Genomic DNA, 72089 nt, shown 5'->3' with positions numbered 1-72089 from the left:
CTGTAACTGTTTGGCAACCACTCGTTCAATCACCTTGCCCAAGAATGGTAAATTAGAGACTGGGCAGAAGTTATTCAACTCTTGGGGATCCAAGGAGGACTTTTTCAAGATAGGCTTTATTACTGCCACCTTGAGGGCTGATGGCATTGCACCCTCTTCCAAGGATGCATTTACCACTGCCTTGATCCCTTCGCTCAGCCTCTCTTTGCAGCTCATAATGAGCCACGAAGGGCAAGGATCAAACAGACAGGTGGTTGGCTTCACAGTAGAGAGCACCTTGTCCACTTCCTCAGAGGAAAGAGGCTAAAACCGATCCCACCGGACCGGAATGCAACTGGCCAACTCTGGCTCACTTCCTGTATCCACGGCGCACGGAATCATGCTCTTCAGGCACTCAATTTTATCGGCAAAGTGTTTAGCAAATGTGTCACAGGAGGCTTTTGAATGCTCCATGGGTTCCTGAGCAACTGGACCGACCAGGCTTCGGACCACTTGGAACAACCTCCTGGAACAGCACTCTGCGGATGCAATAGAGGCAGCAAAGAATTCCCTCTTTGTTGCCTTTGTTGCCACCTGGTAGGCAGCTATTGCTGCTCTAACCAGTGTCCGATCGTCTTCAGAGCAAGATTTCCGCCACCGGTGCTCTAGTTGTCTCACCTCCTGTCTCAGACCCCACAACCGTGGTGTATACCAGGGTGCTATCTGAGCTCTATTCAGGGGGAGAGGACGTTTTGGGGCCACCTGGTCTACTGCCCTAGTGATCTCCCTATTCCACTCCATCACCAGGGTTTCGACCGGGCGTCCTTCAGCCGGCTCCATATCTCCCAGTGCAGTCAGGAATCCTTTAGGATCCATCAGGCGTCTGGGACGGACCATCCTAATAGGTCCTTGTCCCCTGCGGAGGGTGTGTGGCATTAAGAGGTCCATATTCACCAGATAGTGATCTGACCATGACACGGGGTTGGAAACAACAGTCCCCATTTCCAGAGCATTTCCCTCCCCTCCCGAGACAAACACAAGGTCAAGAGCATGACCGGCTACATGGATGGGCCCTGTATTACTAAGGTGCAGTTCCCAGGAAGTCATGGTTTCCATGAAATCTCGAGGGGCTCCAGTGAGGGCGGTCTCGGCGTGCACGTTGAAATCCCCCAAAACCAATAGGCTGGGGGAGAGCATCCGCATGTCCGAGACCACCTCAAGCACCTCGGTCAGGGAGTCTGCTGTGCAGCGGGGTGGGCGGTACACAAGCAGAATCCCTAAACTGCCCTTTGGGGCCAACCTCCAGTACATGCAGTCAACAAACTTGGTCTCATGGAGAGGGGGTCTGGCGAAAACCAAGGACCCCTGATAGATGACTGCCACTCCCCCTCCCTGCCTACCAACCCTCGGCTGCTGTGCGTACCGGAAACCAGCTGGACACATGGCCTCAAGCGTAGGAGCTGAGGCCTCATCCAGCCAGGTCTCCGTAATACACATCAGGTCTGCGTTCTCATCCAGAATCATATCATGGATGAGTGTTGTTTTTTGCACCACAGACCTGGCGTTACATAACAGCAGTCGAAGGTCGGATGGAGTCCTGCGTCCCCCAGTTATCTTCTGGTTATGGACAGGCCCGGAACAGGGGATGGATATTATGCATCTATCCCTTGTTCTCCTAAACCAGCGTGGCCTGCCATCCGCACCTTCCAGGATCTGCCGCCTAGCCTTTTAATATCGTGGCTCCCCACCCTCCCAATGGTACCCCCCTCCGGTCTGCACATGCCCCACTCCTTATCCGCCAATCAGGCAAGCTCCCCACCCCAAAACTGCACCAGAGTATCTTAAGTCCAACAGGCATCCAAATCTCCGCTACAAGTCACTCCTCTTCAGCTAGTAGATCAGAGCAGTAGATGGAAAATCCTGTGTAGCGGTATTTTGGACTAACAGCCGATGAAAGGGTTTCACCTGCTGGAGATGTCTCCTTTTTTCTTAGCCACCACCAGATTCAATTCATGGTGTGGCAGCTGTCTTTGGAGGCCTGCGCTGCTCTAACATGATGATACAATTCTCGCAGCAGCCTGGCCAGTCTTGGAGAAGCCCAAAACAGGGCAATTTTACTGGTTCCAGTTAGATGATTAATATCCACTAGCTGTCTCTCTCATATATAGATGTTATTTGATGGGTATCTCTCCTTACAGATGTCCTCAAATATCTGTAGATGGTTATATCTCTTAAGGCCTGAATCTGTAATGATGAACCAATATCAGCTGAAGCAGAGGAAGAGCAAATTTTCCACAGAATCTCACTGATATAACCCAGCCAAGCAATGGCCGCCGTAAAGCAACACAGCTGTCCTGTGTTGGTTCTCTTGTTGGGTGATATTAAGTTGGCTCCCTCTTCCACTCAGAATTGCTGAGTCATAATGATAAAATATAGGCTTACAGAAGTTTCTCACAGATATTTCCTCATAGATATTCACAGATATTCACCGGGAATGTTTACTTCACAAGACCGGAATAGTCCAACAGCCAAAAGGTGAATAGCAAACTTATATTGTCTTATTTCTTAAATGCTATGGCTGTGGTTATCGTTATGACTAATAGTCTTATCCCATCACTTGAGGTACTTCTTATAATGCTCCTTTTAAATTGCTTTCAGTAGCAATTACTTTCCAGTTGTAAACACGGCTTTAAGCTGCTTTGGCTTGCGAGCAAGTTAAAACTCAAGTCCCCAGCTGCAATATGATCTTCAAGGCCGCTCGATAGCGTTCTCACAAAAACAGAGTGCAATTAAGATAAGATTCCCAACTTACACTCTCCTCGGTGACGCTCACAAGGTTGATAATTTATAGCAGCAGGGCAGCAGAATAACACACAGCAAAAAAAAAAAAACCCTACCCGTACACTGCGCTCAGCATCTAAGGCCCTCCTCCGAGTGCCATCTCATCGAGAAGCTCGGAGGGTGGTGACTAGATCTAGGGCCTTTTCGGTGGTGGCCCCCAAATTGTGGAACAGTTTTTCTGATGAGGTGCGCCTGGCGCCGACGCTGCTATCTTTTCAGCGTCAGGTGAAAACCTTTTTATTCTCCCAGGCATTTTAAAGTGTATTTTAATCTGTTTTTAAAGTGTATTTTAATCTGTTTTTAAAGTGTATTTTAACTGTACTTTTAGTGTTGTATTATGATGCTGTTTGTTTTTTGTTGTTATTTGTTTGTTTTTGGTTTTTGACTTTATTATGTTTATTGTAGTTATATATTGTGTTGTTTTTATCTCTTATGTACACCGCCCAGAGAGCCGTCAGGCTTAGGGCGGTATATAAATGAAATAAAATAAATAAATAAATAAATCAGAAGCACCAAAAAGTGGTAGATTGTGGAGCTTCCAAACAACACGTCCTTCTCCCTCCAGCTCAAGGTAGGATGTGCAATAAACCTGCAATGCTAATCCCACATACCCAGAGTTAACCCCATTGAATTCAGTACAACTTACTTTTGAGTAGACATCATTAGGATTGTGCTGAAAATCAATGGGACTTTTGAGTGAACATAGAAAAGGATTGTGTTGTAAATCTTTCTCTCCCCCGATTCTTTTTTTTTAAAGCTTACTTAAGTGTCACTGCTTTTATTTGGCAGAAAACTAATACTTATTCTTTTTAAAAAATGTTCTGCAATGGCCAACTGGTTTTGAAAATAAACTATTAGATGGGATGTATGTATTTTTCCATCTCCAGTGTGTGTGTATATGGAATATTTCCAACAACCCTGTGAGGTAGGGTTGGAAACCAAGGCAGTTCACAACAAGACATAAAGCCATTTAAAATCCAATAGCCATAAAACAAATATAGAACAGTTGCAAAACAGCTTAAAGTGGCATGATTTTGGATTGGATGAGTTCCTTATCATTGAATTGCAGTCCTGTGCATGCTTCCCTGTCTAAGCCCCATTGAATACATTGGGACTTGCTTATGAATAAACATGCATAGGATTGCATTATAAATACCTCAACAGGTTATGTAAATAATAAACATCTCTGACAGTCCTGCTTATATAAATAGTTCTTCATACTATGTCACGATAAGTATCTGATGTCACACTGTGATTGTACGTTATTTTTTCCTCTACATTTTAAGAGTGCCCTTCTTCCTTGGGGTGGTCATGGTCCCCCTCTGTTGTTTTCACCCTGAGGGGCAGATTAGGCTGAGAGATGGTGTGTAGCCCATGGTCATCCAATAAACATTGTAGCTTATCATATTTTAAAATTTTAATTTAAATGATTTATACGCAGGCAAAGTTTATGAAGTAATGCAGTCCATGTAATACATTTAAAGCACATCCAACTCACATTTAAAGCACATGACTTCCCCAAAGAATGCATGGTGTGGATTTGCCCTAGTATACTGTGCATTCATTAGTGAATTGAAAAGAACAATGTTAAAAAATAAGTTTTTAAACAGGCCTTCAGGCCAGCAAAGGCCCAGAATTCAATCTCTGGAAGAGACTATGGCCTGGAATCCTGGAGAGCCAATGCTAGTCCATGTCATCAGTACTGAGCTAAATGGTACCAAATGGCCTGACTCGGTGCAAAAGAGGAAAGAGACCCAAGGGCACAGAGACTCCAAGATTTATATATGTATTTTATTTACAACATTTATATATAGCATTATTGTAAAAAAAATCCTCAAAGCGGTTTATAGAAGGAATTAAAACAATAAAATTATTGGCAAAAACAGTTAAAGACAGGTATTTAAAAACATTCAAAATCCAACGAGTTAAAAACAGATAAAAAACATAATAGCTTCTACGTGCTTGGGTAGGCTTGCCTAAACAAAAATGGTTTTAGCAGGTACCAAAATGAGTACAATGAAGGAGCGTGCCTAATGTAAATAGGCAGGGAGTTCTGCCACACTAAAGGATCTATTTCTTACAAGAACAGAACAAGTACTATGTGGCAGTGCAGATTTCAAAGCAGAGGTATTATGTGGGGGTCTCACTCATGTTAGCAATTGTGCCACAGCATTCTGTACTAACTGCAGCACCTGGATCAGGTTGTGCTGCATGGGGATTTCTGTGACTTGGCTGACTGGCTGCCAGGATTTTTTTAGTTTTAGTTAGGAACCCTGACTGGTTGTGGAATGCTGAGTTTTCTGCCCTACTCACAGGAATTTTGTTGTGGTTGGTATGGTATTGCATTTAGGAAATCATCACTGTCTTTTGTTTCTCTTTTTCTATTTGCATTTCTTTAACCTCTGACCATACTCCCTTACATCCATAGAAGCAACAACAGTGACTCAGGTCAACCCCCTTAAACCCACTGATGATGCACTTTGTTGGTTTCATGACAGTTTGTTTCTTGCCCAATAGTGGTAAAAGAGAATTCACATACTGGGAAGTGTAGCTTCAACTGCTGTTGTTCCCAAGCTGCTGCCTGTGAAAGTAGACCAAACCATGTGTTTTCCCTCTGTCAATTATTACTCATTGGAATTGGGTTGGCTGTCAAAGTGAGTTTGAAGCAGCCCATGGATTTCTAAATTCTTTCAGCCATAGATCTCCGCTTTTACTTGATGCATATCTAATATATTTAGAAGCTAAAAGCAGTTTGGCTTTTATGTAGCTAGGCCTTTATGCAGCTGTTATAAAGATCATATTAAGTAGTGAAATAGAGAAGTATCCTGAAACAATGTAAGGGTTAGGAAAACAAGAAGTTGTGGTTCGGCGAAAGAATGTGTCACAAGAGATGTTCAGTTTGAAGTGATTTTGGACTGCACAAGACAAGCATGAACCAGGTACGTGATGGGGATGGCACCAATAACCTGGCACATGGATGGGCAGGACATGGGGTGTGACAAAGTCCACCCAGGGGTATAACATTTTACCAAATATAAGATTGTGCTTTTGTTATGACATGTATGATGACGTATTTTGACTTTATAAACTCATGTATCAAGGGTCTTGGGCAGAGACGGTCTTGCATGGCCCCTCTCCTGATGGCTATCAGTGTATGTTTTAATAAACTCTGTCCTTCTGGCAGCTTGATTTTAACTAAATTGAGTTTTGTAGTTATTTTTACTTTGACAATTTGGTGCCGTGTCTTGGATGGACAGACCAGTGTAGGTGCCTTCAGAGCCACTGAGCCTCTTCCAAACCCCTCAGTTGAGAACTCCGCACAGGGCTTCTAGGTGACCTGCCCAGCAGCTCCATGACGAGCCAGCCACAATGCTGGGATAGAGCTCTGGAGGGACAGATAATTTTTGTCTGTCTGTTTGTGTTGTGTGGTTACTGGCTGGCAGTCATTTCCAGTGACAAATAAAGTCTTTAAGCTCAAGAGCCCTGTGGATGGAAGCACCCAGGGTGAGTATGAACATTCTTACATTGGGCTAAAGGGAGGTTTGCCTTGGTGCCAATGATGGAGCTGGAGCACATGTTTGTGTTGAGCAGAGGGTCCCTGGAATATTTGGCTTATTTCTCAAGACTTTTCCCCCGCATCAGTTTTAAGACCCCTGGGGAAACCCTCGTGGTCGCTGAACGACGGCCGATTGAATCAGTGGTTTAATAAGCCTACATTCTGGAGTCTAACTACCCTGTTTGAATGAGAAGTTTGTAGAGACCGCAGCTCTCAAACAACCCTGCATGAATGAGATTTGTTGTGTCACCCTTTCCTTTCCCCCCGGTGTTTGTCTTGTGGGGAGAGGAGGCATCTCCAGGGCAGGAGACTTTTGGGCTCCCATCCCGCATGTGACCGTAGGGCTTTAAGCCACCAGAGACTGCGGGATATGGAGGGTGGTATAGCCCTGTTAAGCCAACAGAGACCTGCCCTGTGTTTTTGTGGGGAAATGCATCTGCGCTTGCGTAGGGTCTGTTGCTGCGGGGTGACCGGGGGTCCAATTCTACCCACTTGTCGTTGGGCTCACTATCAACCAGGTTGCAACATTATAATGGGGGTGGGAAGTTCACGTCTTGCAGTGCTGCCCAAGAAAGGCACCCCAGCCTTTAAAATGTCTGAAAAATATGGAATGCAGGCTGTGAAATTTCTTCCACTCTGACATGCCCATACCAGCAGACCCCAGCGGAAACAAGAGTTTCCTCTGGAGGGTTCGTTTGACCTGGGGTGCCTAGAGCACTTCTGGAAAATTTTAAAGGCACATGGCACCCAAGTTCCCAAGGAACAGTGGGATGCTTTTTAGATGTGGGAACTAGAGGTTAGTCTACGACAGACAGCCTCACAGGTAAAAGGCCTAAAAGACTCAAGCAGCTCAAACAAAAATTGAAAGAGACCCAAGGGAAATTGGAAACAGCTAAAACTTCGTCTGGTACCAGACCTCCTCTATATCCCCTGAAAGCTTTGCAAAAGGCCAAAAAGGCCACTCATGACAGTGAGTGTGGTCAGGCAGAGGATATATATATATATTGGAATTGTTCACTAATGTTGCTGCAGCAGCTAGGTGGCACCATGATGGTCATACCCACGGAGTGCCGGTCCTGGCAGCCCATCAAGAGGCACCTCGGCAGGGGGAAAACACCCCATCGCCCTTAGTGCTGAGGCCCCCACCATAGGAAACTCAACTGCCATTGTTAGTGTTTTCTTTCCCCTCACTCCTTTCGTTGCCACTGGCGTACAGAGAAGTGGGTGGTGACCCGAATAAAACTACAGGAGGGACTTTGGGTATGGGGATATTCAGTACCCCATCTTTGGGTAGTCAGAACATAACTAGTGTCTCCAGCTCTGCAATGGGGCTAAGGGCAATGGACCCCACTATGACCGAATTGGTCCAGCAGGTGGCTACTCAGTTAGCTGAGCATGACAGATGGGTTCCCAGGAGAGATGTCTTGCGTGAGGCAGGGGACCAATAATTTGAGTACTGGCTGTGGGAGCAGGAGGAATTATATGCGGATTTAAACAGGAGCTAAGATTTCTATCTTAATTACAATCAGAGAAATTTTGTTTGAATGGTATGCTCCAAGCAACTGTGGTTGATGCTTAATGTATCATGCTTAATGACATCACAAGGGTATGCCCCTGAAATCTTAGGGTTTGGGATGCTTCTGACCTGGCAACCCTATCCTGGATATGATTGGGCAGGTGGGGGCATGCTTCACAGGAGGAACTGCTCTTTATCAAGGGCAACACAGCCAGAACTGCCCCTAACATCATCTATAACTTTGTCCCCATCTGCACTATACCTTTAAAGCAGTATGATACCACTTTAAATATTCATGGCTTCCCCCAAAGAATCCTGGGAACTGTAGTTTGTTAAGGGTGCTGTGAGAGCTGCTAAGAGACCCATGTTCCCATCAAAGAGCTACGATTCCCAGAGTTCCCTAGGAAGAGAGATTGATTGTTAAACTACTCTGGAAATTGTGGCTCTGTGAAAGTAATAGAGCTTTACAAGACAGAAACGCAAGGTCAAGTTAACAGTTAGCAGGGGCAGCTAATTTTGTGTCCTCCAGGTCTTAAAAACTTCAATTCTCATCCTCTTCAGTCAGTATGGCCAGTCATAAGATTGTGGAATTTGTATTCCAAAATATCTGGTGTGCACCATGTTGGTTACTTCAGCTTTAGGCATAACCCTGTCAAAGCTGAACCCCTTCAGGTTCTATTTATTTGAGAGTTAAAAGCACATGCATTAAACAGGGTTTAAGTAGTTCACAGGAGCAGAGCTTAAATATGTTTAACTGTGACTAAGTCATGCTCTTAATCTTCATGTTTGCAAAGATAAAAAAATTTTAGAGAGATAAATGTAAACTAAAAGTCTGATAATTTCTTAGGATGAAGCTTATACAATGGAAGCGTGGTTAAGGAAACCACCAACAAAAGTACAAAGACAGTTTTATAGTGCACTTTTTTTTAATTTTCTTTTTTAAAAAAGAACATCATACTACATATTAATGGAAATAAGTAATTTTCTCCTACAAATGTTACGGTCACTATAACAGAGCTCCATACAATCTGAACATATGAAAAATAAAATAGGTTTTTAAATATAAATTCCCTCCTTTCCCATCCCTTTAAAATCACTTTGCTCTAAAATCAGAAAAAGTATCAGCTTTCCCTCTTAATGCCACAATCGACATCTCAGTGCTTACAGATATCATGATAGCAAACAGGAACTAAAAAGCAATAACCACTGGGTTTTTTTTGTAAACCAGAAAGGACCATCACAGGGGAGATTTCTTTTTTTAAAAAGACTTTTTAATACAGAGATGAAAAAAAGAATAAACATTAACAAAAGGGATCTGGAACCTGAGGCCCTTCAGATGTTTGTTGGACCTTCAACTCCCATCATCCCCATCCATTGCCTACAGTGGAGGCTGTTCCATTAGGGCTAATGGGGCACACCCCCACCAACTTCTCCCAATTGCCTGCCTTCTTACTTACAACTAGTTCAGGGACTGGCCCTGGGTGTCAGCTCCCTCCTCCTTAGTCTCAGTGTTGCCCTTTTAGAACTCCAGGGAAAAGGATGGAGATAAAACTAGAATTAGATGACTCCACCTATCAATGGCTTTGGCTCCACCTACTGTTGGTCTCCTTGCCTTCCACCCCACCAGTCCCAATGGACACCAACCACCATTGATTGGCCATGCCAGCTGGGGCTGATGGGAGTTGAAGTCCAACAACATCTAGATGGCTGCAGGTACTGCATCCTTGCAAATAGAAAGTCCTCCTACACAACTCCCATTGAAATGAATGGGCAGTGTCTACTGAAGCACTACCGTGCCATTCATTGTGATGGGACTTGTGCAGGTGAATTGTCCAGTGAACTGCCAATGTTTCTTAGCATGCAGGGAGCAGAGGGGGAAACCTAAAACAAAATATTCTTAACTTTGGCACATGCTTGTGAAAGGCCTTTTCAAAGCAAAACAAAAGTACAACCCTCCCTTTATTAAAAAAATATGTTTGGTAGATTGAAAGAACAAACAGGAAGTAAGAGCTTCTGTCTAAGTGTAAGAACTCAATGAAGTTCTCTGAAATGAAACAAGATGGGAGATCAGATCAAGAGTTGCACAAGGTCATTACCCAGAGGTAGGGTGGCCACTTTATGCATTGCCAAAAAGACAAACCACACATATTTGCATAAATTTGCATATGTTGATTTCTATGTATAGACACAAAATTTATAAATAATTTGAATAAAAATATGATATATCTCATAGTGGAGTGAGGTCTGTGACCTTGTGTGCCTGCTGAACCTGCCACCCAGGTGCTAAATGTGGATGGGCAACTTCAAAGCCCCCCTTCTGCTCTCCCTTCTTAGGGTCTTTGAACCAGAGAGCCCTTCAATAAGGCACCCCTCTATGAAACAGGACACACAGGCACCCTACCCAGAGACCTCCCCTATAAATGGACTCATAGTGCCTTGGAACTATCACCATCTCTCAGAACGTAGCCCTGGGAATGCTAACTGTTCATAACACAAGAAGACATTTGCTGAATCGGAGCAAGGGCCCAACTACTCCAAGATCCTCCTCCACACAGTGGTCTGCTAGATGCTTTTGGGAAGCCCACAAGCAGGGAATTTATTTATTACACTTATACCTCACCCTCCTTTCATCAGAGAATCCAAGACGGCACACATGTGATTCCCAAATGGTCTCCCAACCAGGCACTAACTAGCTTCAGCAAGATTATGGCCTCATGTGTCTTCAGGTCATAGCCTGGGGAATTAAAGTAGCAATGAGCATGATAGCTGGTAGCTTCTGGGATTTCAGGTGCACCTTAGCAACCTAGCTGGCATCTTTTCCACCCAGGCCACCCAGTGGGGATTTGAACTCTCATTTATCAGTCCCAAAAAGCCCACTGCCTGCAGAGGCACCTTCAAACAGCAAGCTGAGGTGCAGACATTAGTAGAGAGGATAAAGCTCATCTCTATGCTATTAAAAAGCTGCTGAAGGGCAAGGTGCTATGCAAGACACAAGAGCAGGCCAGATCAGTTTCTTCTGGTTACTTGGCAACCTTATTCAGAATATCCATGTATGCTGCTCAGATATGCAAATATAAAAGATCAACAGAAAAGGAGGACTGGGTACATTTCCATGTAAAACCCAGCAAATGACTTTCAGTACTTTTATCAGCCAACACAGAATGCAAATACGATCAGTAAACCTTAGCCCACAGCAATAACTGAACTGCCCAAGAAGGAAGGAAGGAAGGAAGGAAGGAAGGAAGGAAGGAAGGAAGGAAGGAAGGAAGGAAGGAAGGAAGGAAGGAAGGAAGGAAGGAAGGAAGGAAGGAAGGAAGGAAGGAAGGAAGGAAGGAAGGAAGGAAGGAAGGAAGGAAGGACAGACTTTGGTCAGATCCCCTGATGGCTAAACTGTGTGCTATCAAAATTGCTAAAGGGTACAGACCATTTGGACAGTTCTACTGCAGAAGTCTCCATTGTGACTTGTGAGGGCTGCAGAAGAGCACTACCAAGGGTTATATTCAACAAAGTTCTACTCAGAGTAACAGTCCATTGAAGTTAATGGGCATGACTAACTTAGGTTCATTAATTTAAATAGGTCTACTTTGAGTAGGACTATTACCACCCTACGTTCTTGGCACAACTCCCATTTGTAGAATCATAGAGTTGGAAGGGACCTCAAAGGTCATGTACTCCAACCCCCCTGCCGATGCGGGAAATCCCATGCCAGCCTCTGCTTAAAAACCTTGAATGAAGGACAGTCCACTACCCATCTCTTTTTTTTTTTTTTCAATAATTTTTATTCAGATTTTCATAAAACATACAAGACAAAATCATAAAACATTCAAAGACAAAAAACAAAATCAAAAATAGTTAAACAAAAAGAAAAAAAAAAAAAAAAAACAAAAATAAAAAATAAAGAGTAAAATATTGACTTCCCATTTGTCAAAGATCAAATCAGTTATAAGTCTATAATATATAACAATCCTGTCTCTTAAGTCATATTATAAAATCACTTTCCTCCAGTAGTTATCTTACTTAATCATCAAATCTCATAAACATTACTTTATTCTTTCCACAAAAAGTCAAAGAGAGGTTTCAATTCTTTAAGAAATATATCTATCAATTTTTTTTTCCAGATAAGCATATCGATTAATCCATCTCATTACTAATTATGATAATCTTATTGTCATAACCGTAGTCAAAATAAACATTTCAATTAATCCATCACATCAGAATCTGTTAGGTTCAATAATTTCAGTAGCCATTGTTCTATTATCTCTATTAGTTCCATTTTCCATCTTCCATCTTCAGTAATCTTGTTAAGTCCAGTAATTTCAATATCCAATCTTCCATTATCAGTATTCCATAATAATCTTGCTGTCAAAGCCATAGTCATATAGTAAGAGTCTGATGGGGATTACCTCTATCCCAAATATTTTCTTGCCATCCATTCTGAATAGGTTGCTGAAATACTGCTGTAAAATCATATCTCTGTTCTTTTTTTCAAAATACACTGGGTCATCTCTTAAAAGTTTTTCCATTGTCACATGGCTGCAGATAATTCCATAGATTTTCTCTATATTGGGCTCCATCACATCATTCCAGTCCAGAAGATTATCCATGCCATTGATAACTTTATCTCTAGAATCTTCATTCATTTCTTCAGAGATAACATTGAGTTCCAAACACTAGATTTTATTTCTAAAGTCCATAGACTCCAAATCTTGTTCCTGTTCCACGTTGGTTCCAATCTCCGGGATCTCCTCTCTCACAGGGACCCCTATTCCAGTCTCCAGGGTCGCCTCTCTCACAGGGACCCCTGTTCCAATCTCCGGGGTCTCCTCTCTCACAGGGACCCCTTCCAGGGTCACCTCTCTCACAGGGACCCTTATATCTTTAATCTCCTGCTTCATTTTACTAGTCCACTACCCATCTCAAAGGGGATTACTCAAGAACCTATCCAAGATAGATCACGCCACTAACACTTTTCTGTGAGTTTGGAATGAACTTGTATGCTACATTGTATTACATCACAAATACCAGAACCAAGAAGGATGTTGTCTGACTCTCAGCCATATAGCAACTTTTTGCAATGTAAATAGTGTATATCTTTGGTTTTTAAGGGCCTGAACAACACAATATTAAGACAAGGTTACCACAATGTAAAAAAAAAAGTGCTTCTTCAAAGAAAAGGCTACAAAAACATAAGGACTGGAGTTTGAGGAGAAGGGAGATTAAGATCTGTTAACAAAAGTTTATGCTCTCTCTATTATCAGATTTACTAAGAGACTGAAACTACCATCTAAGGACTTTAGAATAAGTGCAAGTGATACAACTTTAGAATAGCTGCAAGTGGAAGCATGAAAGGAGACATGCAACATAAGGATGGATGAGGAATTCAATTTTATTTGAATTTTAATGAGAAACTAAATATTCTGCACTTTCCAAAACAATATATGAACTGAAATATAGCTATCCTTCAAAATTTGCACTTCTCTGAATTTGGTAATGCAGTTCTCCCCATAAACAATAGGTACAAAATGCATCTTTTAAGGGGAAATGTGCATAAAAATGGAATATGGAAAATAACATGAAAAAGTATTAAAATGGAGAAAATTAAAAATTAAAAATGTGTATACTAAAAACTGCCAACAAACGTGTTTATTAGGAGAAATTCACTGGAAAATGCTGAATAATGTTCTTGAGGATTTTTGGGCAAAAATCTACAAATTGCTGCAGAAATGCGGAGACCTGAATTTAAGATAGGAAAAATGAGGTGGTAAGAGAACCACAGTTGAGATCCTTCAATCCCTAATTGCTCAAGACTTACAAGCCGTCTTAGCCATGTTTATCAGAAGTATGTCCCAGAATATTCAGTGGGATTTACTCTAAATAAGAGTTAATAGGATTGCAGAATTAAAAGGACAAAAGCCCAACTTGTATCTTAAACAACTGTATGCACAGCACCTTGAAATGCAACTACAAGGAACATAGTTCCATATGGGCTCCTGCCGGGAGGAATGGTGGGATATAAATCAAATAATAATAATAATATGGTTATGGCCCTTTTTGTCTGAGCAGATTCCTACACCGTTTGGGATTATACAGCAGATCCAAAGCCATCCATAGTTTCATTTTCATGTTTGTCAAGCCACATTGTTGGAGGGCTTTTTGGGTGGGGGGGTTGGTTTTTTCTATATTTGTACAGTTTAAGATGGCATGGATAAAGATGCTGCAGCAAGGAGTATCTTGCACCACTCTTGGTACAAGCTGCACTTTGTGTCCAGGACTTTTACTGTGAAAAACAGTAAAACAGAATTTCCGTTCCCATAGCTGGCTTTATAACCTGCTTAGCTCACGGTCTGCCTAGTAAACATCGCAAGACGTCATCCTAAGAGTCGGAAACGACTCGCACTACAAGTGTGGGGACACCTTTACTTTTTTAGCTCAACAAACAAAAATCTCCCTCATAAAAAATGCTTAATTCAACACTCAATTTGCAATTCACCTAAAAATAAAAATCAGAGGGCCTGAATTCTTAAGCATGCCAACACTTGCTGCAAAATGTGGAATGGGATTGGTGTGGTGGGAACGCTACCTGATTTGCATGAGGAACTGCTCACACTTACCACATTGGAGCTGCCTTCACACAATTGCTTTTCTAATGTCCACTTGAAGATATGCATCATGCTGGAGGGGCACAAAGTGATTTCTTGCATTCCTGGTTTCCTTTGCTGCATCTGTCAATTACAGATTCTCTCGGTTTTTTCCAATCTTAAATCCAGTTCTATATTTTAAGTCATGAAAATTCATCATCAAATTTCTCCTACTTGTTTGTATGCAATTTTGCCTAGCATACACATTTTTGCAAAGCATTTCCCCCTAATATAATGTGTTTTGAATGTTATTTTCAATAATATCTGCATTTTTATAGACATTACTTGGCTGGAGAATTGCATTGCAAAATTCAGAGAAGTGTGGATTTGGAAAGACGGTTCTGTTTCTATTGATGTATTGTTTGGAAAGTGCAAATTAGGTAGGTTTGCCTTTAAATGTAAACTGTATCAAATTTCTCCCCCATCCCTAGTTGCAATAGAGGGAGCAGGTGCACACCTGACCAAAAGGCACATGCTCACAGCTCTGCTTCTTCCATTGGAAACCATTTGAACTAGGAAAGCTGTAGACAGGGCAGCTCTGTACATGCACCAAAGCTCCATTTTTAGACAATGTCACTGAACCAGGGCAATATTCACATTTAATTTTACACCTTCCTTGATGTGTGAACTCTAGGCAGTGGAGAAACAGCATATTGTACAGTCCTTTCTAGTACGAAGCATTTCAGACTGCAGGGCATGCCTGCCACATGTTTGAATACTGCTAGTGTAAAAAGCAACAATAACTTGCATATGGAAATCTAAAACAGAAAAAAAACTAAACTGAAACCTATCATCCTGATAAGCTAGATTTCCATAGACTAGGATGCACTGAAACATTTGAAACTGCCTGCATGCTGAAGTGGGCACAAAACAGGAAGGACTCTGCCATGTGCCTTTTATTTGAATTGCTACTAACACCCAACCCCCTCTAATGACTGGACTTCTTTCAATAGCCTTTATACGCCAGCCATGAGGCAACTTATATGCTTGCAGCAATCCAAATTCCTACTGAACTCTTATCGTCTGTGAGGAAAAGATCAGGTCATCTTACACTGTCTCCTGAAACATTGTTAGTAAACTTGAGAGGGGTATGTCCAGAGTTAATTAATGACACTTTAGATGGAAGGACACTTTGGGGAAGGGCCATAGCTCAGTGGTAGAGCATCTGCTTTAGTCCCAGGTTCAATTCCTGGCATCTCCAGACAGGGCTGGGAAAGATCCCATTCTGAATTCCTTAGGACCTGAAGCCAGTTGACTAGCTAGAAAGGCCTAACAAGTGCTATATTTGCCAAAATGTTCTGCTCATCTAATGGGCCTTTTAGGCCTTAGATTGTCCCTTTGTCCCCTTAGTCCACAGCACAGAAGGACACTGGGATACACAGCTCGCTGGTAGAGCATCTGCTTTGCATGTAGAAGGTCCCAGTTCTATCCCCAGCATCTCCAGGTAGAGCTGGGGGAGGCTCCTGCCTGAAACCATGGACAGCTGCTGCCAGTCAGTGTAGGCAATACTGAGCTAGATGGGCCAATGGGTATGACTTGGTACAAGGCAGTTTCCTATGTCCCTATCTTTTCCTAGGTTCCCAAGCAGATACCACCTACAGAGATACAACAGGGCTGTATGTACTTCACCAAACTTTGAATCAGTCTTCAAATAGACCAGCATGAGACATTACATGGTAAACAAGATTCTCAACCCTGCATTTGCTTTCAGATGCAAATGTGTATGTTGGAGGGGGAGGGGGATGTGCAATGGAGAAGGATGACATTTAACGATCCTTCTGCTCACTGCTTCTGCGTCAGAAGCCCATGTTCCTGCCTACACAGCCAGACTCTGAGATCCAGGGAAAAACATCTGGGGAAAAGAGGTGATGCAAAGGGGAGGTACTGCATGAGGAAAGTGTTGCAGTGGCAGAGGATAGATTAAGCCAAGGGGGGGGGGACCTTTTTCGCCCATTTCTTTCTGAACAACCTTCCAAGGGCCACCTCCCAGTGGTGGGTGTGACAAGAGGCAAGTGGGTGGAGAGACAAATGTAGCTTTTACCTCTGTACAGCAGGCTGGTTTCTATACGCCCTCTCTAGCCTCCATTTAGGCAAACAAGAGACATGATCAGAGTTCAAGGACACATTCTAGCCAGGCAAAAGCACTCAAGGAGGATGCAATGCAGAGGTGGTGAGGCCTATGGCATGGGGAGGGTGTGTGTGACCTGGGGAAAGTTCTGAGCTCCAGATAGAGAAGCCTGGAGGGCCACATTTAGCCTCAGGGTCTGAGGTTCCTCACCCTGGGTTAAGCAACCTTCCTTCCCATCCATCATTTCCCCTCTGCAAGTGCCCCCATCCCTGCATTTGGCTGCAAACCCAGGGCTGGCTATACCAACCTCAGTGGGAGACAGTATGAATTTATTGGAGCAACCAATTGTGTACAAGTCCTTAGACTTAACCCCTACAAGATTTGGGCTTTATCTCACACCATGTGTTGTTAGGAGTGGATGCATTCTATCACTACATAGGGATAAAATCTTTGCACAAAAAATGGGCTTCTGCTCCAGATATTGGAGATCGGTGGCTCCGATGTCACTGGGGTAGTGAATCCACTCTGGGGTTTAATCCAAATATCCAAGAAGCTGTCCAAGGTTCTGTACCTATTTGGAGAATATTTTTCAGCACCTTGGACAGCTTATTGAAAGTTCAGACTACAACTCAGAGTGTATTCAATGCCCCACTGACATCAGAGCCACCAGTCTCTACTGGCTTCACACCAAAAGGAATTATTTCTGATCACAGTGAGCTTTGGAATGGATCTATAGCAGGATCTACCACTCAAGTTGGAGAGCTCAATCATGTTTCAACCTCATGCCAGTAACCCACACAAACAATGGACCTAATCAACCATGAACCTCTTCTGTAGGAGCTCCACTGAAAGGAATCAAAGATGTGCAGGTATGATCTTATACATCTCCCATTCATTTAAGTGAGGCTGATTCAGACATTCCTGGATGTGCCTCATATACCCTGGTAGTTTACTAAGGAGTAATTAAAGATAGGGATAATTCAAGGGCACAAACATCAGACCTCATGAGAGATAGTCTTAATAAAAATGGGGCACTTCAGTGGGAAATGGTCATGTCTATAAATCGAGCAAACGCTCTTCGCATGTCTCTACGGGCCATTTAGCTGCACCTCCAAACACTTCCACGTTGTTGTTGACCCAAGGGATGATGTTGCCAGGCATGTTGGTGGAGCAGTTAGCGATATTCATGATGTCCTCAGGCTTTAATACTCTGTCCCATATATTGAACTGACTCATCTCCCCAACAAAAGCTTGAGTTGCATCAAATCTTCCTCCAACAGTGTCCTGAACATGAACAAAAATAAACACGTGGATTAGCTTAACATCTGGTCTGTTCTATAGATGAATTGTGAGACTGTGAGCAGAACCTGCATTTTAAACTACCCTTTGTCCACAGCACTTAGTTGTAGGGCCCCAAGTTGGTTTATTTGTTTTTTTATTACTTTTTGCAGGTGATTTCCGCAACATGTAATTGAAGTAATAGTGCATTCGTGGTGGGTTTATACTGGACCATCTACACATCATTCCACTTTATTAGTTGTTCTGTAATGCTTCCCCAGTGTTTACTGCATTATTGCCATCTGGAGGGGCACTCTTAGGGACATAGAAAGCTGCCTTATACTGAAGGTCCATGTAGCTCAGTATTGGTCCACCCAGCTCAGTATTGTTTTCAGTGACGTGCAGTGGTTCTGCAGGATTTCAGACAGGGTTCTCTCCCAGCTCTACTGGGAAATGCCAGATATTGAACCTGGAACCTTCTGCATGCAGAGCAGATGCTCTGCCACTGAGCTATGGCCCTTCCCTCTTGCACTATCATGCAACAACAGTGGGACAACATCCCCTGGCCCTGGGACATTTGTGGTATTAAAAGTTACAGAATTTCAGCAGGAAACTATGGGACATGCATTCATTGGAAATGAAATAGTATGTCCATCCCAAAACATTTGTAGGTGCAAACAATACTGAAAGTCAGATCAAGTATAACCACCCAGATGCCAAACGCAAAGATTATCATGAATGGACAATAGAAAGGATGTCTGGAGAAGGCTGTAAATAATAAATGGAGGCATAATTTCCTGGAAGGAGGAAGCATAAACAAACACCTGGCTGCTCCCATGACTCACCTGCTCCTGACCAAGAATTAGAATCCCTCCTGGCTTAATGGGGTGCCAAGGGGCTAAATTATCCCCCATGCCAAGTTTCTCTCCATCTTGGAAGGCCTCCCACATTCCGTCCCTCGTCGTCCATGTGATGCAGATGTGGTGCCATTTTCCATCACTAATGAAAAGTGGGAGCTGGGCAACCTGTTGAAGACAACAAAAGCAACTGGGAATGCCTGAATTGTTGCAACCAAGAGACACAGGCCTGTTCAGTGGAAACTCATCCATTAGGGCAAATGAGACACTGCCCCACCAACCTCAGTTTGCATTCAGTCAATCCCCACCTGTCTGCCTTCTTACTTAAAAACAGTTCAGCTGGTGACACTTAACACCTACCTCCTTCTTAGACTCAGTTTTGCCCTTGTAAAACTCATTAGCAAGGAGGATGGGGACAAACTAGAATTAGCTGACTCTGCCTGTCATTGGCTCTGGTTCCATTTACTGATGGTCCCCTGCCTTCTGCCCTGTCAGTCCCAATGGGCTGCAGCCATCACTGGGCCTTTTTGTTCTGTGGTAAGCAGTGGAGACTGGTGCCTCCAATATCAGTGGGGCAGTGAATCCCTCCAGGATTTGAACTTTCAAGGGACCGCCCAAGGTGCTGACATCAGAGCCACCAGCCTGGTGATAAGAGTCTGATCTTCAGAAAACCATACTCTAAAACAAACAAAAACCAGTTATGTACACTGAGCAATAGCACACTTCAGGGTTGCCAATTAGGGGAAAAGAGGTGTATCCTCTCTGCCAGCCCTCCAACTAGTGTTAGGCAGTACAAACCTATACATGTTTACTCAGAAGTAAATCCCACTGTGCCCAATGTCAGTTATGGGAAAGTGTGTATAGGATTGCAGCTTCAGACATATGACTAAGAACATAACACCAAAGTTTCATCTAATCCAAGTCCTGTTATCCATAGTGGCTAACTAGATTCTGTTGGGAAACCCACAAGCAGAAAATAAAGACAACAGCCTTCTCATGCTGTTGTTCCTCAGTAACTGGTATTCAAATCAGAGGCAACTTGTCCCTGTATCTGGACGCTCCATTTAGCCATTATAGGTTATTCCTTAGTGTGGGCCAAGGATCAGCAACCTTTTGGGGCCAGTGGAATTTTGTGAAAATGCCATGAGCACCAGTCACAAAATGGGTGTAGTGGGGGAGTGGCATAATACAAAATGGCTGCTGTGAGGCATGTAGGAGATGCTAAGCCAGTAGAAACAGAAACTGAGCAGGAGGAACAAACAGTTTCTCATGCCTTGTGGATTTTTGAGGGGATATTTACTGAGACCTTTCACAGGCACCATAGGAGGTAATGGCAGGCTCAGTGGTACCATGGGCAACATTTGGCAGCTCCATGGCATAGGCTACCATTTGCTCTTCCAAAGGGAAAGGAGAAGGGGAGAGAGTTGACAGATTAATACTCCTCTTCCCCATGCCCAAAGCCTGAGATCAAAAGTTTTTCTCAAGAAATATATTTATATATTCACTAATAGGCAAAAAAACCTGTTATGGTTTAAGTACGTACCTATAACCAACATATATTTCTATCAAACTTTAAAAACCAGGGAAATTAGGCAGCTATAGTGAATGCACCAAGGGAGCAGGAGACCTGATCTCCTTTCTGAGATATTGGACTGCCCTACAAATTCGTAAAAATGCAAACACAATTTGGGTTGGCCTTTCACAGTCCAATCCACTTCCTATGTAGCTTGGAAGAATTTGGTAATGTGCCACTGAGCACATGGCGAGTGGTGGCAACACCTGCCATCTCCAAAGATAGAGAATTACATTTTTGTATGTTTGTTCTTCTTACTTTGTTTCTTTTCTATGTTACTACTGTTTCTACAGAGAATTATATTTCTCTCATTATTCATCCTAGAAATCTGTGTCAAATTGATTTTTATTAATTTCAAAGCTGTTCTATTGGTCTCTGTCATATGATGGCAAATATAGCCTTTTGTGTTTCAAACTGGAGGTTATGTTCTACTTCTCTTTTGGGTACAAAAACAGTTGAATCTGAAACTGCAGTTTGATGTAAAATCAGATTGATTACAATATGTTACTACTGTTGGAAAACATAAACGTGGCCTGCCCAGGATGTTTGTTTTCAGCCTGCTATGCTTAAACCACTCCACTTAAGGAAAAGTGGGCATAGTCAATTAAAAACATAGAGCACACCTAAAACTTTGCTAGAAGGTATTTCATCTCCCACTGTTTTATCTTTTGCAAACTGAGACACTCCTCATGTCCATTGGAGACTATTCTGCAGAATAGTCAATGGCATTATCCCAAAACAAATTTTAGTGTTGCAAAGTGTTGCTGTACTTCACATATTCACAGAAGCAAAAGAAAATGATTTACTTTAGGAAACGTCACTAAAATTGCAAAGTAAATCGAACATATCTAAAGTGACTATCTGAACTATATCAAGTGTCTTAATATTGTTGCTTCTTCCTTGCTAAACCAAGATGAGCACAGCACGTCTTGTTTCTGTCATTTGGGCTAACTGCAGGTGTTCCCACAACTCACCATATGTGAGTGCATTCACTATAGCTGCCCAATTTCCCTGCTTTTAAAAGTTTGATAGAAATATATGTTGGCTATAGGCACGTTCTCAAACCGTAAGTGTTTTTTGCCTATTAGTTAATTTCTGCTTTTTAATCTGGAAGGTAAGAAATAGGATTCTGTGCAAGTTTGCTGAGAATGGATTGATCATTGGCATGCTTATTGAGTTCAGTGGGATTTACTCCCCTGCACTCATGCTTAGGATAGGTAAAACTGACCATGGGAGAAAAGGAGGGAAGGGGGAGGGCTGGAGTGGGCAGGGGAGGAGGAAGAAGGAAAAGGGGAGGGAAAGAAGAAGGGAGGAAGGGAGATTGATAAATGAATAATTTCCAGGTTATGAGCTGGACCCAGGTTTGCATCTGCATAATGTATGAAATGGCCCTGAGGAGTGTTTACATGTGGCGTGGGGAAAATGCATGAGTAGAAGCTTTTTTTCCATCTCTCATAATACTAGAACCAGGGGTCATTCAATGAAGCTGAATGTTGGAAGAAAGAAGACAAACAAAACAAGTTTGTGCAGATAGCGACAGGCTACCAGTTTGAACAGCTTTAAAGGGGGATTAAACAAATTCATGGAAGAGAAGGCTGTCAATAGCTATTAGTCATGATGGCTATATATATTACCTGCAATAACAGAAGCAGTTTGTCACTGAGTACCAGTTGCTGGAAATCATCAGTGGGGGAGAATGTTGTTGCACTCATGTCCTGCTTGCTGGCTTACCAGAGGCATCCTAATGGCCATTGTGAAAACAGGGATGCTGGACTAGATGGGCCATTGTCCTGTTGACAAAGGATCTCCCTATGTTCTTTTGTGTTGGAAACTGAAAAAGCCTGACATTATCTGCCCTAGAAATCTTTATCCTTAATTCCAGATATACAGAGAATCTCTGTATCTCCTCAACAGTAAGAGCAACGTAGTCTGAACATGCTTAAAGGCACTCTTCTTTAGAATTGCCAGGTAGATTGCTGGACCTGTACACAGACAACACCCTGTGTACATATATTATGAACCATCTGAATGATGCATATGTCTCTTAGGAACCACTTTGAAGTGTATGACACTATCACAATGCATCAGCATAGCACTTTCTACTTCCTCCCCCCATGCTTCTCCTTCTGGTAGAGACTTATTCTGACCACTTTTTAAATAGGCCAGATATTGCCCTGATCAATAGCTTACAACCTAATTTTAAAACAGCTGAGCCAACAAGCCCTCTTCAATGAAGGGAGCTTCTACTAGCAGAGCAATTCAAGACCTGCAGCTTTACTGTCTGATGGATCAGCAGTGCAAAGCTGAGAGTCTGATCCTTTCCTTCACAAACAAATAAAGCCCTAAATGTCTGGGGTCCAGGATATCTAATGGGCTGACTCCTCCCCTAAGGTCTTCTGGTGCCCCCCCAATGTTCCAACTAGGGATGGGGGAGAAATTCAGTACAGTTTCCATGTGCCATCACACACCACATCCATGCACAAACAATGGCCAGTTTATCATTTTTAACAAAAGGGGGCTTGAGTGCCTTGGCACTTCAGACCAAATGAAGAATTGCCCTGGGCCTATAATAGTGCAGGATTATGTACTGCTAAACTGAGGGATCACATAAAAGTGCAGGATCAAACATTTCGCTATTGGGATATCTCTCTCTCTCTCTCTCTTTTCACCTTGGCTGATAAAAAAGCAATAGAATTCTTAAAAGGAATGTAGTCTTACGTTGTCATTAATGAGCAGTTCAATGGGGTTATTTTCCCACTGTATCAACACAACCTCATTAGCCTGCCCAGGGACAGCATAGGAGAAAGGCGTCCCTATTCCAGGTGAGGTGCTCGACTTCAACCACAAGCACACAGTGAAGGTATACAGCTCGGGGAGTGTCTTCTTGATCTTCCCATACAAATAATTGGTGCGAAGAGGAAGGGAGACTTTAAATTCATCGGGCGATTTAAAAGCGCTGGTACCTATGGGCCAGATCCAGAAAGGACACAAGGTTAGCCATGTAAATAATAGGGCTGTTACTCACATAAAGAAACCTTTCTTGATTAATTGTGTAAGGTTTAGTCAGTTTATCAATTAGTCATTTATATTTGCATAAAAGTGATACAAGAGTTCGAAGCAAAAAAACAGGCATACTTTCTTCATCTTTGCAGAGATTTTTTTAAATTATTAATCTGTTCAGAAATGTTTAAAACAAATAAGTTGAATTCTCCACATTTCTGCAGCAATTTGCATTAAAAAATCCTCACAAAATTCATCATCACTTTCATGTGAATTTATCTTAATAAACACATTTTTGTATTCAGTTTTGACTAATATTCATATTTTGCAAGCAATTTTCCCTAATGCATTGTGTGTTATTTTCATGAATATGTTCATTTTTATGCACACTTTCCCCTAATACATGCATTTTTGTACACATTGGCTGGCTGGAGAATGGCACCACAAAATTTGAGTAAGTGGGAATTTCAAAGGATGGCTGTATTTTGGTCCTCATATTATTTCGAAAAGTGTGAAGCTGACAGATTCCTCTTTAAATGCAAACTGAATCAAATGCTGCCCTAACCCTGTCACAGATTATAGGCTGTTTTGGTCTGGATTAGAAAAATAGGCATCTGCTTTATACCAGGTCTGACTATTTCATTCATCTAATCAGGTATTACATACTCTGACTAGCTATGGCCTCCAGGATCTCAGGCAAATACCTTTCCATTCATCTACAACTTGATCTTTTTAATTGGAGATACTGGGGATTGTACCTTGGACCCTCTGCAGTGCATGTACTCTGCAACTGAGCTATGGCCCCTTCCTTTAATTAGATGTTCTGATTCTGTGCTTATTGATGAGTGACTGCCTTACACGTTGGGGGTTTCATTCCTTCCTTTCTGTTCTGACATTTTGTGTGAAATAGAGGCACATTCATTTGGAATGAAACGCAAAGCCTTCCTTACAATTGTGTTTTTAGGATGAGGACATTAGTAGCCAACATCAAAATTCCCTGTGGTTTTTCTGGCAGAAGATAAAAAAATCAGCTCTCCACACTACCAGTCCCAAATGCTTTGCTTTTAAATGAATCTAGCAGACCAGTTTTTGACTGCTTTTAAACACCTGGGGATCTGATTTGCAGAAGTTCTCCTGCAACTTTTTCAAACTCTTTTTCTCTGCAAACTTTTCCCTTTAGTAGTATTTGATTACAAGATCTGCAACAGCCCTCTTGCCACTTCAAGCTCTTTTTGTGAATTAATATTAATAGGTTAAAAGCAAGATATGAACAACCTGTGCCCCTGGAGACACAGATTTGATTGTGCGCCACTGTTCACCTCAGCTGCAAGGTTCCAGTACATTTTTACCAATATGTCCATCTTCCAGCCTGATTTTAGATATGTTTACTCAGGGTTCAAACTAGATACCCCAGCAACCAACCTGTTTGTTTAAATCCAGTCCTGTCCTAATCATACATAACGGTCAGTGTAATTTAGTGGTTAAAAGCTGGGGTGGGAAACCCATAGCCCTCCAGATGTTGTTGGACACCATCTGCCATCAGTCCCAGCTAGCATGGCCTGGTCAGGGATGATGGGCGTTGGTGTCCACCAACGTCTGGAGGTCCACAGATTCCCCACTGCTGAGCTAAAGAGTTGGATTATGTGGGAATTTAAATCCGTACTTAGCTAAGAAGCTCATTGTGTGACTTTGGGCCAGCCACCATCTCTCAGCCTAACCTACGTCACAAGATTGTTATGCAGATAAATGGGATAGGTGGAAAATAATCACATATGATGCCTTGAGTTTTTTGTAGCAAAGGTGGGATATTAATGACATGATATAATATAGAGTCAGAGGAAACTAGTTTAGAGAACCAAAGGAGACAAACCCACTCTCTTTCCCTGGCTTACCTCCAAGCATTTGCCGCCACCACCTCTCTCTCTCCCTCTCTCTCTCTCTCTCCCCCCCCCTCTCTCTCTCTCACACACACACACAGGGAAGGACTGTAGCTCAATGGCAGGACATCTGTTTTGCATGCAGAAGGTCCCTGCTTCAATCCCCAGCATCTCCAGGTAGGCCTAGGAATGTCCCCTGTGTGAAACCCTGGATAGCCACTGCCAGTCAGTGTAGACAGCACTGAGCCAGAGGGACCAAATTGGTCTGACTCAGTATGAAGCTGCTTTCTATGTTCTTATACACACTGGGCTCTCGTCCAGGATTCAGCTAAGCTCAGGTGAGGGGAAGCAATTTCAGAATGAGACTGTGGGGAAGTGAGCTATGGGAGGAGGCCCAGCGGGAGAAGATCCACAGCTCAGTGAAAGAGCACGTCTTGCTTGCTGAAGGTCCCAGGTATTTCTTAACTAGATCAGGCAGAAGATGGTGGGGAAGATCTCTGTCCTATATTCTGGGAAGCCACTGCCTGTTGCAGTAGACAATACTAGGCTAGATAGTGGCTGCTGGTGGCTCCATGTCAGTGTGCCAGTGGAATCCACTCTGGGTTTTAGTCCGAACTTTCAAGGAGCTGTGCAAGCGTGGACTAAAACCCAGAGCAGATTCCACTGCCCCATTGACATGGAGCCATCAGCTACCACTGAAGTAAACAAATGGTCCAACTGAGGTACGAAGTCAGCTACCTATGTTATCAGGGAGCATAGGTGGGTTAAAATTACCAAGTGGTTTAAGTCACCAAGAACAAAAGGAGAAGAAAAGAATGGATCTGAATCCAATTTCCCATTTTGAAATGCATGCATTTCCTGAACAAGCATGCATGCTAAAAGGTTCCCGTAACAATTAAAACATTTATGTTTTACAACTAAGTACAACTTTTATACAATTTAGGAACACTATAAGGGAAAGTTGCAGCATTTGGGGCTTTTTAGTTTAGAGAAAGGCAAGGAAGAGATGAAATGATGGTGCTCTCTGCGAGGGAGAAGGGACTCGGGATTCCTGACCCTGAAAGACCTGAGAGACTTGGGAGGCAACTGACCAAGAGAGGAGGAGGAGCTCTGGTGAGGTAAGCAGCTCATCTGCATACTTTCTTTCCCATCAGGCTCGGCGGCGCAAATTTAAATGAAAAAAAAAAAAAAACCAAACTACAATCCATTCAACTACTTCCTGGCCCTGACAACAGAAACATCAAGACTGCCACTGACAACCGAAATAGGAAACAACAAACATAAAATGAAGGGGGATCAAGCAGTTGTCACCTGCAACGTGTGCGCTATCTTCATCTTCTTAATGGAAACCAGACGTGATTACACTTGCAGCAAGTGCAGATTGGTGGCGCTCCTAGAAGAAAAGGTTAGGGGGCTGCAGCAACGCATAGACACCCTGCGACTTATCAGAGAAGATGAGGACTTCCTCGATAGAACACAAGAGGAATTAAGGGGGTGACAAAAAGTACAGGAAGAAAGTGACAAGGAAGAAGAGGACTGCAACAGCTACAAATCTCCGTGGAGGACTGTCACTGTAAGAGCAAGGAAAAACAGGAGGGATTCAGAACTGATGCAACTAACAAATTGCTTTCAGTGTCTCTCAGCAGACAGCACCTCTGAAGAGCCTCAACAAACTCACCTGCATCAAGAGACACTGACTGCAAAGGAAGACTCCACACTTCAGAAGAAGGAAGCTGATGCAACCACTGCTCGCGGCAAAAAGAGGAGGATGCTGATGGTTGGAGACTCATTGCTCAGGGAGGTAGAGGCACTGGTATGCCAGCCGGACAAAATGAATTGAGAGGTCTGTTGTCTCCCTGGGGCGCACATCCGGGACGTCGCTGACAACCTGCCGAGGCTCATTGGGAACCAAGATAGGTACCCCTTTCTCCTCATCCATGTGGGCACGAACGACACGGCCAGAAACACCTTGGAACAGATCACCTTGGACTATGAGGCTCTGGGTAGGAAGGTCAAGCATTTGGGGGCGCAGGTGGTCTTCTCGTCAATTCTTCCCGTGAAGGATAGAGGACTACAAAGGGAAAGGAAGATACTGCAGGTCAACGACTGGTTACGCAGATGGTGTCAACGGGAGAGGTTTGGATTCTGGGACCATGGTCTAAGCTTCTTGGAGGGGGGACTGTTGGCAAGAGATGGGCTGCACCTCACGAGGACTGGAAAGAATCTCTTGGGCAGAAGTATGGCCAAACTCATCAAGAGGGCTTTAAACTAAAGCCTCTGGGGGATGGAGATGATAGCTTAAAGACCGATCCAAAGACAGTGGGTTGTAAACGCAGCCATTTGAAGGGTACAGGAGACACTGGGAGAGAGAAAGGGATGCACGGCAAAGCTCACGGTATATTAACGGAGGAATCCAATCGGGACAAAAGAGACTTCTGCTGTCTATATACCAACGCGCGGAGCTTGGGAAACAAGCAAGGGGAGCTTGAAGTCTTAGTGCATCAAGGCAAATATGACTTCATAGGGATAACAGAAACTTGGTGGGATGACTCCCATGATTGGAATATAGCCATTCAAGGATATAAACTCTACAGAAAGAATAGAAGCAACAGAAAAGGAGGGGGAGTAGCGTTATACATCAAAGACAAATACACCTCTATGGAAATCCAAGAGAGTGAACAAAGGGGTCCGATAGAGACCATTTGGGTAAAAATAAATGGAGAAAAATAAAACCGACATGGTAGTAGGTGTCTACTACAGACCCCCTGGCCAAGAAGAGGTGGTAGACAAGGCCTTTCTCAAACAAATCTCTGAAATCTCAAGGAGGCAAGAAGTAGTAGTGATGGGGGACTTCAACTACCCGGATATCTGCTGGGAGACAAACTCTGCGAAGCACAAAGCCTCCAACAAATTCCTGATGGGCCTTGCTGATAATTTCCTCTTTCAAAAAGTAGAAGAAGGAACAAGGGGATCTGCAATCCTGGACCTGATCTTAACTAACACGGACGAATTGGTCACGGGAATTAAAGCGGTCGGTACCTTGGGGGAAAGTGACCACGTAATGCTGGAATTCGGGATTCTGGGGAAAGCCAAAGAAGAATATAGTCAAACATGGACCTTGGATTTCAGGAAAGCTGATTTTAGCAAGCTCAGGGAAATGATGGGTAGGATCCTGTGGCTAGATAGACTAAAGAAAAAAGGAGCCCAAGAAGCGTGGGAGTTCATGAAGAACATATTACAAAAAGCGCAATCGCAAACAATTCCAAAGAGGAAGAAAAATGGAAGACATCGGAAAAAGCCAATGTGGCTACACGGAAGACAGGTGGAGGAGGTAAAAGTAAAAAAGAGCATGTATAAAGAATGGAAGGAAGGACGCATCACCAAGGAAGAGTACCGACGTGCGGCTCGGGCTTGCAGGAATAGTGTAAGGAAAGCTAAAACCCAGAATGAGCTGAGGCTGGCGAGGGAAGCGAGGAACAACAAAAAGGGGTTTTTCAGATATGTTTGAAGCAAGAGAAAGACCAAGGAAATGGTGGGACTGCTGCTCAATGAGGATGGCAAAATGTTGACAGATAACGAGGAAAAAGCAGAACTGCTCAACACCTATTTTGCCTCCGTTTTCTCCCAAAAAGGAAACAGTGTGCAACCTTGCATCGGTAGCAATCTCAGTAAGGGGTCGGGACTGCAGTTCGAGATAAGGAGATAGTCAGGAAATACCTAGTTAACCTAAATGAGTTCAAATCTCCAGGGCCTGATGAACTGCATCCCAGAGTATTGAAGGAACTTGCGGATGTACTCTCGGAACCTCTTGCCATCATCTTTGAGAAATCCTGGAGAACGGGAGAGGTGCCGGAGGATTGGAGATGGGCAAACGTCGTCCCGCTCTTTAAAAAGGGTAAAAAAGAAGATCCAGGGAATTACAGGCCGGTCAGTCTGACTTCAATACGGGGAAAGATATTAGAACGGATAATAAAAGAGTCCATTGGCAACTATCTAGATGACAATGCTGTGATTAGAAGGAGCCAGCATGGGTTTGTCAAGAAAAAATCCTGTCAAACTAATCTCATCTCTTTTTTTGATCGGGTCACTAGCTTAGTAGATGGTGGAAATGCTGTAGATGTCATCTATCTAGATTTCAGCAAAGCGTTTGACAAGTCCCCCACAACCTTTTGATTAGCAAACTCGTCAAATGCGGACTACATGGAAATACTGTCAGGTGGATTCACAACTGGTTGGAAAACCGTACTCAAAGAGTGGTCGTGGGTGGCTCTGCTTCGGACTGGAAGGAGGTTTCGAGTGGAGTGCCACAGGGTTCTGTCCTGGGGCCGATACTCTTCAACATTTTTATCAATGACTTAGATGATGGGGTGGAGGGAAGCCTTATGAAGTTTGCGGATGATACGAAACTGGGAGGGATAGCTAACACAATGGAAGACAGGAATAAAATCCAAAGGGACCTGGATAGACTAGAAAATTGGGCTGAAATTAATAAAATGACATTCAATAATGACAAATGCAGGATTGTGCATTTAGGCCACAAAAACAAAATGCACGGGTACAGGATGGGAAATACCTGGCTTAGCAGTAGTGCGTGTGAGAAGGACCTTGGAATTGTAGTGGATCGCAAGTTGAACATGACCCAGCAGAGTGATGCTGCGGCAAAAAAGGCAAATGCGGTTTGGGGCTGCATAAACAGAGCTATAGTTTCCAGGTCAAGGGAAGTAATAGTCCCACTATATTCTGCATTGGTCAGGCCTCATCTGGAATACTGCGTTCAGTTCTGGGTGCCTCATTTTAAGAAAGATATAGACAAGTTAGAGCGGGTTCAGAAGAGGGTGACGAGGATGATAGCCGGTATGGAGAACAAGTCTTATGAGGAAAGGTTGAAGGAACTTGGCATGTTCAGTCTGGTGAAGAGAAGGCTGAGGGGTAACATGATTGCACTCTTTAAGTACCTGAAGGGCTGTCACATAGAGAAGGGTACAGATTTGTTCACTGCTGCCCCAGAGGGTAGGACTAGGTCTAATGGTTTTAAGTTGCAGGAGCGTAGATTCAGATTGGATATTAGAAGGAGCTTCTTGACAGTAAGGGCGGTTCGGCAATGAAACCGACTGCCTAGGGAGTTGGTGGGATCCCCTTCGCTGGATGTCTTCAAGCAGAGGCTAGACGGCTGTCTGCGGGAGATGCTGTAGCTGTGGATTTCCTGCTGAGCAGGGGGTTGGACTCGATGGCCTACAAGGCCCCTTCCAACTCTATGATTCTATGATTCTAAGTGTATAAAATTATGCATGGCATGGAGAAAGTGGAAAGAGAAAAGCTTTTTCCCCTCTCTCATAGTACAAGAACTCATGGGCATCCAATCGAGCTGAATGTTGGAAGATTTAGGACAGTCAAAATAAAGTTAAGCTATGAATTCACTCCCATAGGAGGCTGTGATGGCCACCAGCTTGGATGGCTTTAAAAAATTAGACAGATTCATGGAGAATATGGCTATCAATGGCTACTATCCATGATTATTTATTTATTTAAGTTTATTTATACCCCGCCTTTTGGGCAAAGGCCCTCAAGGCGGCTTACAAAAAACACAAATATAAAATACAATATAAAAATGCATCAATAAAACAATACAAAATACAATCTGCAAAAGTTAAATAACAATACACATAGTAGCTCTTAATGGTGGCTTTATCCGTGGTACAAGTAACTGCATTTTCTGTGTTATCTATTTCCTTTTCCTAAACAGCTGATCTCAGTGATTCTGCTGAAGTGCAGGAGTGGTCCAGCATAGATGGATAAAGTATGGGGTAGGCTTGAGAAATCCCATTACTCATCTTTGTTATCTTCCTGGAAATCACTCTCTGCCCCCAACCTTTGGGTGCTGACCTCATTGTACTTCAACCAGAGTAGGACCTCTTCTGGAAGATCCGGAGACTCCACTTTCCTGCAGTAGAGGCACTCGACAGGTTCCATGGAGCTTGCACCAGCAACATACTGCCAAACATGGAGGATGGCGCAGATGAAGCCGTCGCGGGCGTGAACAAAGCGCTGCTCAAGGAGGAAGGCATGTCGGTCCCAGCCCAGGAGCCGCGTGTGGATGGCAAAGCGCTCAAGCAGGTGGAGGCAGCAGAGGGAGCAGAGGGAGAGGCAGGAGGCGGTGGCCAGGACGGCGCAGAAGAGCCCACTGCGGGTCAGGTGGACAGCCCGTGCCAGGTCGGCCTCCTGTGGGTACCGGGCATTGTTCATGGGCAGCAGGCAGTCCAAGTCTCCCGGCAGGACCCAACTTGGGAAGCTCTGCTCCTCCAGCAGGTGCCGGATGGGGGGCAGTGCCCAGCGGGTGTACAGCAGCGGCAGGGGCAGTCGCAACAGGTACCAGCCATCCATGAAGGCGAAGAAAGTGGCCAGTGCCCCCAGAGCCACAGCCAGCACCAGCCACGGCATTGTGGCCATGGCAGCGGGGCGCACGGCAGCGAGCAAGGCTATGATGGCTATGCTCTGCCTCCATAGTTGGAGGCATTATGCTTCTGAATACCAGTTGCTGGAAACCAGAAGAAGGGAGAGTGCTCAGGTCTTGCTTGCAGTTTCTTACGGGCATCTGGTTAGCCACTGTGAGAACAGGATGCTGAACTTGTTATGTGCCTTCAAGTCGATTATGACTTATGGCGACCCTATGAACCAGTGACCTTCAAGAGCATCTGTCATGAACCACCCTGTTCAGATCTTATAAGTTTAGGTCTGTGGCTTCCTTTATGGAATCAATCCATCTCGTATGGCCTTCCTCTTTTTCTACTCCCTTCTGTTTTTCCCAGCATTATGGTCTTTTCTAGTGAATCATGTCTTCTCATGATGTGTCCAAAGTATGATAGCCTCAGCTTCATCATTTTAGCTTCTAGTGACAGTTCTGGTTTTATTTGTTCTAACACCCAATTATTTGTCTTTTTTGCAGTCCAAGGTATCCGCAAATCACACCTCCAACACCACATTTCAAATGAGTTGATTTTTCTCTTATCCACGTTTTTCACTGTCCAACTTTCACATCCATACATAGAGATCGGAAATACCATGGTCTGAATGATCCTGACTTTGCTGTTCAGTTATACATCTTTGCATTTGAGGACTTTTTCTAGTTCTCTCATAGCTGCGCTCACCAATCCTAGCCTTCTTCTGATTTCTTGACAACTGTCTCCATTTTGGTTAATGACTGTGCCGAGGTATTGATAATCCTTGAAAAGTGCAACGTCCTCATTGTCAACTTACATAAATCTTCTGTTGTCATTACTTTAGTCTTCTTGACGTTCAGCTGTAGTCCTGCTTTTGTGCTTTCTTCTTTAACTTTCATCAGCATTCGTTTCAAATCATTACTGGTTTCTGCTAGTAGTATGGTATCATCTGCCTATCTTAAATTATTGATGTTTCTCCCTCCAATTTTCATACCTCCTGCATCTTGGTCCAATCCCGCTGTCCATATGATATCTTCTGCGTATAGATTAAACAAATAGGGTGATAAAATACACCCCTGTCTCACACCCTTTTCTATTGGGAACCAATTGGTTTCTCCATATTCTGTCCTTACAGTAGCCTCGTGTGCAGACTATAGGTTGCGCATCAGGACAATCAGTTGTGGCACCCCCATTTCTTTTAAAGCATTCCATAGTTTTTCATGATCTACACAGTCAAAGGCTTTGCTGTAATCTATAAAGCACAGGGTGATTTTCTTCCGAAATTCCTTGCTCCGTTCCATGTATGGTTGCGATATGATCTCTGGTGCCTCTTCCCTATCTAAATCCAGCTTGGACATCTGGCATTTCTCGCTCCATATATGGTAAGAGCCTTTGTTGTAGAATCTTGAGCATTACTTTACATGCATGGGATATTAAGGCAATAGTTCAATAACTACTGCATTCTCTGGGATCCTCTTTCTTTGGAATTGGGATATATATTGAACGCTTCCAGTCTGTGGGCCATTGTTTAGTTTTCCATATTTGTTGACAAGTTTTTGCAAAAATTTGGACAGATTCAGTCTCAGTAGCTTGTAGCAACTCTATTGGTATGCCAGATGTTCCTGGTGATTTGTTTCTTCCAAGTATTTTAAGAGCACCTTTCACCTCACATTCTAAAATTTCTGGTTCTTGATCATATGGTTCCTCCGTGAATGAATCTGTCATCCTTGCATCTCTTTTATAGAGTTCTTCAGTGTATTGCTTCCGTCTTCCTTTTATTTCATCTCGGTCAGTCAGTGTGTTCCCTTGTTGATTATTCAACATTCCTACTCTTGGTTTAAATTTCCCTTTCATTTCTCCAATCTTTTGGAATAGGGCTCTTGTTCTTCCCATTTTGTTGTCCTCTTCTATTTCTATACAATAACTATTGTAATAGTTTTCTTTGTCCCTACGTACTAGTCATTGTATAGTTGCATTTAGGGTTCTAACCGTGTTTCTATCTCCTTTTGCTTTTGCTTTCCTTCTCTCTTTAACCATTTTAAGAGTTTCTTCCTTCATCCATTGAGGTCTTTCTCTCTTTTTAACTAGAAGTATTGTCTTTTTGCATTCTTCCCTGATAATGTCTCTGACTTCAGTCCATAGTTCTTCTGGTTCTCTGTCAACTAAGTTTAAATCCTCAAATCTGTTCTTTATATTCTTCTGGAATGTTATTTAAATTGTATTTTGGCATTATGATTACTTTGTTGTTCTTCTTTAGTTTTATTCTGATTTTCGATACGACCAGTTCATGATCTGTACCGCAGTCTGCTCCTGGTCTTGTTTTTGCAGAAAGTATGGAACTCCTCCTGTTTCCAATTATATAATCAATTTGATTCCTATACTGACCATCTGGTGATGTCCATGTGTACAGTCATCTTTTTGGTTGCTCAAAAAATGTGCTGGCAAGAAACAAATGCTGAACTAGATGGGCCATTAGCCTGATCCAGCAGGCTCTTCTTATGTTACAATCCAAAACCTTGGCCTATCCTGGAGCATGCCCTTTTCACTCTTAAAATTGGACTTTATGCCCATGCATGCACACACACACACAGAGGTCCTTTATGTATAAGGCTTAGTGAAGACATTGTTACTTCAGCAGGCATTTTAAGTCATTTCTGATTTTATAGTTAGTTTTAATTGCTTTTATCTCTATTGTATTTGTTAAACTTATTGTACACTGCTTAGATGCTATTGTAATTAAGGAGAATAAAAATAAATACATAAAAATAAATCCATTTTTATTTTATTCATTTTCTTACATTTTATATATGTCAAGGAACACAAAGTACATTTAGTTCCCAGGGGGTCATCCTTGTGGCCAGACCCAGATCTGCCTTCAGCAAGGTGGTCTCATGTGCCTTCAGACCATATCCAGGGACCAAATTTGAGATAGTCCCAGATTAAACCAAACGGGTATGTCACATCTAATTTCAGCTCATAAGCAAACTTCATTCAGTCCAAAGAGCCTCACTTCAACAGCATCTTTGGGACAGAAGATCTGTTCCATACCCAAAACTGAGTCCTATACTTACGAACATAAGAGGAGCTATGGTGGATCACCCTAAAGGTCCATCTAGTCCAGAGTTCTGTTCCCACAATGGTCATCAGATGCCTAAGGAAATCCCACAAGCGAACATGAGCACAAGAGCCCTCTCTCTTCGTATCACTAGTTGTATCTCAGCAACATCCTCATAACTAGCTTGTTATGGCAGAGGAATTAACTCAAAAATGAGATTCCGCCCCCCCCTTCATTCAACACAACAAGAGATGTTTATGTGGTCTAAAAAATTATTTTAAGAAACGTCTGTACTTTTCACCCTTTCCCACAAGAATAATAGCATGCCCAGATATGTACATGCTGGCCGTTAAGGCTGTGGTTTACCCTTCACAAAATGCTTGCGTTTGCACAGTTTGAAGGTGCAATCATTAATTTGTCTCAACAAATCATAATCCAGACTTGCTAATCCTATAAATATTGTTTAAGAATCGATATTTAAACAATTCATGCTCCCTTACTCAGTTAAAAAAATGATTATGCAGACAGTTTTCATGCTGTATCTCCCTTGCCATGTGCGCTTGAAAATTAAATGCACAAAGTCTAACCAAGCGTGCAGTTTCCCAGTAATTAAATCTAAAGATCTGATTAAGTGATTAGGATTAAGAGTGTCTCCCAGTGGCTCCATGAGTAATCCACAGTAAAGGTTGCACATTTGAGACAGGACATGACTCCACAGACCTTGGGGCAAGCAACAAAAGTGACATTTAACAATTAATTAAAAGCAGGGTGGGGAATTGGTCTCATTTCATGGCTAGCTCAAAGGCAACAAAGAAAAAGTTTTCTAGAAGACTATACAGATATGAAATGTCTTTCGCCCATCTGCAGTATACATTTCAAGCAGTATCAGACTACTTTAAACAGACATGGCTTCCCCCAAAACTGTAGTTTGTTAAGGGGTGCTGAAAGTTGTAAGGAGACCCCTCGTCCCCTCACAGAGCTATAATTCCCAGAGTTTTCTGGAAAGAGGGAATTACTGTTAAACCACTCTGCCAACTCTAGCTCTGTGAGGAGAAGAGGGGTCTCCTAACAACTCTCAGCATCCTTAACAAACTACAGTTCCCAGGATACTTTGGGGGAATCCATGACTATTAAAGTTGTATTATAGTGCTTTAAATGTATTCTCTCTCTCTGCTAGTTCCAATAGGTACAAGCCACCACTGCTATTAGACATGACAGACTGTAACTCTCATCCAACAGGGTTCTTCTTATGTTCCCTAGATAAGAATGGGGAGAAAATATATTGTATTCCATCAGTGTATAACCAACCAGTTTCCAGTGGAAACTGGACTACTGGACTAGGAAGACTTTGGTCTGATCGAGCAAGAGATACTTCTTATATTCTTAAGCAAGAGTGCATACTCAGGATCACTTAACACAAACATGTAATACCTTTACGGATCAGAGACCCTGAATATACATGCATGCACACTTGCTTTGTAAATGTAAAACATTCTGGGGGACCACAGGGGTTCATTGATCCAAAACAGATCATGCAGGATTGCAGTCACCTCATCCCTGCTCTGCATCATCCTAGAGAGACTGTAGGAAGACATTTAATCTAAAGACTGATGCAAGTAGTCTTCAAATATCTAAAAAGTTAGGGGAAGAAAGTGGATGTTGTTTGCATTTTAATTCACACTTTTCAAACCAGAATGTGAACCAAAACACAGCTATGCTTTGATAATTGCATTTCTCCATATTTTGCAATGCAGTTCTCCAATCAACCATTATGTACAAAAATGCAGATAATAGGGGAATGTGTGTAAAAATGCATAAATTCATAAAAATAACTTACAAAAATGCAATTACAGTAGGGGAAATTACTTGCAAAAGTGTCTATTAGTCGAAACTGCATACAAAAATGTGTTTTTGCACTAAAATGCTGATGAATTGCTGTAGAAAGGTAGAGAACTGAATTTAAGAATGGGAAAATGAGAAACTGAAAGAACCAGAATTGACAGATTTGTCATTACTACTACTACTAAATTTATTACCCTCCCTTCACGAGTGGGTCCCAGAATGGGTCACAATATAAAATACATTATTAAAAACAGTTAAAACAAACCGCATTCACAACTTGAGAGGGTCCTAAAAATATCTCTCTCAAGTAGCAAAAGCCAGAGTGTAGAATATGCAGAAGATGGACCAGACAGCGAGTGATATTCTGTGCTAGTCCTACTAAAAGTAGACCTATCAAAGTTAATAGACATGACTGATTTAGGTTAACTACTCTTTGTAGCTGAATGTGTCTCTTATTTTATGTTGCTCTAGAGGGGCAGAACAATGGATGTAAATTTCAGGGAAGCAGATTTTGGCTTATATTTTGGCTTAGATGTTAGGATATACTTCCTAACAGTAAGAGCTTTTCGACAGCGGAAGGTGATGGGCTCTCCTTCTCTGCAGGCATGTAAGGAGAGGATGGACAACCACCTGGCAGAGATACTATCATTGCATCCTGCATTGCAGATCCTGCATTGAATGAGCAGCAGGTGGGGCTAGATGACCTCTCACGTTACTTCCAGCTCTATGGTTCTGTGATTCAAAAATGGATGCTCTAAACCAGCAAGTCTCTGAGTCAAATTGTACCTCATTAAGTGACTGGAAAGGCCATACCTCAGTAGTAGAGTGTCTGCTTTGCATGCAGAAGGTCCCAGGTCCTATACCCAGCACCTCTAGGTAGGACTGGGAGAGAGCCCTGTCTGCAACCCTGGAGAGCTGCTGGCAGTCAGTGTAGACAATATTGAGCCAGACAGACGAATGGCCTGACTCAGTATAAGGCAACTTCCTATGTTCCTAGTATGGGGAAGGGCTATAGCTGAGCAGTAGAGAATCTGCTTTGCATGCAGAAGGTCTCAAGTTCAATCCTTGGCACCTCCTGGTAGTGCTGGGAGCAACCCCAGCCTGAAATCCTAGGTAAGTGCTGCCAGACAGTGCAGACAATACTGACCTAGACAGCTCAATGGTCTGACTCAGTATAAGGCAGATTCCTGTGTTGATAAGAGGCCTTGGACAAGCCACCATCTCTCAACCTCAGCCCTTCTCCCACCACTTCTATAAAGTGAATAACAATATTGACCTACTTCACAAGGTAGTGGTAGGACCACTGATAAAATATAGCTGAAGTGCTTGGAATGTGAAAGCACTACTTAAATGCCAGTGGTTATTATTAGGATCTGTGTTCATTTATTTGCATGACCTAATGGGGAGAGGAAAAAGAGAAATAACAGGATTATTAGCTATTTTGCATGTTTATGGAGAGTGGGATATCTTTCCCTGGGCAAACTCATAGGAACATCAGCACTACACAGAGCTACACAGAACTCTTCTATAGGCAGAACTCTTCCACCCACTTGATGAAGAATTCAGTGTAATTCAGCAACTTTCCTACTCCCACAGCAACAGATGCTTCATATTCTCCATCAGTTGTACCCTTTTAGAAAATAGAAGCAGTAGGAGTTGACACCAGCTCTCATTGCTATATGCAAAGGAACAAAGGACTGAACTAAAAAGGGACACATCGTAGTTATGATTCATGAATCTCTGGCAGCTGTGATCCACTGAGGAAGATTTGGGAGTTGACCTGCATTTGATAAAAGCTATTAATTGCACATTTAACTTTTCATGATCTGTGCTACCTTGGGTGGATTTGCTCAGATTCTTGTGCATTATTACAAATATTTGCATTTGAATGACTGTATCTTTTAACTTGATTTTGTTTGTTTGTTTAGTTATCTGCAGAGGGCCTCCTGCAGATACCATCTTATCAAGAGGTCGATCTGGTACAATAAAAGAACTGGATCTTATGATGGCACCTACCCTTTGGAAATCCCTCCCATTACAGATCAGATCTCTGTTTTTTCAGCACCTACCAAAGACCTTCCTCTTTCAATAAGCCTTTTAAGTGGAGATCTTAATTATCCTACTCTGCATTGGAACTTTTTAAACTGTTTTTATACATGGAATTGTTTTTAAACATGGAATTGTTTTTAAACATTTGCATTGTTTTTATATTGAAAATAGTTTTTAATTGTTTTATATATTGAAGTTTTTAATTTTTTTCACATTTTTATTGCTTTATGGTTGTTAACAGTTTTATTTGTTTTATAGTTGTATTTTGTTGTTGTTGCAATCCATTGTGAAACTTTATGGAAAAGTATGGGTATGAAATCAAATTTAAATAAATAAATAATAGTCCCAGGCTACGGTCTGTGGGCACATGTGGCCAGCTCCCTGCTGAAGCTAAGCAGCGTCAGTTCTGGTCAGTGCCTGGATGGGAGACCGCCTGGGTTTCAATCATGAAAAAGAAAAGCAGGATAGAAATGTAATAAATAAATAAATAAAAATATTTTTTTAAACCCTCAAAAAATTTAGTATTTGGAGATGGTTAATCTTCTGCAAGTGTCAGCTCCTAATTTGGGTGGAGGAGACCTTGGAAAATATACCCTCAGTGAGTGCTCTTCTCTGCCCCCCCCACACACACACATCTTGCTATTGTCACCATTAACTATTGGCTTCCCCTCTCCTTCTGGGCTCAATCCATACCACTGCCCAGAAGAAGAGGGCCAGGCAAGTGGCAGCTGCTGTTTTTTTCCTTGCTCTCTTGTCATGGCTTACAGGCTTGGAGGCAGCAGGTGAACAGCAAGGAGGAGGAGAAGTGCCAGAGGGCTCTGGGGGTCAGCAGTGGGGCCCCTGCTATGGTGTGGGCCTTTGTGTGATTGGCTGAGCATCTGGGTGTCTGAAAGCATAAATGAGAGGATGACAGTTGTTCTGGGTTGGAGTTTGAGAGGGGTTTTTAGAGAGGGTTGTTGGGTGGATTGGATTTAGGCGGGTAGTGAAGCAGGTTATCTATGATTAAGAAATATAAAGAGTAACGCATCTTATGAAACCACACGCTTGTTGACTGAACCTTTAAGTAATCTTGTTATTCCCTGTGTAAATAAATAGTTCTTGGTTTACCAAAACACCTGATCCTTGGTTGAGTTTCACAGACCAGAAGGGTGGGCAGGACACATACCAAGGTGGGGAAACAGTATCAATGGTGGCAGCGGTGAAGAGATAGTGTAACATCAGCAGGTATCCAAAACAACCCAGGGTTGTAATCTTTATAGGCACAAAGATACCTGGGGGTTGTGGCCTGCAAGTGCACCCAGACACAACGTAGCAATAGGTCAGGAGGAGATTAAGGCACAGTCTCAAGGCAATATTGTTTACAGAGAGTGACCGGTGGTGGTGCCTAGCAGTGGGATCTTGAGAGATTGGTGCTAGGGCCAGTGAGAGAACAGTTAAGAGACCAGGACCCTGAGGTGGGTCCGTGACAGGGTGGTGACCACAGGAGGGGTCTTGACAAAGACTGCCTGCAGATACCATCTCATCACAAGGTCCATTATGCACAACATAGGAATCAGGACTTCAGTGTGGTGGCATCTACCCTTTGGAATTCCCTTCTCTAAATATTAGTCAGGCACAGTCTCTGTTGTCTTTTTGGTGCCAACTGAAGAGCTTCCTCTTTCAACAAGAATTTTAAGTAGATACCTTTATCTCAGGCTGCATCTGTACTGGAACTGTTGTTAAGATGCTTTATTTTTAAGACGTTTCAAATGTCTTTGTTGTTTTGTCATTTGTTCTTTTGTCACCCTGGCCTCCTTCTGGAAGGAAGGGCAGGATATAAATTTAATAAATAAATAAATTCACTAATAGGCAAAAAAATCTTGCAGTTTAAGAATGTACCTATAGCCAACAGATATTTCTATCAAACTTAAAAGCAGGGAAATTAAGCAGCTATAGTGAATACACCAGGGGAGCAGGAGACCTGACCTTCTTTCTGAGAGGAGACTTTCCTCTCTGTACTGCTCTATAAATTTGTAAAAATGCAAACACAATTTGGGTTGGTCTTTCACAGTCCAATTCACTTCCTATGTAGCTTGGAAGAATTTGGTAACATGTGCCTCTGAGTATATGGTGAGTGGTGGCAACACCTGCCGTCTCCAAAGATGGAGAATTGCATTTTTGTATGTTTGTTGATGTTGTTCTTACTTTGCTTTTCTGTGTTGCTACTGGGCTTATCCAAACGGAGTGGGATAATCCACGGTTTCCATATTCGGTTTGTCATCTGATAGTCCTCACTTTGCCTTTTAGTTTGCTCTTTCCCAATTAAAAAAAACGCTAGTTTGCACCCGCACACGCAGCAGTAAGACCCCTACATTCTTTTAGCTTTTTCCAAGCTCCGCCTCTAAAACCTCCCCCTATCAACCAATTGGTCAGCAAAAAAATTATGTATGCTCCTCTCCCCCTTTGCAAGGAAGCTCAATATGGCTGTAAAGGAGTTCTCGCCTTGGAAGGAAAGGCTGCTGGTATTTGCGATATTACACTTAAACGAATGTATGATTTTCTGCCTTTATTGATATTTAAGGAGATACACACACTGGCAATTGCACTTATTTCTCCAAAAAAGCAAGAAACGTGTCACCCCCACTCCTCCTTCTCCCTTTCCTTCCCACGGAGAATAAAAAGCTTTCCGGAGCAGGCTTGAAACCGACCAGCAAACCTTTTCTTCTTTGTATTTGCGATATTACACTTAAAGGAATGTATGCTTTTCTGATTTGAAGCAAAAACCCCAGCAAGTAGAATGAAATTGACAAAGCTTTTGGGAGGCAGGCTGAAACCGACCCCCCCTTTCTTGCTTGCTGTGCATGGCAGATCTCACCCACAGCAGCCGCCCAGTTTGCAAGCTGGCAAAAAATTAAATGCATCTGCGCAGTAGTTGCACCCCCCCCCAACACCCCACCATTGCGATGATTGGTTCAATTTTCCCAGGCTTATTCTCGCACATGCACAAAAGTGCAGATACGTGATTGTCTGGAATGAGGAGAAGGGGCAAGGGGAAACACCCAAGAACCGCCCATCAGCTGTAAAGTCCACGGTATTGCATCCTAACTCCTGGAGGCACAGCTGATGATTCCCGATTTTAAACAGCAAATCGCATTTTTGCCGGTATTGCAAGGAGCGGATTTAACCCGCAAAAATGCGTAACAGCGCGAGACGTCATTTGGACGACCGAAAAATAATGAACACACATAGCGGGTGTGTCACACATTTTACAGTCGTCTAGATGAGCCCACTGTTTCTACAGAGAACCTAACTTAGAAAATTATATTTCTCTCATTATTCATCCTAGAAATCTGTGTCAAATCTATTTTAATAAATTTCAAAGCCTTTTTATTGGTCAGTTTATTTATTTATTGCATTTATATACTGCCTCATAGCTGGAGCTCTCTAGGCAATGTCATATGTCGATGAAGACAGCCTTTTGTGTTTCAAACTGGAGGTTATGTTCTATTTCTATTTTGGGCGCATTAACAGTTGAATCTGAAACTGCAGTTAGATGTAAAATCAGACTGATTACAGTATGTTGCTACTGAAGCAATTACTCTAGCTGTTGGAAAAAACAAACCTGGCCTGCCCAAGATGTATGTTTTCAGCCTGCTATGCTTAAACTAGTCCACTTAAGGCAAGGAGGGAATGGCCAATTAAAAACACAGAGCACACTTAGAATTTTGCTAGAATATGTTTGATCTTCTGCAAACTGAGACACTCCTCATGTCCATTGGAAACTATTCTGCAGAACAGTCAGTGCCATTATTCCACAATTGTTTTTTGAACTTTTTTGTAGTGTTACAAAGTGTTCCTGTACTTCACATATTCACAGAAACAGAAGCAAAAGAAAATGATTTACTATAGGAAACTTTACTAAAATTGCGAAGTAAATCAAACGTATTTAAAGTGACTATCTGAACGATATCAACTGCTTTAATATTGTTGCTTCCTCTATTCTAAAACAAAATCAGCACATGTCTTGTTTCTGTCATTTGGGCTAATTGCAGGTGTTGCCACAACTCACCATATGCTCAGAGGCACATGTTACCAAATTCTTCTAAGCTACACAGATAGTGGATTGGACTTACAAATTTGTAGGGCGGAGGTCAGGTCTCCTGCTCGTCTGGTGCATTCACTATAGCTGCCCAATTTCCCTGCTTTTTAAAGTTTGATAGAAATATCTATTGGCTATAGGCACATTCTTAAACCATAAGGTTTTTTGCCTATTAGTGGATTTCTCTGCTTTTTAATCTGGGAGGTAAGAAATGGGATCCTGTGCAGGTTTGCTGAGAATGGATCGATCATTTGTATGCTGATTGAATTCAGTGGGATTTACTCCTCTGCACTCATGCTTAGGATAGGTGAAACTGACCACAGGGGATGGGGAAGCAGGTTTGATCATTTGCATGTTTATTAAATTCAGTGGGATTTACTCCCGTGCAATCATGGCTAGGATAGGTAAAATTGACTATGGGAGAGGGGGAGGAGTGAAGGAAGGGGGAGGGAAGAGCAAAAGGGAGGTGATGGGAGGAAGGAGGAGGGCAGGGCAGGTCTGATCATTTGCATTCTCATTGAGTTCAATGGGATTTACTCCTGTGCAATCATGCATGAAAATGAAATGGACTGCCTTCCAGTCGATTTATGGCAACCCTATGAATTTATGGTGACCCTCACGGTAAGCAGTATTCAGAGGTGGTTTACCATTGCCTTCCTCTGAGCCTGAGAGGCAGTGACTGGCCCAAGATAAGCAAGTGAGTTCATGACTGTGTGGGGATTCGAACCCTCATCTCCCAGGTCATAGTCCTAGGATAGGTAAACCTGACCATGGAGGAGGGGTGAAGGAAGGGGGAGGAAAGGGGCAAGAGGGAGGAGGAGGGGAGGGCAGGTTTGATCATTTGCATGCTTTTTGAGTTCAGTGGGATTTACTCCTGTGTAATCATGCTTAGGATAGGTGAAACTGATCTGGGGGAGGGGCAGGGAGGGGACGAGGGGGTGAAGGAGGGGAAGGGGAGAAATTGGATATGTGGGCACTGGGCAGAGAGGAAGTCCCTTTCCTTCACAAAAGGAAAACATTGTGAACAGTATTATTCTTTTTCAGCATTTCCCCCACCTTATTCTACAGCACATGTAGCCTCCCACCCAAATTTAAACCAAAGCTGTCCGTGGCCACATCCACACCCGGCCTTTATTTCACGTTAGACAGTCATGGCTTCTCCCAAAGAATCCTGGGAAGTGTAGTTAGTGAAGGGTGCTGAGAGTTGCTAGGGGATGCCTTGTTCCCCTCACAGAGCTTCAATCAGAGCGGCTGGAAACCACTGTGGCCACTGAAGCTCTGTCAAGGGAATAGGAGTCTCCTCTCAGCACCCTTCACAAACTATACTTCCCAGGATTCTTTGGGGGAAGCCATGACTGTTTCAAGTAAAATAAAGGTTTGGTGTGCCCCCCTGATTAGGCAAGCCAAGCAGCTGTGAGTCTGGCTTTTAGAACACTGACAGCTGGTTCTTACTGAGCATGCCTGGCCTTACCATTGAGTTCAGTGCTAATTTTTTTAAATGAATTTAAAATCAGCCAGGCATTTTTTAAACTGCAGAAGATAAAGGTCAGAGTATGGGGCAAGGTCAGTAATAGGATTACAGGTACTCTGTGAACACGGCTGATTTTTAATGAATTTCAACAGATTAGGAGAACTCTGACAGAGAAAATTCCAAAAGGGGTCTGGTTTTTGTCTGTTTTTACATTTTGAACTCTCAGTTCTCTCTGACTGTTTAGTGCTTCGCCATGAAAATTTAGAAGATTGTTAGGCAAGCGTTTCTGAGTTCAGGACTATAAGTTTTGTAAGCTTTTGTTTTGAAATGAGCTTATGGGAAGCTTCAGAATGGCATGGGTGGGTATTTTCAATTTAACATTGTGGAATGCAAAAAAACGTATACAGTCACTCTTGTGGCTGTATAATAACTTTATGCTGGCATTTTTTTTAAAAAAGTACTATCCCCATTTGTCCCACTCCCATGGCACAAGATATTTCCTGCATCACTGAGCCTTAAATCAATTGGACTGTTGCAGGATATCTGAGTCCCTGCTGAGTCAATGAGGCTCTCATTCCACAAGGAGCAATAAATAAATAAATAAATCCACACAGCAATATATGAAGGAGGATGCAAACTGGCCGTCATGATTACCTCTTTCTAATTCAGAAACTCTTTCAAGAAGTGCATTTAAGGCTGCCTCTGTCCTTTGCCGATGTGTGGAAGTCTCATTGTGAAGCAGATATTTCTCATTCTCCAGTTCTGCCACTTTGCTCAAAAGCTGGTGCTCTAAATCTCCCAGCCTCCTCTGAAGCATCTCTCGGTGCTCATTAGGTAGGGCTGCATACGACACATTGGCTCGGAGCTGATGCTTTAAGGGGGTGGGTGGGAATAGGGAAACAAAACCAAATGTCACAATTGTCATTTATTAAAATTAATTAAGCACTTTCCTGTAAAATATACTCAGATATATATAGCTATGGACTAAACACATGCAGCACAAGTAAGCTTCTGAGTGCATATCCCTCACTATGTGTGCAAATGGGTGCCATGTGTACATTTATCCTCCATGATCTAACAACCAGGGATGTACATGGTATACCACCGTTCCCTAAAAATGCAAGATTCCCACAGATCAGCTATGTTGGGGGGAGAGGGGCTGGATTCAATCCCCTTTCCCCCTCAAACAGCTGATTAACTGGATTCTAGCTTATTTTATGAGGCTGTGTAGGCTACCCTGGCTTCTGATCTGTCTGATATGGAACAAAGCAATTTACAATTTTCAGTCGTTGGTAAGGTCTATGCGAGTTATCTTAAAGTGAAATTACAATCTTGGATAGTAGAAAATTCCATCATAGGTCAGGAACAAGCAGGCTTCTGCAAAATGAGATCTACATTAGCTCATTGCATAGTACTTAGACACCTAGCAGAAAAATATATGAATGGGTTAAACAGGGGCCTCTATGTAGCCTTTATGGATCTCAGGATGGCTTTTGATTCTGTCCCTAGAAATCTACTATGGGCCAAATTATATAAAACTTCAATCGACAAATGTCTTTTATTCCTAATTAGTCGACTGTATCAATCTACGTCGATAAGGGTACGATATGACCCAAATGGAAACTTGACAAACTCCATTCCAGCAAAAATAGGTGTCCGACAAGGGTGTGTGTTGGCTCCCACCTTATTTAATCTTTTTCTCAACGATCTAAAAGAAAATTGCTGCTCAAGTAATTTACACTCCCCTAAAATAGCAGAGGTTAATTCTCCTCTTTTGTTGTATGCCGATGACTCTGTTTTACTGTCCTTTTCCGAAATAGGATTAAAGTGTCTTCCGAGAATCTTCATGGTTTATTGTGAAAAAAAATTTCTCAGTATAAATTTTTCCAAATCCCAAATAATGGTTTTCTCGAGAAACCAACGGAAATATCATTGGAAAATTAAAGGCCAATTTTTTAGCCAAGTTAATAAATTTAAGTACCTCGGAATAATTTTTAGTTCCTCACTATCTTGGTCTTCCCAGATTTGTGCGGTCACTGCATCTGCACAAAATATTTCCAAAATTATTATTAGATTTTTCTATTCCAGAGGAGGCAGGTACATTCCTGCAGCCCTAAACATTTTTAGAGTCAAAATATTACCGCACCTTCTCTATGGTATACCTGTTTGGGTTACAAACTTTAATCCCAAAGTGGAACAAGTGCTCTCAGATTTCTTGAGGGCTATATTCGGGTTACCAAAATGCGCCTCTTCTGCTTGTCTTCGTTTAGAAGCTAGAATCAATTCTGTAGAGTGCTCAGCTTGGTTGCAAGCCTTTAATTTTTGGACTAAAATGGCATATACGGGTCCTTCCCTGGGTTACCTTCACATACTATGGGGAGATCTGTTTGTCAGTTCCTGGTCCAAAATTCTAAATGAAAAGTTAAACTGTTTAGGTTTATCTAAAGAGTTACTGGCTTCTTGGGATCTTAAGGCTGCAATGCATATAATCGGCCAACGGATAAAAGATCTAGACCGTCAGTTTTTAATATCAAAAGCAAAAACTTCTTGTTTCCCATCGCATTTTGGCCTGAGTTTTTGCTTCCCAAATCAAGCTTCATATCTAGAAGATTTAACCTTTGCGCAATATAGATTCCTGTTTACCCGAGCCAGATTCAATTGCTTTCCCTCTGCTATCCTAGAGGGTCGCTTTCATGGTATTCCCGCAGAAAACCGACTGTGTATCTGTAAGATGAACTTACCCAAAACAATTTGTCATGTTCTCTTCTTTTGTGATTTATACTCTGATGCAAGAAAAAAATTCATTTTACCTTTATTTACTGGTCTTCCAGGTAGATCTTTAACCTGGAAAACGCACTACCTTTTAGCTGATAAATACAATTATGTTACTTTGCATGTAGCCAAATTCTTTTATATAGCTCAGGCCATCCGTAAAAGGCAGGTTCTATAATTTTTATGATGATGAATTAAAGTTTAGGACCTATTTAAATTAAATTCTGTTTTATGGGTTTTATAATTCGCTTATATTCTAATTCAATCGACTGTATGTTTTGTTATGCTGCTTAAGTTTAGGTCGAACTCTGGTTTGTAGCAGTAACAGTAATTCATTCTTAATGTTTAAAAGACTTTTAATGATCTGTAAGATGCAATGAGTTGTTGTATTGTGTTATTTCTATTTTGGGTCTATGACCGTAATAAACTAACTGACTGGCAATTTACAAAGACACTAACAAATAAGTTGGAAAATGAATGGAACAAGTAGGAAAATTTATTTATTATTTATTTATTACATTTATATACCACCCCATAGCCAAAGCTCTCTGGGCAGTTTACAGCAATGGAAAAACCATTGTAAACTCAAAGGACTAATACATCATCATAACCCTCAATCCAAAGTATTTCCTAAGCAAAGCATATGTATGCTGCTACTTATTTATACTGAAATCATATAATACACCATTCTTTCACAAGGAAAACTGAAGAAGCTTACAAGATCACTAGTAGCACCAGAAATATGTATTCATTTTTGGAGAACAGCAAAGTGAATTGGGGATTGAGGGAACTTTGATTCATGTGTTAGGTTTCTGAAAGAGTAACAGTATATTTTGCATTTAAAGTACCCAACCCTAAGCATATTTCCTCTGAAGCAAATCTGTTAATCTTTAAGGTGCCACAAGACTCTTTGGGTTACATCTAAGTACATTCTACCTAGAGCAGACCCACTGAAATTTATAGACCTAAATTCATCATGCCCATTAATTTCAATGGGTCTACTCTAAGTATGACTACCATTGGATACAACCCTTTGTTATCTTACAAGCAAGCATGATTAGAAATACAGGCTTATTTTAATTTCCAGCGTATAATTCAGTTTTAGGAGGAATTGCCAACCTGTCACAGCTTCCCCTCCTGTTTAGTACACTTTTCCTGCTGGTGTCTTTTTTTTCTAGTCCTTTGAAAGTCCATAATTTGCCTTTTCTTTCCTAGGAACCATGATGCATCTTTCCTGTGCTTGGTTCGTCTGAGATCAGGTAGTGCCTAGAAGTTATTTTCTGAAAATACTACTACACATTAAATAAGTGTGGTGAATGTTAGAGAATTACCCTCCTTCCGAAAGGCAAATGTGAAAACTTTGCAAAGAGGCTTAGGCATGTTTTCTGCTTTAAGAATTCACTATATAGTTTATTTACAGTACAATAGTATATATGTCTACTTAGACATAAGTGTGTTTAATAGGGCTTACATCCAGTAAGGGAATATAGGATGGAAGACTAGGCCTTGATTTGGGTTGGCATTGGGGAGGAAACAGGATTCTTGTGCCTTTAACAGCTGTATGACAGGCAGAAATTCATTGGGTCAAACATTTTCTAGTATGGATATATAATTATGGGAAAAGCTTCACCATGACTGTTCTCTAATTTTGTGTTATATCACAAGCTCCCCATGGCAGCCATTTTATGACTGGTGCCCCCAGCCTCTCTCAAAATCTGAAATGTGACCTCTGGTCTGAAAAGGCTGACAACCCTTGAATTATAGTTTGCATGTGAAAAATAACTTTCCTTTAAATCAGTAAGGGTGTGGGTTAGCATTGAGGGATAAGCTATGTGTCAAGGGACCCTTGCTCCCATCATCTCACTCTGGAGCCACTTAACAGCTACTCAATGAGGATGGCAAAATGATAGCAGTTGACAAAGAAAAGGCAGAAGTGCTCAATTCCTACTTTGGCTCAGTCTTCTCCCAAAAAAGGGTCTGTGACCCTCCCGGGAAGCATGAAGTAGAAGGGGCAGGATTGGAGCTTGAGATTGATAGACAAATGGTCAAGGAATACCTAATCACTTTGAATGAGTTCAAATCGGCAGGGCCCGATAAACTGCATCCTAGAGTATTGGCTGAAGAACTCTCAGAACCGCTCTCTATTATCTTTGTGAAATCATGGAGGACTAGTGAAGTGCCAGATGACTGGAGGAGAGCTAATGTCCCTATCTTCAAAAAAGGGGAAAAGGAGGAACCGGGGAACTACAGACCAGTCAGCCTAACATCAATCCCTGGAAAAACTCTGGAGCAGATTATAAAGCAGTCAATCTGTAAACACCTTGAAAGCAATGCAGTGATTACTAGGAGCCAACATGGATTTATGAAGAACAAATCCTGCCAAACTAATCTTATCTCATTTTTTGATCACGTAATCTCCCTTGTAGACTGTGGGAATGCTGTGGACATAATATATCTTGACTTCAGCAAAGCTTTTGACAAAGTGCCCCATGATATTCTGATTACAAAGCTAACTATATGTGGCCTGGATGGAACAGCTATCAGGTGGATCCACAGTTGGCTCCACAATCGTACTCAAAGAGTGCTTATCAATGGTTCCTTCTCGCAGAAGTAACAAGTGGGGTACCACAGGGCTCGGTCCTGGGCCCAGTGCTCTTCAACATTTTTATTAACGACTTGGATGAGGAGGTACAGAGCATGCTTATCAAATTTGCAGATGATACAAAATTGGGGGGCATAGCTTATACCATGGAAGATAAAACAAAATTCAAAGGGACCTTGATAGGCTGGAGCATTGGGCTGAAAACAACAGAATGAAATTCAACAGGGATAAATGCAAAGTTCTACACTTAGGAAAAAGAAACCAAATGCACAGTTATAAGATGGGGGATACTTGGCTCAGCAATACGACATGAGAAGGATCTAGGAATTGTCGTTGATCACAAGCTGAATATGAGCCAACAGTGTGATGTGGCTGCAAAAAAGGCAAATGCTATATTAGGCTGCATTAACAGAAGCATCGTTTCCAAATCGCATAAAAGTTCCCCTCTATTCAGCACTGGTTAGGCCTCATCTTGAATACTGCATCCAGTTCTGGTCTCCGCACTTCAAGAAGGATGCAGACAAACTGGAACAGGTTCAGAGGAGGGCAACAAGGATGATCAGGGGACTGGAAACCAAGCCCTATGAGGAGAGACTGAAAGAACTGGGCATGTTTAGCCTGGAGAAGAGAAGACTGAGGGGAGATATGATAGCACTCTTCAAGTACATGAAAGGTTGTGTGAAAGGAATTCTGATTTTATCCCCTTAGGAACCCATCTTTAAAGTATGTTTAATTTGCTGAAGTTAAAATATAATGTTTGCAGTGAAAATTATAAAAGAGAAGCATGTTTGCATAGATGTTCTCCTAAATGCAGGCTTGAAGAGATTGTGATTTGTGGTTGGCATATTTCCGGAGCCATTTCCCAGGCAACATATAGGACAGGTACCCACCCCCAGGGGGGGGGATACCAGGGCAGGGATTGGCACAGGGGGTCACAAGGTCCAATGTATGTATGGTGTATTAATTATTTTAAAAAGCAATGTTTTCCTGTTGATTGGCAGAGTGAAGTTCGAGAGAGCTTCCTCTCCCATTATGCATACTGTTTTTCTGTATTATTGATCAATAAACCTCTGTTCTTTGGAGCACAATCTTTGGTCTGGAAAGTTTTTCCTTCCACAGTTGTCACATCGAGGAGGGCCAGGATCTCTTCCCGATCGTCCCAGAGTGCAGGACACGGAATAATGGTCTCAAGTTGCAGGAAGCCAGATTTCAACTAGACATCAGGAAAAACTTCCTGTTAGAGCCATACAACAATGGAATCAATAACCTAGAGAGGTAGTGGTCTCTCCGACACTGGAGGCATTCAAGCAGCTGGACAGCCATCTGTTGGGAATGCTTTGATTTGGATTCCTGCATTGCACAGAAAGTTGGACTTGATGGCCTTATAGGCCCCTTCCAACTCTACTATTCTATGATTCTATGATCCTATGAACACCAACATTGATAATTATACAACACGTGTGTATACAATGCTATAAAGCAGGCATTGCAGAACAATGAACAAAAGCTGTCCACAATAAAATCTACACCTGCTAGACCTCAAGAACCCTTACTGATCTCACTCCAATAGTTGTAGTGGGTTGCTGAAATAAATAAGTCTTTCGCCTTCTGTCTGAAAACCAGAAGTGGGGGCCTTTGGCAAATGAAGGACACCCTGCAAAGATGGAGCAAAGCTAGAAATGGCTCAACTTCATACTCTAAAAGAGTAATTCAATCATTCAAAAATCCTTTCGGATATCAATAGATGGAGGTCACTTCCATTCTGTAAATATGAAGGCCCTCTGCTAACTAGAGTGTCATGGTCAAACAAGAGACACTGTGGTGCCCTCCAGATGTTGTTGGACTATAACTCCCATCGTTTCTGTCAGTTGGCCATGCTGGATGGAGCTGACAGAAGTTAAAGTCCAATAAAATCTTAAAGGCTATCCGTGTTGGCTATCCCTGGGTCAAACTAATGCTTTCAGTTATGCCCAGGAACCAACTTTTGACACCAGTTTACATTATGAAACAGATGGCTGATGCCTGAATTCTTATGCCACTCCATTATACAGAAAGTAGTCTGCAGGGCAGAGGTTCATTTGGCCAGAAGCAGCTGGTGTATCAGTGCTACTTACTATGAAGGGTGAGGCAGCAGGGAGGTCAGTGTTGCACAGGTGTACCAGAAAAGCCAATCCAGGACTCTAATTAGTGTGCCCAAATAGCACCAACCTCCATGATGCCTCACTCCTGCCCCTCCTGGTAAGCAGGAGAGACATGGCTGCTGGGAGGCCAGGTGCAGGCCGCCACCACTGCATGCCACCACCCCTTCCCACCAGCAGCTCCTGCATTTAGCAACAGAAGCTGACCTCCTGGAAAGGAAATAAAAGCGATTCCTTTCCAATTTTAGTGTGCTATACATATATATACATATTTGGCAGAACCCTACCAATTTGTTCTAAGGCCATTGGGGAAAGAACATTTCTAAGCCATTCAACCAGGAAAAAGTATTTAAAACAACTATTCATTTTTAGCAAATGAAATATTGCCCCTCCCAATTCATCTGTAAGATGAAAAGCTTTAAAAAGCCAGGTAAAATAAGGAGGAAACAAATAGGAAAAAAGGAATTCTAATGAGATGGAAGAATGGGGCAGCTTCAGGAGGCATCAGAGAGGGCTGCATAAAATGAGGTTGGGGGCTACATGTGGCCTTTGGGCCACAGGTCATCCACCTGTGTTCTATACGTAATCTACACAAGATATCCAGCATGTCCAAAGGAGATGCACCCTAGAGACAATATTCAGTAGCTTTTCTAAGAAGAAAGGGAAATCCTCATTATGATAGACTTTTCCTTAAGAGTTATATTCTTGATGTCTTATTATTACGGGACTTCCTCATTATATGTTGACAGCACTTAAAGCAAATACAAGAACGGTTTCAAATAGATTGAATTTTGCATTGATTACAAAAAGCTTTCAACTGTCTTTCAAAATGACAGCTGGATTGGGGGAGAGGATATACATGGTGGTAAATATTTAAACATGAGTGAATGCTGGAATGAAAAATAATATCTAAAATATAGAGTTGGGTTTTCATTCATTCCAGTTGTCATTGTATCAGGTGGTATGTTTCCATAGTTAAGAGCTGAGAAGATGGACCAGTGCGTAACACTAATTTTTCATCTTTTTACTTGGCACCATATGCCAAGGTCATATTATCTACAATGCTAATATTACACTGCAACCTCTTAAGCAACTATGTTCTTAGCCAAGGCAGAGATTAAGAAAAAGAAATGAAAAGCACCAAGACAGGAAAATAAAACATACAAATCTCCTCTCAATCCATTTTATTAGATGACACACATGGAACATCTAGCCCTTTCATGTTTCCATTGGGGAAAATGATACTTTAAAAATCTAGTTCTTGGGATTTTACTTGTTGCAATCAATTTTCACAGAACCAAAGCTGCACCAGGGCTCACAATAAGGTTTGTTTTACCAGAAGCTGCTGTTTATTTTATTTATGAAGAGTTGGTTTATGAAAAATTGACCAATTCCAGGTCTTACCCCGCTCTCACTCTCCATTTTATGCCTGGGTTAAAATGTAGTTTCTCTTCCTAATGTTCTTTTTAAAGTTCTTTTTAAATCCCATTAAAGATAAGACTATGACTAAGAATTTCTGGGAAATGAAGCCCTCTAGGACATTGCAATAAACAAGCTTCAACTTCACTAATTGCTCCCCTGATAATCTTCTAGATATATATTTACCAGGTGACAACAATCCTCAAGGAGAGAAGCACCTTCAGCTGCCTAGGAGATGAAACTGTATGTTACAAATGTTGAACAGCCATGCAAATGCCAAAAAGAAAAGAGGGAGCAGAGCTTGGAAAAGTTACTTTTTTGAACTACAACTCCCATCAGCCCAATCCAGTGACCATGCTGGCTGGGGCTGATGGGAGTTGTAGTTCAAAAAAGTAACTTTTCCAAGCTCTGACTGAGGGAGTTATACATATGGAGCTCTCCTAAGCCCAGTGTATTTAAATTTGGAATAGCACCATACCATAGACTAGACCAGACACAGAGACTAGAAATGAAGACATTTGGAACCATTCTTTAGATATGGACAGCAAAAAAGGATGCAAGGCCCCACTAACAGAATCTGGGTGGGGTAATATTGAATCTCATTTCCTGACAAGTTTACCAGTGCAATTACCCAGAAAAATGTTTTAAGTCATCTAAATAGCAGTGTAAGAAGAGCCCTGGTGGATCCGATCAAACACCCATCAAGTCCAGCATTTCCACAGTGGTCAAGCAGGTGCCTCTGGGAAGCTTGCAAGCAGAGCATGAAGGCCATAGTGATCCTCAGCTGTTGCCTCCTCCAGCAACCTGTATTCAGAGGTACACTCCCCCTAAACATGGGAACTCCATTTAACCAGCATGCTAATATAGTGTTGTGATTAGTCTGGGATTTAGACTGAGGAGACTGGGGTTCATATTTCAACCCCAAGGCTTAGTGGGTGACCTTGGGAGCAGTCCACTGTCTCTCAGCCTAGCATGATAGCAAGGATAAAGAAAGGGGGAACATATATGCTGCCTTAAGATCTTTGGAGGAAGGGTAGGATAAAAATGTAATGATACTAACCAACACAATCCAATGCATACATTTTTTTAAAGGACATTGCAGTGTGTTCTGTGGTGCTTACTCCTTACTAAGGGTGTTTAGGACTGGAGCCTAAATTTGACATCACACCCTTTAAGGAACTTCTCACACCAACAGCTCATTCTTTGCACCCTAGGCACACAGAAGGCAGTTTTATCCCTAGTGGAACTCCCTGTGAGGAAAGTTTTAAGGACAAAGTCACTTTCAGAACCTGTTATAAGCTGCCATCCCACAAAAACTGTCTGTCATCAATCACCCACAAGGATGCTGGTCTCTCTTTCAGAAAATATCCGCTTTCAGCACCACAGACAACTTCCAGAGCAGCTCCCATTCCGCACCTAGTCACCACCTGTCAGTTACTCACACTTGTCAGCTACCCCTCATTTCCCATCACCAGAAGCCAACTAGTCTCTGCACCGCTGGCAGCTGGGCGGCTCCCACTACGCACTTGTCAATCGCCCCCAGAAGGACATCGCCCCGTCTTCCCAAACTCAGCAGCCCACTTTCAGCGCCGCAGACAGCTCCCCCGGGAGTGCTTTTCCCTTCTCACCTCCAGATTCTCCAGGCGATCCTTGAGGGTCTGCATGGTGCGGCTGAGCTGGTCAATGATCTGGCCGGGATCCCGGGGCAAGTCGCCCATGGTGTCTTTGCCTTTACCAAACTCTTTCGTCCAGGTACCGGCTTTGCCATCGGGGCTCTCGCAGCGGCTGAGCTTGGCAGTCAGCTCCCGGATGGTCTCCCGCTGGTTGCCGATGGTCTCCTTCTGCTGCAGGATGGTCTCCCGCAGCTGCAGGACAATGGCCTTCAGCTCCTCTTCGGGGAGAAGACCGGCCCCTTGCATGGGGATGGGAGGTAGCGGGCAGCCCGGGCTGGCAGCATCCAGCGGCAGCGAGGTACACATGAAACGGCTCCCCGGGAGGCTCTCCTGGGCGCCCGCTGCCCCCCACGCGGAGAAGGCGAGCCCCGCCAAGACAGGCAGCAGCATGCCGGCCAGGCGCGGGGCTCACTTACCGCGTGCAGGGCTGGCTCAGCATGGGAGTCGGGCACAGGACCCTGGAGAGATTTGCAAATAGCTGGAACAGGTTTCTTTCGAAAGAATGCAGAAGCTCCGGAGCTCTGGTCACTTTTCTTGGCAGATACGAAAGTACAGAACAAAAAGACAGTGCTTACCACACCCTAAAGGGAAACAAAACTCAGAGCGCGTCTGCAAAGTATCTCGCGCGCTCTTAAAAGACTGAGCCACGTAACCTGCGGGAAGGGAAAGACGGAGGGAGGGAGCGTGGGGGGGGGAGAGAGGGGGAGAGAGAGAGAGAGGTGGGGCAGCTTCTCGCGCTGGTTGGTTGCAAGCCCGCGTGACGCTCTTCAGCCCTGGCGGCATTAAGGGCCGGCTGCGAAGGGGGAGGAAGACGGAGGGAAGTCTCTTTATTAGTTGCCGGTAAGGGCGAGAAAGACGGAAGTGAGCGCGGGCGGTAACTGGCACAAATCAAAGCGCGGGAGAAAAAGAATCTCCCACTTCATTCCCTGAGGGGAATGGAGATTTTGGCACAAGAGGGCTTTATTCATTAAGATCATAAGAAGAGCCTGCTGGAACAGGCCAGTGGCCCATCTAGTCCAGCATCCTGTTCTCACAGTGGCCAACCAGGACCTGAGTGTAAGAACACTCTCCCCTCCTGAGGCTTGCGGCAACTGGTTTTCAGAAGCATGCTGCCTCTGACTAGGGTGGCACAGCACAGCCATCACAGCTAGTAGCCATTGATAGCCCTGTCCTCCGTGAATTTGTCTAATCTTCTTTTAAAGCCATCCAAGCTGGTGGCCATTACTGCATCTTGTGGGAGCAAATTTCATAGTTTAACTATGCGCTGAGTAAAGAAGTACTTCCTTTTGTCTGTCCTGAATCTTCCAACATTCAGCTTCTTTGAATGTGCACGAGTTCTAGTATTATGAGAGAGGGAGAAAAACTTTTCTCTATCCACTTTCTCAGTGCCATGCATAATTTTATACACTTTTATCTGTCTTCTCTGACCCGCCTTTTCTCTAAACTAAAAAGCCCCAAATGCTGCAACCTTTCCTCATAAGGGAGTCGCTCCATCCCCTTGATCATTCTGGTTGCCCTCTTCTGAACCTTTTCCAACTCTATAATACCCTTTTTGAGATGAGGCGACCAGAACTGTACACAGTATTCCAAATGCGGCCGCACCATAGATTTATACAACGGCATTATGATATCGGCTGTTTTATTTTTAATACCTTTCCTAATTATCCCTAGCATGGAATTTGCCTTTTTCACAGCTGCCGCACACTGGGTCGACATTTTCATTGTGCTGTCCGCTACAACCCCGAGGTCTCTCTCCTGGTCGGTCACCGACAATTCAGACCCCATGAGCGTATATGTGAAATTCAGATTTTTTTGCTCCAATATGCATAATTTTACACTTGTTTATATTGAATTGCATTTGCCATTTTCCCGCCCATTCACTCAGTTTGGAGAGGTCTTTTTGGAGCTCTTCGCAATCCCTTTTTGTTTTAACAACCCTGAACAATTTAGTGTCGTCAGCAAACTTGGCCACTTCGCTGCTCACTCCTAATTCTAGGTCATCAATGAACAAGTTGAAAAGTACAGGTCCCAATACCGATCCTTGAGAGACTCCACTTTCTACAGCCCTCCATTGGGAGAACTGTCCGTTTATTCCTACTCTCTGCTTTCTGCTTCTTAACCAATTCCTTATCCACAAGAGGACCTCTCCTCTTATTCCATGACTGCTAAGCTTCCTCAGAAGTCTTTGGTGAGGTACCTTGTCAAACGCTTTTTGAAAGTCTAAGTACACCATGTCCACTGGATCACCTCTATCTATATGCTTGTTGACACTCTCAAAGAATTCTAATAGGTGAGAATTAGTCAGAAGGAGAGGTGCCACTCTGTTCTCTAATATTATGTGGGTTGAAACAATTCCCCCGTCCAATAGTGAGAGGCTGTAGTGGTTAGAATGGCAAATTTAAACCTGTAAAACTTGGATACAAATCAGATTAGATAAGATTATTAGATTATCCCCCGCCAGTCTCTCTTTCTCTCATCCTAACGTACTTTACAAGGTGGGGGGGGAGGGAAGCCTGTATGCTCTCTTTAGGAAGGGTAGGATTAAAACAACAACAGACACTACTGACTCCACAGAGGGACTCCCTTTGTCATAACCCAAACCTATTTGGGACTAAGCAGTGATAAGCTTGGTCTGGTGTGCATATTTATTACATTTATGTTGCACCTTTCATCTAAGGAATTAGGCAGCGCACATAGCTTACTCATCACTACCTCACACCAGCCCTGTAAAATAGGTGAGGTTGAGAGGTAGTGGCTAGCCCAAGGCCACCCAGTGAGTTTCATGGCTGAATGGAAATTTGAAACTAATTTTCCCCCAGTTCTAATCCAACACTCTGGCCACTGAAATACATCTGCTTTTTTTTATGATGGTGCATCCAGACCGCCTCCATTTTTAGGTGGGATTCAATCACTTACCTGAAGTTGTGCAATTATGGTTGAATGGGAGGTTTTGAACAACAAACCCACTTCCCTAGGTTTTTTTTCCCGGCAATAAGGAAAGTGACAGGAAAACACATTGGAAAGTGAGCAATAACACTTGTTTTGACACAACCTCCCAGCAAACAAATCAGAATCAGCGCAGATTCAGACCTTTTATATCTCTGTCTTCAAACTACCTCCTTAATGTTGCACTGTGTGTAATTGTGTTGCTTAATTTCATTTAAAGCAGCACCACAGCAGCAGAGAGTAACAGATGTTGAAATGAGAGTGTGCCAGCGTGTGCATGCGTTTGCCTAAGAAAGCAGGCATCAAACCCTGCATCAGCATCACTGAGACTTGAGACTTAGTAAAATAAGAAAAGCTACTTTATTTATAGAAATACATAGTAGATAGAAAAGCAAACCTAGTTCTAACTAATTAGCTAAGTTGGAGGCGTAACGCCCAGGTGCAGGAGGTAGCCCCATGCTTGGAGAGAGCATAGACAGAGGGATGTCTCCTCTCTCCCTGACAGTTGGAGGACAAAAGAATGGAAAGGGCAGGAGGAGGAGGGGCAGGTAAGCTTCCCTAAAGACGTAACAGTCTAGCGACAGAAGGAAGTCAGGCAGAGCATCACAGGTAAAAGGTAAACAAGCCTATCCATCTGGAGGATCCTAGCTCTATCTTCCCTCTGGAGCACAAACAAAAGAACAAAAGAGGAGTTGCTCTTGCCCCACTTCCAACACCCCTTCTCAATGAGTGTTTGGTTCAGTCCACGAGATTCATCTTGTCTCGCAGCTTGCAATGTCTGACTTTGCCCAACGTCTTCGTGAGAGCATCTGCAGTCATGTCTTCTGTTGGACCATACTCCATCTTGAGCAGTCCTCTGCGGTAGGTGGGTGCTTCACGTCTATTTATTTATTTATTTGTTGAGTTTCTATACCGCCCGACTAACATAGCTCTCTGGGCGGTGTACAACAGAGAAATATAAATATACACAATAAAATCCAATAAATCAGTCTATGTACTTGGTGCATGAACTCACCCCTTCTGACTCCAAGAGTCTGTTGCATACTTGCTTGCTTCCCTTTTGGTTGGCGAGCTGGTTTTTCAGCGCAGGTATCCCAATGCTACTACCACATCTGGCTTGGTATACAGACTAGCATTTGGCTTTTCCTTGAATTTCCTCCTGTAGCCTGCAGCTTTCTTTCCTTGAGGAAGCTTGGTCAGTGTCCAAGTATTACTTTGGTGTAGAGATTCCAGCTCTTCCTTGGCTGGCTGGCTCCACCTCTCAGCTTCTGCTATGGGTAAGGCTTCAATCTCTTTCCAGGTCTCTGGCTCTGGAAGTTCATCTCTTACGAGGTAAGTGGTACACCTCTGTTGGTGCATTCAGAGCGTCTGGGTGCTGGCGCTTCGGCTGCCCCTTCTGGCTCTGATGCCTATTCTGACTGTGTTGCCTCTTCTGGCTCAGACTCCTCATCTTCCTCTGCAGGTATATTGTTATACCTTCTGTGGTGGAAGAATAACTCAGGTTCTTCTTCTATTTCGCTGTCATCTGTTTGGTGTGGCGCCCCTTCTGGTTGGTGTGCTCACTTTCTTTCATCAAAATGGACAGCTCTGCATACTTCAACTTTGCCAGTTTTGGGATCTATTACTCTGTATCCCTTCTGCGTTGGAGAATATCCAATAAATATTACTTCCCTGGCAGTGCTGTCAAGTTTGAATCTCTTTTCCTTTGGGATGTTTACAAAGGCCTTGCACCCAAATACACAAAGGTGAGACACACTTGGTATCCTATCATGCCACAGTTCAAATGGTGTTTTGTTGGTTGCAGATGCAGGAAGTCGGTTCTGCAGGTAATTGGCAGTAACTGCAGCTTCTCCCCAGTACTGCTTTGGTAAATGTGCATCTTCCAGTTCATGTGTGCTGCAACCCCATTCTGCTCTGGGTTGGACACAACTGTAGTCTGGTGCTCTATGCCTTCCTCATGGAGAAAGCCTTGCATAGCCCTGGACACATATTCCCCTGCATTGTCAGATCTTATGATCTGTGGCTTTCTGCCAAATTTGTTGGACACAATCCTAACATAGTCCTTCAGTTTTTGAAGTACTTGACTTTTCTCCTTTATCAGATACATTGTAGTATATCTGGAGTAGTCATCTATAAAAGTCAGCATGTATAAATTTGCACCTTGAGAAGGCACTCTCATTGGCCCACAAAGATCAGTGTGAATTAATTCTAGAGGCCTTTTGGTTTTCCTCTCACTTTTCTTAGGAAATTTTGGTCTCACACTTTTAGTTTTAATGCAGCACTCGCAAGTTTGTGTACAATTGCACTGTTTCATTTTAATGCCTCTTGTCAAATTCTCTTTCTCTAGAGCAGTAACTCTGGTTAGGCTGGCATGTCCCATTCTTTTTTTTTATATCATTAATTTTTATTCAAATTTTCAAAAACATAAAACAAAACAAAAATAATTAAACAATAAAATAAAATGTTGACTTCCGATTTGTCGCAGATCAGTTATAGGTCTACAATATATAACAATCCTGTCTCTTAAATTATATTACAAAATCACTTTCCTCCAGTAGTTATCTTAGTTAATCATCAAATCTCATAAACATTACTTTATTCTTTCCACAAAAAGTCAAAGAGAGGTTTCACTTCCTTGAGAAATATATCTATCAATTTTTCTCCAAATAAACATATCGATTAATCCATCTCATCAAATTTGTTAGGTCCAATAATTTCAATAGCCATTCTTCCATTATCAATGTTAATTCCATCTTCCATCTTCAATAATCCTGTTAAGTCCAATAATTTCAGTAGCCATTCTTCCATTATCAGTATCCCATAATAATCTTGCTGTCATAGCCATAGTCATATAATAAGAGTCTAATGGGAATTTCCTTTCTCACAAATATTTAATCCATCTCATCAAATCTGTTAAATCCAATAATTTCAATAGCCATTCTTCCATTATCAATGTTAATTCCATCTTCCATCTTCAATAATCCTGTTATATCCAGTAATTTCAGCAGCCATTCTTCCATTGTCAGTATCCCATAATAATCTTGCTGTCATAGCCATAGTCATATAATAAGAGTCTAATAGGAATTTCCTTTCTCACAAATATTTCCTTGCCATCATTTCTGAATATGTTGCTGAAATATTGTTGTAAAGTCATATCTCTCTTCTTTTTTTTTACATAATGCACTGGCACATCTCTTGAGAGTTTGTCCATTGTCACATGTCTGTTGCAATGAGTTAAAATTAAAAAGGTTGTACTGAAATAAAATCAAACAATGCTAAGTGAAACATATGCTTACCTCCCTTGTGAAAAGTATGGGAGTTTTCCGCTTATCAGCTTCTTTAGCAATTAAAAATGTTATTCCCAGCTTATCGGACCAAAGGTCAAGGATGGAGGAAGTTTGGAAGGAGAACAGAGAAGTGGACCAGAATAGACAGATGCTGAGAAATTAAACAATGATGTATTCTTGATTAGCTATGCATTTCTGATATTATGTATGTGACGCATCTATAGCCTATAAATATGATGACTGTCAGCAATTCTGGAGAGTCACTTAAGGGTGGCCCTCCCTTTGCAAAGGTTCTAATAAAGGCAAGTATTTGCAATAGTATGGTCTCGTCTCTATTCCTTATTGGCATCTCAAGGAATTCAGAGCTCTTATCGGTCTGGCCTCCATACAGGCCTGGCTCCTTTTGTAACATGTCTGTAGTTAATTCCATAGATTTTTTCTATGTCAAGCTCCATCACATCATTCCAGTCCAAAAATTTATCCAAGACATTAATATCTCTAATATCTTCATTAATTTCTTCAGAGACAACGTTGAATTCCAAACAGTAAACCTTATCTCTAATATCCATAAAATCCAGGTCTTTTTCCGATTCCACATTTGTTCCAATCTCCAGGGCTTGCATCTTCTCTTTAATTTTTCTTTTCTCATCTCTGATCTCATCAGTCTCCTCTCTCACAAGATCCCCTATTTCATCCATTATTTTCTGAAACATAATTACTTCCAGATTCTCAGCCACTTTCTTGATTGCCATTCTTAAAACCACGAAGAAAAAAGAAAAACCACTTCTTATTTCAGCAACAATTGGGTTAATATTTCAGGCCTGATGACATCACAGTGTAGACAACACAGCCTGCCTTATCTCTTATATGTTCAGGAATGCAAAACAAATTTAGTTCACAGCTTCAGAACAGTTAGTGGCGTCGTGAACAAGCAGATTCGTCAAAATGAAATAGACCAAAAAAAAAATAGTCCCAGACATATAATACTCCAAAGTTCATAAATCAAATTTATTTATTTATCTCCTCGGAATAGAAATCCCTCATCCGTTTGTATCTTTAAAATTCACAATTCCAGGTCAGCTTTTTGCAATCAAAACAAAGATAAGCTTTTTCAATTTCTTTCCTCCTTAATTTCGTGAATGAAAGAGAAGAGTTATAACTCACCCAGAAATTCTTTATAGCTGATTCATTGACAAATCTCTATTTGCTGCAACAATTTAAACCAGATGAAAAAAATAGAAAGAAGAGTGCTTGCCTGTTAGAATCCGTTTTTCTTTGAAGAAAAGATAAATGTGTCGCTTAATCAGTTAGAGCTTGTTTGAAAATCCGTCCGGCATTGCTGGCTGAACCTTCTCTCATAAATTAATGAAATCCAGTCCTCCCAACTAACACAGGCTTTTGTGGTTAATCTCTACGTTTCTCCCTGCCCAGGATAAAATCTTTACCAGTCAAAAAGAACGTTCTGACTGATTTTAAAACTGAAAAAGCTTCTTCTGAGATGAGAGCTCGTCTCAAAAGCAGGCACAGGCGAAGTCACCCTTTCCGGAAGTCGGCATGTCCCATTCTTCTATGCCAGGTATGCAAGCATCCAGAATCATTTGTTTCCTTGACCACATTTGCATGCATGGTTTCTAAGCATTCAATAATTAAAAGTCCATTTTTCACTTTTGCAGTGCAACTTATTACTCTTTTATCTAGAACATGGCAAAATTCTCCACTCATATGAAATTTGCCTCCAAATTTTAATATTCTGGTAACGCTGATTAAATTGTCTTTAAAATCTGGAACATACAGACAGTCTTTCAGTTCTATCTTTCTTTCCTCATGTGCCACTTTGCATAATAATTCAACTGTCCCTATTCCTTCAGAGAAAATTTCTTGTCCAGACGCTGTCAGTATCTTTTGCCTGTGACTTTCAAAACTTTTAAACAGGTTCCTATCGATTATATAATGTGAGGTGGATCCTGAGCCAATTAAAAATCTGTTTTTACAATCACTCTTCCCCTGATAAGGCACACAGTAGTTAAAATGCTCTGGTGGAGACATCCTTTGTCTTTGTTTAAAGACTGTTTGCCTCACCTCAGCCACCCTCTGTTTGAAGTAAGGCTTTGGAGTTTTGCATATGAAACCCCTGTTGCTGTATTTGTCTCTGCCCTTTTGTGGATTCGGGTGGTGACTCATGTGGCTTCCTTTTGTTTGTTTGTTTCTCCCCACAGTAAAGTTTGCTTGCTCAGGCACAGCCTCCATTTCCTGCCTTTCCTGAAAGTCTTGGTCCTTTAAATACGATACAAGCTGACTTAGACTTGATCAGAACTTTCCAGTATGCAGGAAATTAATTTATGATCCTGATTAAGAGAGTTTAAAAGCAATCCTTTCTGTAATTCTTCATCTAATACTCTGCCACATCTCTGAAGTTTAGCAAGAAGTTCTAAAAATCGCTCTATATATTTATCCAGACTGCCTCTTTCATTAGTTTCTTTCAGAGAAAATAACTCTTTGTACAGAAACATGATGTGGCTCTTTGTTTTCTTGTTATAGACTCCCTGCAGCTTTTCATAAATCTCCTTCACACTGTTGCAGCCTGTACAGATATTTAATGCTTCATCTCCATGAAGCCGTTGCGTTCGCATCCTCAGCCGAGGGTTCTCTCTCAGTCAGGATTCCTTCCAACTCTTCTCCTTCCAGGAGGGCTTTAAATCTTAAATCCCATAGTTTGAAGTTATCTTTTTCCAGCCTTGGAATGCATCTCTCGAGCAGATACTTCAGCCATCTTTTCTATGTTTGTTCTGCTTTTATTTCTGACTTAAAGTCTCCCTTGTAAATTACAGGCAAGCACTTTTAGCTTCAGCTACAACGTGCATTCAACGTAGTTTGCTGGGCCCATAACACTTGTTGCACTGTGTGTAATTGTGTTGCTTAATTTCATTTAAAGCAGCACCACAGCAAGCAGAGAGTAACAGCAGATGTTGAAATGCGAGTGTGCCAGCGTGTGCGTGCATTTGCCTAAGAAAGCAGGCTTTTACCCTGTATCAGCATCACTGAGACTTGAGACTTAGTAAAATAAGAAAAGCTACATTATTTATAGAAATACATAGTAGATAGAAAAGCAAACCTAGTTCTAACTAACTAGCTAAGTTGGAGGCGTAATGCCCAGGTGCAGGAGGTAGCCCCATGCTTGGAGAGAGCATAGACAGAGGGATGTCTCCTCTCTCCCGGACAGTCGGAGGACAAAGGAACGGAAAGGGCAGGAGGAGGAGGGGCAGGTAAGCTTCCCTAAAGATGTAACAGTCTAGCAACAGAAGGAAGTCAGTCGGAGCATCACAGGTAAAAGGTAAACAAGCCTATCCATCTGGAGGATCCTAGCTCTATCTTCCCTCTGGAGCACAAACAAAAGAACACAACAGGAGTTGCTCTTGCCCCGCTTCCAACACTTAAGGCTCCTCCTCTTTGTAGAGAACTCCAGAGCCTTACAGGACCAACCCTCTGGCCTGAAAATGGGCAATTGTCATCTGTTCCATAGCCTCCCTCCTTGTGCGCTCCCTGTGCCGCTGAAGTGCAGTGGGAGACATCTGGTTCTTCAGGCTCAAGGGAAAGTGACTATAAGGGTCCAGGCTCTGGTTCTACAGGCCCTGGTATTCTGGGAGATTTTTCTGGGGACTCCTGTCCAACAGGTGCAATGATTCCCTGGGTTGTATTTAATGCTAGTCCTACTCAGAGTAGACCCACTGAAATTCATGAACATGACTAACTCAGGTCCATTAATTTCCATGTGACTTCTCTGAGTAGGATGCAAACCCTTATCTTCAGCAGTCAGCTCTGAGTCCCAAACCTGACCCAGCTCCCCATCTGGTGCCCCTGTAGCCTCCGACTCGATGTCTGGATCCCTGCTAGATTCACGGGTCATGGCAACTAATCTCTCTGAAAACAAATCAGCATAAATGTTCAACAAATGGGGCAGCTGGAAGCACCCTGTGTATACTAAGCTAGGTGCAACTCCCTACAGTATAGTGGTGGCCAATTTTTTTAAATATATATTTTTGGCAAGTATTGCACATCAAGTTCATGTTTTGTATTCTTGTCCCCAACTCTATATACAGGGCTCTTTGTGTGGTTGTGCTGGCAAGCAAGCACCATATTGATGAAGAAGCAAACGGGTTATCCCTGATAATGCTTAGCATTTTGGGACATAATGTAGACTAGACCTTACTGCTGACATTGTACACTTTTACAGAACAATCCATGAAGAGCAAACCAGCCATCCCTGGGAAGAGAATACAGCTGTTTGGGGTATGCAACATCTAATCCTGCACATCTCTGAATAGAAGTATCACCTAGTGGCAGTTTCAAGTCACATTAGGGCACTTTTGCACAGCTGCTACAACTGCATAGATAACTGCTAGGTCACATCTACCTGGGCAATAGCCCAGTGGTAGAGTGTCACCTTTACATGCAGGAGGACCCAGGTTCAATAGCTGGCATCCCCAGGTAGAACTAGGAGAAACCCCTTCCTTAAAGAGAAACCACTGCCAGTCAGTGTAGACAGTACTGACCTAGATGGCCCAAGGGTTTAACTTAGCTTCCTCTGTTCCTGTGTACTATTATTTGACTGATCTCCTGCTGTTTTTACTGTTAGTTTAGTTGTTATAATTAATTGGGGTTTTTTAATTATTATGGCTGTGTTGCTGTGCTCTGTGAGAGGAATGGTGATATGGTAATAAAATAATTATTTTTTCAGTTTGCAGTTTTGTTTAATTTCACAAATGTTGTCTACAAACTTTTTTATAACTTCAAATGTAACATTGATTTAAAAAGTCCAGCCCATGGTTCATTTTTCAAATTCTAAGCAATTATATAGCTATCTAGATATATTATAAACCACCAATGCCAAAGAATCATATCAACAGTTCCTTTATAAAATTCCCAATATTGTATAAGGTTGTGCGTAATGCTGTATCTTTATTATTCCAATATATTATAAAAATGACCAGTTTTTTCCTCTGTTTTTCTTCTCTAAACATAACAATGGTGGTTAATCATTCTTTCTATTTCCAATGTTCAGGCTGTGAGTGCCATTACTTATGTAGCCAAATAGCAGCACCCATGCATGATGGGGAGATAACAGTAGACTCAAGGGAACCCCAAAGTTTGCAGGAGTACAAATAATGTTTAAGGGAAAACTCCTATGGGGGGATCTCAAAAATAGCCCAATGAGGGCCATGTGTGTTCAGTGGCCATGAAATTCTGCCAGACTATTGGTCGGTAGGATGGAAAACTAGGTGGAGTATCATGCCTAGCCCTGACCTGGTGCCAGACATTGAGTCCTTGGAGGAAGTACCAGATACTCCACAGGTCGGTGACCTTGAGGAGCAGGCAGGATCTCCTGGAACCAGGGCTAAGGGGCCCTCTGGTGGGAAACCAGTTGAAGAACACCTAGAGAAGTCAGAGGAGGAGGCACCCATCAGTCCCTAAGAACATCAGTGCCAAAAAGGCCAGGTCCAGGCATAAGAGTTGTTGTTAACAACACATCAGCAGCAGGTCCCAGGGTGGGTTACAGCAGTTTAAATTCAATATTAAAAGCAATTAAAATGACATAGCATGTGTTTATGCACTCAGAGTCATCACATGGCTTGTGCATAAGGGGTCTACTTGTAAGCAATCTCTGGAACTCCTTTATTACCAGCAGCTGTGGTTAGGGTCTAAGAGGCCATAGTATGTAAGGTCTCCCACTTGAACATTCCAATTACTGGAAACAGCACATTCTCTAGCTCCTTGTTTTTAGTCTCCCTGTCCTTGCTGACCCGCATGTGAAATTGACCTTGAACTGTTTCCTGACCTCACTTTGGGAGCATGTTTTGGACCTAGTCTGATTCTCTGTAATAGACCTTGGCTTGTTGAGACTATGCTGCACCTTGAACCCTGTTCTCTTGGGCAAGTATTTTGCTATCTCCTTGTACCCTAGCCCCTGGCTGAGAATATTCCCTGAAGCATGACAGGGAAGGAATGGGAACAGTGTGAAGTAGCTGGAAACTTAAACAGCAGCACTAAACAGGGCAACATTTTGTTGCAGTCCCCACTTGTTTAAATATATATGCTGAATTCCTTACTGAACATATGTGCCATCAAAGAGTTGTTGTTATGTGCCTTCAAGTCGATTATGACTTATGGCGACCCTATGAATCAGTGACCTCCAATAGCATCTGTCATGAACCACCCTGTTGTTATTTATTTATTTATATATTTATATATATATTGCCCCATAGCTGAAACTCTCTGGGCGGTTTACAGCAATTAAAAACAAATACACAAATTTTAAAACACACAAAAAAATTTAAAAAACAATTTAAAAAATGTAAAAAACCATTTAAAACACATGCTAAAATGCCTGGGAGAAGAGGAAAGTCTTGACCTTGTGCCGAAAAGATAACAGGGTTGGCGCCAGGTGTACCTCGTCAGGCAGATCATTCCATAATTTGGGGGCCACCACTGAGAAGGCCCTCTCCCTTGTTGCCAGACTCCCAGCTTCCCTCCAAGTAGGCGCCTAGAAGAGGGCCTTGGATGTTGAACATAGTGTATGGGTCGGTTCATGTTGGGAGAGGCATTCCATCAGGTATTGTGGTCCTAAGCCGTGTAAGGCTTTATAAGTTAAAACCAGCACCTTGAATCGAGCTCAGAAACATACAGGCAGCCAATGCAAGCGGGCCAGAATCGATTTTATATGTTCAAACCGTCTGGTCCCTGTTACCAATCTGGCCGTTGCATTTTCCACAACCTGCAGTTTCTGAACCATCTTCAAAGGCAGCCTCACATAGAGCACATTGCAGTAATCTAGCTTGGAGGTTACCAGAGCATGGACAACTGAAGCCAGGTTATCCCTGTCCAGATAGAGGCATAGCTGGGCCACCAACCGAAGTTGGTAGAAGGCACTCCATGCCACCAAGGCTACCTGAGCCTCAAGTGACAGAGATGGTTCCAGGAGAATCCCCCAAGCTACGAACCTGCTCTTTCAGGGGGAGTGCAACCCCATCCAGGACAGGTTGGACATCCACCATCCGGTCAGAAGAACCACCCACTAGCAGCATCTCAGTCTTGTCTGGATTGAGCCTCAGTTTATTAGCCCTCATCCAGTCCATTGTCGCAGCCAGGCACTGGTTCAGCACATTGACAGCCTCACCTGAAGAAGATGAAAAGGAGAAATAGAGCTGCGTGTCATCAGCATACTGATGGCAACGCACTCCAAAGCTCCAGATGACCACAACCAACAGTTTCATGTAGATGTTGAACAGCATGGGGGACAGAACTGACCCCTGCAGAACGCCATACTGGAGAGTCCAGGGTGCCAGCAATGTTCCCCAAGCACCACCTTCTGGAGGCGACCCCCCAAGTTGGAGCAGAACCACCTCCATGCAGTCCCTCCCAACTCAGCCAGCCTTCCCAGAAGGATACCATGATCGATGGTATCGAAAGCCGCTGAGAGATCAAGGCAAATCAACAGAATCACACTCCCCCTGTCTCTCTCCCGACAGAGGTCATCATACAGGACTACCAAGGCTCTTTCCGTGCCAAAACCAGGCCTGAAACCTGACTGAAATGGATCCAGACAATTGGTTCCATCCAAGAGTGTCTGGAGCTGGCCTGCCACCACTCGTTCAAGGACCTTGCCCAGGAATGGAACATTTGCTACCAGCCTATAGTTATTAAGATTTTCTGGGTCCAGGGAGGGTCTCTTCAGGAGTGCCAGCCAGGGACCACCCCTTCTTGCAGAGGGGCATTAATCGCTTCCCTGGCCCAGCCGGCTGTTCCATCCCTGTTAGCTTTTATTAGTCAAGAAGGGCAAGGATCCAGCACAGAAGTGGTTGCACAAACCTGTCCAAGCACCTTGCCAACATCCTCAAGCTGTACCAACTGAAACTCATCCAAGAAATCGGGACAAGGCTGTGCTCTGGATACCTCGCTTGATTCACCTGCTATAACACTGGAGTAAGTCCTGGCGGATGCTAAAGATTTTATCCTGGAAGTGCCTAGCAAATTCATTATAGCAGGCCTCAGATGGTTCTACCATGTCCTTGGGGCCAATAGCCCCTGGACAATTCTGAAGAGCTCCACTGGGCAGCAGATTGATGATTTGATAGTGGCAGCAAAATATTGGGTTTTTTGCTGCCCTCACTGCCCCTAAATACAGCTTACCATAGGCACTTACCAGTGTGTAATTGCATCCACCAGGAATTTGTCTCCATCTGCACTCAAGCCGTCTCCTATATTGTTTCATTGCTCTCAGCTCTGGGGTATACCATGGACCCGTACGAGCTCTACACAGGAGAGGGTGCTCAGGAACCATCATGTCAACTGCCTGGGTCATTTCTGTATTCCACAGTTCAACCAGGGTTTCGACAGGAGCGCCAGCCATATCAGCCGGAAAACTCCCCAGAGCCCTTTGGAAACAATCCGGATCCATTAGTCTCTGGGGGCGAACCAACATAATAGGTCCCCCACCCTTGCAGAGGGTCTTATTATTATTATGATTAGATTTATATCCCGCCCTTCCTCCCAGGAGGAGATCTGTTCAGATCTTGTAAGTTCAGGTCTGTGGCTTTCTTGATGGAATCAATCCATCTCTTCTTTGGCCTTCCTCTTTTTCTACTCCCTTCTGTTTTTCCCAGCATTATTGTCTTTTCTAGTGAATCATGTCTTCTCATGATGTGTCCAAAGTATGATAGCCTCAGTTTCATCATTTTAGCTTCTAGTGACAGTTCTGGTTTAATTTGTTCTAACACCCAATTATTTGTCTTTTTCGCAGTCCATGGTGCAAAGCTCTTCTCCAACACCACATTTCAAATGAGTTGATTTTTCTCTTATCAGCTTTTTTCACTGTCCAACTTTCACATCCATACATAGAGATCGGAAATACCATGGTCTGAATGATCCTGACTTTGGTGTTCAGTGATACATCTTTACATTTGAGGACCTTTTATAGTTCTCTCACAGCTGCCCTCCCCAGTCCTAGCCTTCTTCTGATTTCTTGACTATTGTCTCCCTTTTGGTTAATGATTGTGCCGAGGTATTGATTGATAATCCCTGACAAGTTCAATGTCCTTATTGTCAACTTTAAAGTTACATAAATCTTCTGTTGTCATTACTTTAGTCTTCTTGACGTTCAGCTGTAGTCCTGCTTTTGTGCTTTCCCCTTTAACTTTTTCAACAGCATTCGTTTCAAATCATTACTGGTTTCTGCTAGTAGTATGGTATCATCTGCATATCTTAAATTATTGATATTTCTCCCTCCAGTTTTCACACCTCTTTCATCTTGGTCCAATCCCGTCTTCCGTATGATATGTTCTGCATATAGATTAAACAAATAGGGTGATAAAATATACCCCTGTCTCACACTGTTTTCTATTGGCAACCAATCAGTTTCTTCGTATTCTGTTCTTACAGTAGCCTCTTGTCCAGAGTATAGGTTGTGCATCAGAACAATCAGATGCTGTGGCACCCCCACTTCTTTTAAAACATTCCATAGTTTTTCATGATCTACACAGTCAAAGGCTTTGCTGTAATCTATAAAGCACAGGGTGATTTTCTTCTGAAATTCCTTGGTCCATTCCATTATCCAGCATATGTTTGCGATATGATCTCTGGTGCCTCTTCCTTTTCTAAATCCAGCTTGGACATCTGGCATGTCTCGCTCCATATATGGTAAGAGCCTTTGTTGTAGAATCCATCAAAGAGTACTCAGCATTTATATTATGCTCTAGGGTACTCCATGAACTTCACAGATGTTCTCTTCTTGTCAGCCTTAGAAGAATCCAGTAAAGTTGATCAGTACTGTTATGCCTATATTGCAGATGGTCAGAGCTTGGAAAAGTTACTTTTTTGAACTACAACTCCCATCAGCCCCAGCCAGTGGCCATGCTGGCTGGGGCTGATGGGAGCTGTAGTTCAAAAAAGTAACTTTTCCAAGCCCTGCAGATGGTTAACTAAGGCTGAGAAGGAGGTACTTTCCTAAGACAACAAACTCAGCTCAAAACAAGTGAGAGATTTGAATGAGGGATTTCCTGGTTGCTTGGGTGATATTCAGTGCTAGTCCTACTCAGAGCAGACCCATTGACATGACTAACTTGGGTTCAATAACTTCAATGGGTCTGCTATGAGTAGGGCTTAGTTGATGGAATACAATCCAGAGTTTATTTTAAAAACATATACTCCACTTTCTTCCTCTGCAAGGGTGTTCCTTAAAGTACACCCTGGGCTCCTACTGGGAGGAAGGGTGGGATATAAATCAATCAATCAAACAAACAAAGTAGCTTAGAAATATAAAAGCAACAATGATGTAACCATGAAAACCCAAACTGCCAAACTAAAAACAGCAGCATACAAAGAGCAGAATTCAGTTTATACATTGAAAAGCATCAGGATCAAAAGCTTGTTTGAAAAAAATGTCTTCAGTTGCTGGTACAACACAAATAATGAGGAAGATTATTTTTATTCTTTTTTTAAAAAAATGTATTTTATTTATTGTGATTTATGTATTGCTTAATCATCAAAACCAATACATGGTTTACATAAAATATAAAGCATGCATTAAAATTACCAACAGAATAAGATATTTCAAAATAAAGTCAGAAGTTTTAAAATATACATTATAAAATAAAATTACATATTCAAATACATGTCAAGTTTACATGCCTGGATAGGCTTGATTTTAAAAAAAGACAAAAGTGTTTAGTGAGCACCAAAAACAATACACTGTATCAATGTGAAGGGAGTTCCAAAGTATTGGCACTTACTTTCAAGTGCAGAATGAATATCTTGTGGCACTTGTAAAAGTGTTAGTTCTACACATCAAAGCAGATGAAAGTTTGAAGCAACACAGGGTAAGGTATATGGGGAAAAGTGATAGTTCAAGTAAAGGGGGTGGTCAAAGGCCTTCTCCTTAGGCAGCACCATTTTTTGAACTGGTCCTAAGCTCACTCAAAGTTCATCCAAAATGGGAAAAGCCACAGAACTTCCTTGAACATCTGCGGAGTGTCATTTTCCTGCAAACACACTTCTGAGTAACAATAGACTAGATCTGTGCTCCGTATTTGGCTGAGCCCTGAGCTGAATTGGGCCTCTTTGGAGGCTTTTGTGTCTCGGACTAGTC

At 42.5% G+C, this 72089-nt stretch overlaps 2 protein-coding genes across 3 annotated transcripts; both read right to left on the bottom strand.

Moving 5' to 3' along the window:
* Nucleotides 1–13510: 13510 nt before the first annotated feature.
* On the bottom strand, nt 13511–55369 carry NPTX2 (neuronal pentraxin 2). 2 transcript variants are annotated; one of them, XM_061600001.1, is made up of 6 exons: nt 54675–55369; nt 44770–44986; nt 23025–23269; nt 18722–18901; nt 17708–17882; nt 13511–14614 (listed from the first exon to the last, which is right to left on the bottom strand). In XM_061600001.1, exons 1-6 carry the CDS (start codon nt 55107–55109, stop codon nt 14520–14522), a joined length of 1347 nt encoding a protein of 448 aa, XP_061455985.1. In that variant the 5' UTR covers nt 55110–55369; the 3' UTR covers nt 13511–14519. The 2 variants fall into 2 exon arrangements, with proteins under 2 accessions (XP_061455985.1, XP_061455986.1); XM_061600002.1 differs by lacking the exon at nt 13511–14614 and having other exon boundaries at nt 16271–17882.
* On the bottom strand, nt 31007–31621 carry LOC133372057 (protein THEM6-like). Its single transcript, XM_061600289.1, has one exon. It carries the CDS (start codon nt 31619–31621, stop codon nt 31007–31009), a length of 615 nt encoding a protein of 204 aa, XP_061456273.1.
* Nucleotides 55370–72089: the final 16720 nt, after the last annotated feature.

This window comes from Rhineura floridana, chromosome 17 (assembly GCF_030035675.1).
Source record: "Rhineura floridana isolate rRhiFlo1 chromosome 17, rRhiFlo1.hap2, whole genome shotgun sequence".
NCBI lineage: Eukaryota > Metazoa > Chordata > Lepidosauria > Squamata > Rhineuridae > Rhineura > Rhineura floridana.
This window is presented reverse-complemented; position numbering and strand designations above follow the sequence as displayed.

Coding starts and splice junctions, on each gene's coding strand:
- LOC133372057 (XM_061600289.1), bottom strand. CDS start 31,621: ATGCCGTGGCTGGTGCTGGCTGTGGCTCTGGGGGCACTGGCCACTTTC.
- NPTX2 (XM_061600001.1), bottom strand. CDS start 55,109: ATGCTGCTGCCTGTCTTGGCGGGGCTCGCCTTCTCCGCGTGGGGGGCA. Junction 44,987..54,674: donor ATCGCCTGGAGAATCTGGAG/GTGAGAAGGGAA, acceptor ACCCCCTTAAAG/CATCAGCTCCGAGCCAATGT. Junction 18,902..23,024: donor AACTGCTCATTAATGACAAC/GTAAGACTACAT, acceptor TGTCTTCAACAG/GTTGCCCAGCTCCCACTTTT.